Source organism: Humulus lupulus, chromosome 7, assembly GCF_963169125.1.
Source record: "Humulus lupulus chromosome 7, drHumLupu1.1, whole genome shotgun sequence".
Classification (NCBI taxonomy): domain Eukaryota; kingdom Viridiplantae; phylum Streptophyta; class Magnoliopsida; order Rosales; family Cannabaceae; genus Humulus; species Humulus lupulus.
Window position 1 is genome coordinate 147,764,145 of NC_084799.1, and position 72,089 is coordinate 147,836,233.

The following is a 72,089-nucleotide window of genomic DNA, read 5'->3' on the forward strand; positions in this document are numbered from 1 at the left end:
CCCTTCAATTCCCAAAGATTTAGCTTGATTCCAGCAATTCCTCCTCAAATTTCAGTGTTTTCCTTCCTTAAGAGAGAGAAGAGAGAGAAGGCTGAGAAAGGGTCGGTTTAAGTTTTCTGTCTAGTATTTTCTAAAGTCTTCCAAAGTATATCCTTAGGTTATTAGACTAATCCCAAAGCTCGGGGTACCAGAAACGTCCCCAAGGGAAAATAGTAAATTTCCCCAATATTCCCGCCTAAACTTTCTAACCTCAAATATATCTCCATTTATATATTTTCATAACCCGTTAGTCTAAATCACTACCCGACACCTAAAATACCCCTGACTTGTCCAAAGTCAATTATAATGCCCCATTGTGACTTTTCCCGCTATCTAGCCCTAGGATCACCCCCAAGTCACCGGCTGCAGATTTATCCACGTAATAATGTGGTTCTCACATATATCACATATATATTTCATATTATCATCAATTATCATATAAACACTATTAATCACATAATTACGCATTTAAATCAATAATATTCATTGTAATCCCATTTATGCCCTCCCGGCACACTAATCAAGGCCCTTAAGCCTTATTAGCGAATTTGTGGTCGTTACAACTATCCCCTCCTAATGAGAATTTCATCCCCGAAATTTACCTGAATAACTCGGGATACTGATCCCTCATCACTGTCTCCAACTCCCAGGTCGCTTCCTCGACCTAGTTGTTTCTCCACAGCACTTTGACCAACGGAATAGTCTTATTCCGTAAAACTTTGTCCTTTCGATCCAAAATCTGAACTGGTCGCTCCTCATAGGACAAGTCTGTCTGCAACTCTAAGTCCTCATACTTCAACACATGTGTTGTATCAGATACATACTTCCGTAACATGGAGACATGGAACACATCATGAACTCTTGATAGCGACGGTGGTAAGGCCAACCTATAAGCCACCTGTCCAATCCTCTCTAGGATCTCAAAAGGTCCAACAAACCGAGGGCTCAGCTTGCCCTTCACTCCAAACCTCTTCACCCCTCTCAATGGTGAAACTCGCAGAAACACGTGGTCCCCAACCTGGAACTCCACGTTTCTACGCTTAGGATCAGCGTAGCTTTTCTGTCTACTCTGCGAAGCAAGCATCCTAGCTCGAATCTTCTCAATAGCCTCATTGGTCTTCTGAACCATGTCTGGTCCTAAGTACCTCCTCTCACCCATCTCATCCCAATGTATGGGTGATCTACATTTTCTCCCATATAACATCTCATAAGGGGCCACCCTAATCGTGGATTGATAACTATTGTTATATGAGAACTCAATCAACGGTAAGTACTTACTCCAAGACCCTTCAAAATCAATCACACACGCCCTAAGCATGTCCTCTAACACCTGAATCGTCCTCTCAGACTGTCCATCAGTCTGAGGATGAAAAGCTGTGCTAAACTTCAACTGAGTCCCCATAGCTCTCTGCAAAGCTCCCCAAAACTTGGAGGTAAAGATAGGGTCTCGGTCAGACACAATAGACTTTGGAACTCCATGGAGATGAACTATCTCCCTCACATACAACTCTGCATACTGTTCCACCGTATAGGTCAACCTCACTGGTAGAAAATGAGCTGACTTGGTGTATCTGTCTACTATCACCCACACCGAGTCATGAAGTCTAACTGTCCTGGGTAATCCTCCCACGAAATCCATCGTAATATCCTCCCACTTCCACTCTGGGATACCCAAAGGCTGAAGCAATCCCACTAGTCGCTGATGCTTAGCCTTAACCTGCTGACATGTCAAACATCTAGCCACATACTCTACCACATCCTTCTTCATCCAAGGCCACCAATATAATGTCCGTAGATCCTGATACATCTTCGTGGTACCCAGAGGAAGCGAGTATGGCATAGTGTGAGATTCATCCAGTATCTCTCGTCTGATCCCCTCATCTGCCGGAACACAAATCTGTCCCTGATAACGGAGTAAACCTATCTCAGAAGCAGTATAATCCTTAGTTGTCCACGCTAAGACATGCTGTCTAACCTCCTGCAACTGCGCATCCACTAACTGCCCCTCCTTGACCCGCTCTAGCAGAGTCGACTGCAAAGTAATATTGGCCAACCGGCCTACCACCAATTATATCCCTGCTCTAATCATCTCATCTACCAATCTTCTCGAGATCTGGATGGAACTGTACAACTGCCCTGGGCCCCTTGTAACGCCTTACTACATTAGAGCCGTTACTAAGTGAGTTTTAAAAGAAACTTTGTGCAAAGAACTCGCTAACCGAGGTTTTTAAAACAAAAGTGTGACTAAGCAAAAGTCAAGGCTGTAATATTTAAGAAAATGCGGTGTTTCATTGAAAACTTCTAGTATTTAACATTTGGGATCCCAAAAATAAGGTTTGAAAACTATTTACAACTTAAAATAAGTTTACAGTTGATTAATTATAAAAATCACAGCTTGTTACAGCCATTTCTCGAATAAACCCCCAACCAAAGCAGTCGGGCAGGCCAAACATGTACGCGTCGCTTCACGCTCTCCGTACTCATGGCTGGTTGACTCAATCCTTGCCCTTACCTGCAACACAGAGCACCCGTGAGCTGAAGCCCAGCAAGAAAACTCATACAGGAAATAACATATGCATATATTATACCAGCATATAATCCATTGATAAACAGGAAAACCATCAGACTGAAAAAACACGGCCATGCCGCCCCAGAGGCCTAACCCAAGCTTGGGGTCTCGGTCCTCACCGTAAGGATAACTCATGTATCCATTGGGTCCCACCCTGACTATAAGCATCCCATGTGCTAGGTGTTACTTCCGGCCCCACGGCCATTCTCAGCCTTCGCCGCTCTCGGCCTTAGCCGCTCATTTCATTATAATCACACATATAGTACGTCTCGAAATAATCTTTCAATCATATGATAATTCATTTAAGGTTATACATTAGCACATAATACAATCTAGGGCCATGCCCTGCAATAACACTATGGGCCCATGCCCTGTTCTCGAGTGCTACAGTTTTCTTACCTGTATCCCGAGCTTTCCGATGCACCAAGGTCACAAGCACGGTCCTCTAGCACGAGCCTTTCCGAAATCCTAGTCACAACACACATAAAACACTTTTTAATACTAACCAACCCAAAACCACTTCCCGGGACCAATCCCGTACTCTCGGGACCTCTAATTCCTTAAAACAATACATTGGAACCATCCCCCGAGTCCCTGGGCAAAAGCCCTAAAAACCCAAATTTTTGGCTGTCAAAATGGCCTAGGGCCGCGGCACTCCCTTCAAGGGCCCCGGTGCCCAGCGGCTAGCCCCAAATCCTGATGCAACCTCGCGCCGTGGCGCCCAAGAACAGGGTCGTGGCGCTCCTTCGCGAACCCAGATTTCTGGGTTTTCTCTTGCATTTTTCCCGAGCTAAAACCCCTCCAAATCATCCCAAACAACTACTTAAACCCGAAGATCAATTTAAAACTTCAAATGAACCATCTAACAACCCATAAGCACTAGTATCAAGATCAAAAACACAATCACACCCAAAAATCTACACCTTTGATTTCAACTTCAGAAAATTTAAACCCATAGCTCAAAACTTAAACCATGCTTCAATTTCTTAAACCAAAACAGAAACAAGCCTTAAATTTACATAGAATCCTTACCTTGAATGAAGAATCCAACCCTAAGCTTCCTTGATTCATCTCCTAAGTCTCCAAATTTCAGCTCCTTCAACTCCTCTTCTTCTTCTTCTTGCCCTAGCTTTTCCCTCTAGCTTTTTTCTTCTCTCTATTTTTAACAAAACCAAAATATGACCAAGACTAAACTGTGTACCCCTTTAACCCAGCTGAACATTGTCTAAACCCCCTGCCAAATGACCATATTACCCCTCCTAATAATCCTTTCCTAACTAAACCTTCAAGGGCACTCTAGTCCATTCACTTTTATTTCAATTCTACCATTTTCCATCTAAACTTGTTACTCACAGCAGTTACAAATGGTTACCCAGGTTACTCAATCACCAATAACTATAACCACTAGTTCTCAACTCAACTCACAAAATTCCCCAAGATACCCCTAGGCTCCTCCCGAGCCGGGTATAAAATCCCGTTGTGACTTTTGAGTTAACTAGCTCTCTAGGACCGTCTCGGCACGTGCATCACAATAATAACACCACCCTCACGTGGTACAAATCACATAATACAATTATCACATATATGCCCACAGCGGGCTAAAATTACCATTTTACCCCTATCATACAAACGGGGTCCACATGCATATTTATTTCACCTAAACATGCATACTAATCACATATTCATTAAATTCACATAAATTAATGCAATATAACAATTATTGCCCTCCAGGCACACTAATCAAGGCTCCAAGCCTTATTAGCAAATTTAGGTCGTTACACCCCTCCTACTCAATGCATCTGCCACCACATTGGCTTTCCCTAGGTGGTAAAGGATATCACAGTCATAATCCTTAACCAACTCCAACCAGTGTCTCTGTCTCATATTCAGATCCTTCTGAATGAAGAAACACTTCAAACTCTTATGATCAGTGTATATCTCGCACTTCTCCCCATACAAATAATGTCGCCACACCTTCCGTGCGAATACCACTGGTGCTAATTCCAAATCATGAGTCGGATACCGCTGCTCATACTCCTTCAGCTGCCGAGATGCATAAGCTATAACCTTCTCATTCTGCATCAACATGCAGCCTAAACCCATCCTCGACGCATCACAATAGACCATAAACTTTCCTTCCTCCAAAGGAAGACTCAACACAGGTGCGGAAATAAGTCATCAATTCAACTCTTGGAAACTGTTCTCACACCTCTCTGACCAGACAAACTTCTGATTCTTCCTTGTTAACTCTGTCATTGGTGAAGAAATCTTTGAGAACCCTTCTACAAACCGTCTGTAATAACCGGCCAACCCAAGGAAACTTCGAACCTTCGAGGTGTTCCTTGGCCTCGGCCAATCCCTTACTGCTTCTACCTTGGACGGATCCACCTTAATCCCTTCTACCCCAACTATGTGTCCAAGGAAAGTCACCTCTGGCAACCAAAACTCACACTTCTTAAACTTGGCGTACAACTGATGCTCCCTTAACCTTTGTAAAACATGTCGAAGATGTTGCTCATGCTCTGCCTTTGAACTAGAGTATACTAAAATGTCATCGATGAAGACAGTGACGAATTGATCCAAGAAGTCCTTGAACACCCTGTTCATTTTTCCCCTATAAATAAAGATGGAATGAACAAGAAAATGGATGACATTTTTACATACCAAAAGTCTGGAGAAATTTTCTTAGATAATTCTTTAAAGAGCATTCATAAATAATATTGACTCATGGACTAGGCAGATTTAACCATTGAACCACATACAACTTGTGGTGTGTTTTTATTCATTCTTTTACAGTTTTTTCAAGCCTAAAATTGTTCTTTTTTTCATTGTTAATTCTCAATTGATGAAAAATCGTGTCAACAATTGTTATATCAAATTTCAACCTTGCTATATCAAGTTTAAGCAGAGAAACTCAAGTGAAAGAAAATATATAAGACACATGATGTAACGACCCAAAATCACTAATATGGCTTAAGGGCCTTGATTAGTGTGCCAGGAAGGCATAATTGGTTTATGTGTGAATTTATTAATTTAAAATGTGATTGTATGCTATATTTGTGAGAACCACGTTATCATGTGGGTAAATCTGCAAAATGCGACTTGACGCGATCCTAGGGAGCTAGTTAGCGGGAAAGTCACAACGGGGCTTAATACTTGACTTGGGGCAAGTCAAGGGATATTTCGGGTATTAGGTGATTATTAGGATTATCAAGTTATGGAAATAAATAATTGGAGATATATTTGAAGTTAGGAAGCTTAAGCGGGAATATTGGGGAATTTTACCATTTTTCCCTCGGGGATGTTTCCGGTACCCCGAGCCTCGGGATTGACTTAATTAACTAAGGTTAGACTAAGTAAAATATAAAACAGTAGAACAAAAACCTAAACCGACCCTTTTTGCTCCTTTCTTCCTTCTCTTCTCTCTCTCAAGAAAACTACTGAAAACTAAGGGGATTTGGCTGGGAATTCAGTGGTTTGGGCTGGAATCTTGAAGGATTAGTCCAGTGTCCAGCTAAGGAGTTCAATCAAGAACTGAGGTAAGATATAAGCTTTGTGCATGATGATTAATTCTGTGTTTTGGCTAGGCTTTAAAGTGTTTATGGTTTTGAAATTTAAGGATTGAATTGGAGCTGGAAAGCTTGGGTTTTAGCTCAGAAATTGTTAAGGGAGTTGGTTCTGCAGCGGAGGTGAGCTTGAATCTAAGATTTAATGGTTGAATTATGGTGCTTCATTGCTGGTTTTCATGTTCTTGAGTTTCTGGGTTTCATAAATTAAAATGGGATTTTAATAAGTTTCTAAGCTAGGTTTTTGCTGAATTATGCTGCTAGAATCATGTTAGAAGTTTTGTGATCAATGGGTTTTGGAATTAGGGTGGTTTTGAGCAAGGTTGGAAGGTTAAAAATGGTGGATTTTCTGGGCATGAAGGGATGGGTCACGGCTCTGTTCTAGAGTGTCGCGTCCCTGCGAAGCAAAGAAGAGCCAAGGAGGCTCTGCAGTAGGGGAGCGCCGCAGCGCCACAAGGCAGGGCCGCGGCGCGTGTCTGTGGTCAGAGAGGCCTAGCCTCTGTCTTAGGGGGCGGGTCGCGGTGTAGGTCTTAGGGGTCGTGGCCCTTAAGGGCATTTTTGTTTGTTTGGAAGTTTTAAGCATGGGAACCTAACTTAGAATGCTCGGGATCTTCCACCACCGTGTTTGGTGGAATTCGATGTCCCGAGAGCTAAAAGTTCACCCAGAAACCTTTACTTCAATATTAATGGAATCCCTTATCTTGGTTGTGACTAGGTAAAAGCTAGGGCTCAGGAGACGGATCGTGCTCAAGGGGAATTTCGAGTAATTGAAGCGTTTGGAAATTAAAGGTAAGAAAACTGCACCCATATTTGGATTCATAATGGGACTAAGGGTTCCCTGCTTTGTATGCTTTATATAGGATGGTATTATTCCATATAAATAGTAGACAAACGGCCTAAGAGTGCCAGATTTTACATTAGTGCATAGGGCACGGCTCGGCCACTGGTAGCTGAGGACAGCTTATTATGCACTGAGCTTGGTTTAAGCGGGCCAGAGTCAGTGGGGTAAACAGAGGGAGCGACCTAAGGGGGTCGACCCTATTTATTGTGTAATCTGGTTATTGTGGTTGATTGTTGAATATGATATTTTGAATGGCCAGTTGTTAGCTTGTGAACTCATATTTATGTCAATGAGTTATATGTTTATTAGGGATTGCTAAACGTTTAAACATGCTTAAAGGGTTTATGATTATTATCAGTACTTGTGTTGTGATATTACAGTTTCTTGTTGGGCCTTGGCTCACGGGTGCTTCGTGGTGTAGGTAAAGGCAAGGGCAATTTTGATCAGTCCTGATTTAGAGAGCTCTGGAAGCAGAATGTGCATGAACAGCTGCTCAGCCGCCACGGTTGAGGGAAGACAGGTACAAGAGAACCATAAACATCTGTTTTACCTTTAGAATGGCAAGTGGTTGTCTGTACACTGGAAATTTTGTAAACAGACTTTTAAATGTTGTCTCTTTTGGGATCCCATGTCTTGAATGTTTAATTATATGAAAAGTATCTTTTGAGACCAAAACCTTTTAACCCTAGCACATTAATGACTTTAGCAAGCACATTTTTAACTAAATGACTTGATTAGCAAGTCCCGCACCTTTACAAATACACAGTGTAATGGTCTTGGCTATCCAGGGCGTTACACATGATTTGTGTCTCTAGGGTTCCATTTTTGTAATTCTATTTGGAGTGGATTCTGGTTCTCACTATCGACATAGAGAGGCAACCCAGTAACCAATCTACAATTCCCTACAGTTTGATACTCAACTACCCCACACGTGAGCCCAAAGCGTTGCCGCAAGCTTCTGTGACCTTCTCCGCGCATTAGTGCGTACAAGCGTGTTCATGTAGGACACACATTCCAGTTCTCTTCATTGGCTTTCTCAATGTTGTTTGGGTTTGTTTATCACCTTTTTGTGCCTTTTTTATTTGAATCTTAATTTAGTTCTTGTCTCTTGTTAGAATTTCTTTGGGACAAAGTTTGTAACACCCTGATTACTCAAAACGTTATTTGTGTAAATTTAAGTAAAAATATTAATAAATAAACAAAACATTAGTTTTTATTAATAAATAAATAAACTATAAATCCTTATTCAAAAATAAAGGCAGATTCCATAATCTTATGGATTTTAAGAAAATAAAACAATTTAACTGAAAACGTACCAAGTGTCATGTGTTTACAAAAACTCCTAAGTACTTTAAAGAAAATATCTTTCATAAAAAAAATGTGTCAAATAAACGTAAGGCTCAACCCCTAAGGTCATTAGATCCTAATATGTTTTTAACTCTTATAAACCATCAATACAGATCCTAAGATGTCTATACAACAGTAATAACACAATTAACACTCCTTAAACCAAGACATCAATATCATGTATCATTAAACCCTGGGTCTACTATGAAACTTTAAAGAGAAAGGTTTTAAGACTTTACCTAACAATGATTTCAGCAACCAAGCCTTAATTCCTTCCTTCTCTTTCGGTGTTTATCACTTCTAGGATGAGAGAATATATCTCCTTCTTAGTAATCACAAGCCTCAAGAATATGTGTTTAGGAATTTTGGTCACAAGAGAGAGACAGATATGTTGATCAATGTGAGAGTGAGAGTGAGAGAGATGATCACTTATGAATTTTGGTCACAAGAGAGAGAGAGGGAGAGAGAGAGAGATCTTAAACTACTAGTTTTATTAATTGGACAGTTTCTATCATGAAACTCATAATTCTATTTTAACCCCTAATTTCCAATATTCATGACACTTAAGCCCCTAATACTTGAAGGAACAACCATGTGATCACATTTACAAAAATTTCTGGATCACAATAGGCATGTATATCAATTCATTCAAAATTTCAATATCATGCAACACATTATAAATTGCATAGCACATAAATCAAAAAATTAACAAAATACCCCTTTTAACCATGGCCAAATTATGGAAATACCCCTCTTAAAGGAAAGCAAATATTACAAAGTTTGAGTTTTATGGGTTCTCTGTTCCCTATTCTGTTCTGGGCTCTCTATTTTGTCTTTTGCTCTTTTTTTGCTTATCAAGGCTTTATGGTTGGTAATAATCTTCTATTGGGACGGAGGTGGTGTCGGTGATGTCTTAAATCATAAACCATAAGCTAAATGGTTCGAATTATTTGAATTGGATTAAAGTCATTCAACTTTATCTCTAAAGTATTAATAAAGATACTCATTTGATGAATGATTCACCTCAAGATGGTTTGAGGTGGACATGGCTCAAAATGAATGCTTGCTTATTTCTACAGATTTGGAATTCTATTAATAATGAGGTAACTGGCTTAATCCAACACTATGAATTTGCTAAAGAACAAATGGATTTTATACTCAAACAAAGGGAATCATTCGTGCATTTATGACATTTGTAAACCATTTTATAGTGTAGAAAAATAAGATTCAAACTACTTGTACATGTTGCCTGATGTGTTATAGGTAGCCCATGATTCTGCGCATGACACGTCATCCCCAAGAGGAGACGTGTCGCCTCTGGTGTAACAGCCTACTACCCTAGAGTTGTTACCATGTGATTTTAAAATGTGTCATTAGCTCGCTAATCAAGGTTTTAGACTGAAAAGTGTGATTAACCCAAAATAAAGACTCAATTACTGAAAAATTAAGTATAAAAATTGCAGGCATTCATTAAAATTATAAAAGAGTTACATTGGATCCCAAAATACTGTTTCGAAATATATTTATAATCCAAAAGTTAGGGTACAGTCAACCTAAGCGACAAAATCAAACGTTTGCAACATCCCAGCCGTGGCGGCCATGTAAGCCAAACATGTACGCGCCGCTCCTTGCCCTCCAACTCATGCTTGGTCGGCCTTCCCTTTGCCATTACCTGTACCATAGAGCACCCGTGAGCCAAGGCCCCCAGCTAGAGAGAGAAAGAGAGAGAGAGAGAGAGAGAAAAGTCTGAGAAAGTGTCTAAGTGTTTCCCTTCTGATTGAGTCTAGAGTCTTACCCAAGCCTATCCTTAGAAAATGACCAAACTTCCCCTAAGTTAATCCTTAGCCATTTAATGCCTCCAACGTTAATCCCGTCATTTGCTACATTCCCGCTAATTCCTCGAGTAGTTCTATAAATCCCCAACTAATCCTGACATACCCAAATAATTGCTAAATAACTACCTGTTACCTAGTAACCTCGAACATGTGCTACATTCCCAAAATACCCTTAGGCTCGCCCCGAGCCGGGTATTCGACCCCGTCGTGACTATTCCGTTAATCTGCTCCCTAGGACCATCTTGAACCACACATCTCATATATATCTCCACAATATTGTGGTCTCAAGCACAACACATACACATAATCACATTTACGCCCTCAACGAGCCAAAATTACAAATATGCCCTTATTAACAAGAGTGGGCCCACATGCATATTTAATTCACCTAAACATGCATATCTAGTCATATAATCATTTAATTCAAGTAATCACGTATTGATACACATATATTACAATTAACCACGTAATAACACAATTAAATCAATTATTGCCCTCCTAACACGCTAATCAAGGCACGAAGCCTTATTAGTAGATTTGGGACGTTACAACTATCGCCTCCTTAGAGAAATTTCGTCCTCGAAATTTACCTGAATAGCTCGGGGTATCAATCCCGCATATCAGACTCAAGCTCCAAAGTTGCCTCTTCTATCTTGTTGTTTCTCCACAGCACTTTCACCAAGGCAATAGTCTTGTTCCACAAGACTTTATCCTTTCAGTCTAGAATCTGAACCGGTTTCTTTTCATAGGATAAATCTTGATCCAACTCTAGATTTTAATAACTCAGCACATGTGTAGAATCTGATACGTACTTTCGGAGCATGGACACATGAAATACGTTGTGAACCCTTGATAAAGCTGGAGGCATAGCCAATTTGTAAGCTACCTCTCCAACCCATTCCAGAATCTCAAAGGGGCCAACAAACATAGGACTTAACTTGCCTTTCACTTCAAACTGTTTCACTCCTCTCAAATGAGAAACTCTGAGAAACACATGATCACTGACTTGAAACTCTACACTCTTGTGTTTCAAGTCTAAGTGACTCTTCTGTTTGCTCTGGGAGGCGAGCATCCAAGCTCTAATCTTCTCAATCACCTCATTAGTCCTCTGAACAGCCTCAGGACCTAAGTACTTTCTCTCACCCGTATCATCCCAATGAATGGATGATCTACACTTCCTCCCATACAATATCTCATACGGAGCCACTCTGATAGTCGCTTGATATTTGTTATTATAAGAAAACTCAATCAAAGGGAGATACTTACTCCAAGATCCCCCAAAGTCTAGCCCACAGGCCCATAACATATCCTTCAATATCTAAATTGTCCTCGAAGACTGTCCATTCGTCTGAGGATGATAGGCGGTAATAAACCGCAACTGCATGCCCATAGCCTTCTGCAGGCTCTCCCAAAACTTAGAGGTGAAGGTGGGGTCCCTGTCAGACACTATTGACCTCGAAGCCCCATGGAGTCGCACAATCTCCTTTACATAAAACTCAACATACTGTTCCACCGTATAAGTTGTCATAACAGGAAAAAAGTGGGTTGCTTTGGTGTACCTATCTACAATCACCCACACAGAATCATGTTGCCCCACTATCCTTGGCAATCCAACCATGAAGTCCATGGTGATATCCTCTCACTTCCACTCTGGAATCCCTAAAGGCTGCAACAACCCTGCTAGCCTTTGATATTCATCCTTCACCTACTGACAGGTTAAACACTTGGCCATATACTCCACTACGTCCTTCTTCATCCTTGGCCACCAATAAAGAGTCCTCAAGTTCTGGTACATCTTCATCGTACTAGGATGTAGAAAATAGGGAGTGGTATGAGACTCATCCTGAATCTCTCGTCTGATACCGGACTCTATCGGAACGCAAATCCAACCTTTATACCTTAGTAGATCAATCTCAGAAATAGAAAAGTCTCTAATTAATCCAACTAAGACATCCTCCCGGTGTTTCCTCAACTAGGGATCCTCCTTCTGTGCTTCTCTGATTCTCTCAAGGAGCATGGACTGAAGAGTGATATTGGCTAGCTAGCCAACTACCAATTCAATTCCCGCTCTGGTCATTTCTTGAGCTAACTTTTTTTATATATGTCTTGAACTGAATAACTGCCCTGGGCCCCTCCAACTCAATGCATCGGCCACCACAATGGCCTTTTCTGGATGATACAAGATCTAACAATCGTATTCCTTCACCAATTCTAGCCAACGCCTTTGGCACATATTCAGATCCTTCTGAGTGAAGAAATACTTCAAAAAAATTTGGTCGGTGTATATTTTGCACTTCTCCCAATACAGGTAATGCCTCTAAACCTTCAGTACGAATACCACCGCTGCCAGTTCTAGATCATGAGTGGGATACCTCTGCTCATACTCCTTCAGCTGTCTAGACGCGTAGGCTATTATCTTCCCCGCTTGCATCAATACACACCCCCAAACCCTACCTCAAAGCGTCGCAGTAGACACAAACTTTTCCTTGACTGATGGAAGACTCAATACCAGAGCGATGATCATTCGCCACTTCAACTCCTTGAAACTATTGTGACTAGGTTTTCAACAAGGCTCATGTTAGAGGATTGTGCTCAGGATCGCGGTGCTCAGATAGCTCGGGACACAAGTAATAAAACTGTTGTACTCGTAGAGCAGGGCGTGGCCCTATTATTTGTATTGTAGGGCATGGCCCTAAATCTTATGTTTAATATGTGTTTAAATATCTATGAATATTATGCTATGTGATGCATATTTGTGAGTGAACGGCGAAGGCCGAGAACTGCAAGAGGTCGGGTACGTTAAGGGATCAAGATCAGCATTGAGCACATTAAGTGCAGGTCATTAGGACGAGACCCTCCTGGGGTGCAGGAGCCACCCTCTCAGTGAGGACCGCAAACCCAGGGCCTGGTAAAGCGCTTGGGATGGCGTTAGCCGCTATGTGTTTAGCCTGTTGGATATTTTGGTGTATACTATGGATTGTTATATATATGTTATATGTTTTGTGTTGAGTTTTCTTGTTGGACTTCGGCTCACGAGTGCTCTGTGGTGCAAGTAAGGGCAAAGGAAAGGTAAACCAACCATGAGTACGGAGAGCATGAAGCGACGGGTACATGTTCGGCCTACCTGGCTACCACGGCCACGGTTATTTTGGGAGAAAGCACTGTGATGGTTGTTTTGTCACCTAGGTCAACCTTAATTGCAACTTTGAGTTGTAATAAATTTTCTAAACAGTATTTTGGGATCCCAAATGTATAACTCTTTATAATTTCAATGAATGACCACATTTTTATACTTAATGTCTTTAAACGAATGTTATTTCAGTTTAGTCACACTTTTAACCTAAAACCTTGATTAGCGAGCTAATGGCACATTTTTAACCCACATAGTAATGGCTATAAGGAAGTAGGGTGTTACAACTTGGTATCAAAGTGTGTCAAGGTTTATGGTTCTTGGAGATCGACCGAACATGTACGCTCGCTGCCAGTGACAAGCTCGACTCAGGGTTGGTTGGTATTTAGTGAATTATATGCTTAATTGCTTGTTTAAGTTGCCCTATTTGCCTGAATATATATATAAATAGAGTGTTGTGAATATGTTGTTATATGCATGATGTTAGGGCATGGCTCCCATGATTGTTGTATGTTATCTGTGATATGTGGATTTGCTAGTTGTGATTGGTTGATGAAATTGGGAGGTGGTTTTGGATGTTGTTATCATGCCTGATGTGCAGCGTGGTTGGTTGCAGGCATATTGTAGTGATGCCTCGGCGATCAATCAGACTCCGCAGCAATAGGGTCGAGGATGACAACCAAGGTCAGGACCCTCCTCCTGCCCCACCAAATTGGCAACAGTTGTTTGTCGAGATGGAAGCTAGACTTCACCAAGCAGAAGAATAGCTTTGACAGTTGAGGCAGCAAGCCCCTCCTTAGGGAAGTGGGTTATAGGTTCTACAGGTTGTGGCACCAGTGCCAGCCCAGCCTACTGTGGAGAATAGATGGGAACCTTTGTATGAGAAGTTCAAGAAACAGCATCCTCCCACCTTCGAGGGTGGCCCAGACCCACTACGGGCAGAGCAGTGGATGAACATGATCTCTTCCATCCTAGATTTCATAAGGGTGGATGGAAATGAGAGAGTAGCTTAGGCTAGCTACATGTTGAGAGAAGATGCTGCATCTGGTGGGATGTTATGTCTCAGAGAAGGAATATTGCAGTTATGACTTGGGAAGAGTTCATAAATATTTTCAATGAGAAGTATTACAGTGTCGCAGTCTGAGCTACAAAGGTGGATGAGTTTACGAACCTGACTTAGAACCGAATGACAGTTACTGAGTATGCCTTGAAGTTTGACTAGTTAGCGAAGTTCTTGCTGGATTTGGTGTCGATCGACATGGCACACAGAGATTGATTTGTGCGAGGATTGAATGTTATGATCGCCCCTGATGTCAATATAACTTTGGATCCAGGAACAACCACCTACGCACAGGAAGTGGACAAGGCCCTTATAGTTGAGGGGGTCGAAGATCAGATATGGAGAAAGGGCATTGCTAGGTGCGATGCTCAGAGGATGGTGCCTCCTTTGTCTAGATAAAGCTGGGGTAGTGGCCCCAGTGAGCAGAAGAGAAAGGCCCCAGACTCTTTTGTTCCTCCTGGCTCGGATAGAAGGGCACGGGATGCTTTCAATGGTCATCACGGCAGGGGAGATAACTGGAGGAGTTTCCCAGTGTGTCCTCGGTGCAGACGACAACATCAAGGAGAGTGCAGGATCAGGGCCTGCTTTACTCATGGGAGCGTCAGTCATTTGAGGAAGGATTTCCCACAAGCCAAGAAGGAAGAGCCGAAACAGAGTGATAGTCTCGCTCCTGCCAAAGTATTTACCTTGACCCAGACTGAGACTGAGGCTAGCCCCTCGGTCATGACAGGTCTGATTTCTAGTGCTGGTTCTTCTTTTACTGCATTGATTAACTCAGGGGCTACTCATTCATTTGTTTCTGCTAGAGTGATAGATCAGCTTTGTAGACCTAGTGATTTTTATGCTAGGGTATTTTGGACTTTGTTGCTGACTAGAGTACTGGTAGTCTTTAGGAGATGGGTTAGAGCATTGCAGTAGAGATAGACAGTAGGGAGTTGTCTGTGGATCTGATTGAGTTAGCAATTGATGACTTTGATATGATCCTATGGATGGATTTGTTATCGAAGTACGGGGCGACAATTGACTGCAAGCGTAGGATGGTGACTTTTGAACCGAAAGGGGAGGTACCATTTGTATTCATGGGGACGGTGAGTGGACCGCGAGTACCTGTGATTTCGGCACTAAAAGCTAGAGACCTAATCCAAGAGGGTTGCATAGGATTCCTAGCAAACATTGTGGATACGTCTATAATTGTTTTGGTTAGACTGGATGAGACCAGACTGGTATGTGAGTTACCTGATTTGTTCCCCGCAAACTTGCTAGGATTGCTGCCGCACCGAGAGATTGAGTTTGTCATATAGTTGGTGCCAGAGGCGGAGCCAGTATCTAGGATACCTTATAGAATGGCTCCAGCAAAGTTGAAGGAACTAAAGATTCAGTTGCAAGAGTTACTAGATTTGGGATTCATCAGACCGAGTTTTTTGCCATGGGGTGCTCCAGTGTTGTTTGTCAAGAAGAAATATGGATCCTTAAGGATGTGCATTGATTATAGAGAGTTGAACAAGTTGACCATTAAGAACAAGTACCCACTACCTAGGATTGACAATTTGTTTGACCAGCTACAAGGGAAGACAGTGTTCTCTAAGATTGACCTTCAATCAGGCTACCACCAGTTGAGGATTAAATAGGAGGACATACCAAAGACTGCTTTCCGCATGAGGCATGGACACTATGAATTTCTGGTTATGTCATTTGGATTAACCAATGCCCCAGCAGCCTTTATGGACTTGATGAATAGGTTCTTCAAGGATTATTTGGACAAGTTTCTGATCGTATTCATTGACGACATATTGGTGTACTCTCAGTCAGAGACAGAGCACTAGCAACATCTACGCCTGGTATTACAGCAGTTGAGGGAGCATAAGTTATATGCTAAGTTTAGCAAGTGTGAGTTTTGGCTACCGCAAGTAGCATTTCTGGGTCGTATTGCCAGTAAGGAAGGGATTCTGGTTGACCCAAGTAAGATTGAGGCAGAGAGGGATTGGCCCAGGCCGAGTAGTGTAATAGAGGTTAGGAGCTTTTTGGGATTGGCAGGATACTATCCGCGGTTCGTCGAGGGATTCTCCATAATAGCAACACCATTGACCGAACTGACGCGAAAGAAGATTAAGTATGTATGGACAGACAGGTGCGAGAACAGTTTCAAGGAATTGAAGAGGTGACTGATCACCGCTCCAGTATTGAGTCTGTCGTCAGACAATGAGAAGTTTGTAGTCTATTGTGATGCTTCCAGACAGGGTTTGGGGTGTGTACTGATGCAAGTTGGAAAGGTAATAGCATATGCGTCGAGACAGTTGAAGGAATATGAGCAGAGGTATCCCACACATGATCTGGAATTGGCAGTGGTGGTATTTGCACTTAAGGTTTGGAGACATTATTTATATGGCAAAAAGTGCAAAATATACACCGACCATAAGAGTTTGAAGTACTTCTTTACTCAGAAGGATATGAATATGCACCAGAGGCGTTGGCTGGAATCGGTAAAGGATTACGATTGTGGTATTCTATACCATCCTGGGAAGGCCAATGTGGTGGTTGACGCGTTGAGTCGGAAGAGCCCAGGACAGTTGTTCAGTTCGAGGCAAATATCAGATAAGTTAGCTAAAGAGATGACTAGAGCAGGTATTAAGCTGGTAGTTGGATAGCTAGCCAATATCACTCTTCAGTCCACGCTCCTTGAAAGGATCAAGGAGGCACAGGGGGAGGATCCCCAGTTGAGAGACCACAATGAGGGCGTCTTAGCCGGAGCGGCTAAAGACTTTTCTATTTCAGAGATGGGATTGCTGAAGTACAAAGGTCAGATTTGCGTTCTGATGGATTTCGGAATCCAGTGGGAGGTTTTAGATGAGTCTCATACCACTCCCTATTATTTACATCCGGATACGACGAAGATGTACCAAGATTTGAGAACTCTATATTGGTGCTCAGGAATGAAGAGGGATGTGGTGGATTATGTGGCCAAGTGTTTGACTTGTCAGCAGGTAAAGGCTGAAAATCAAAGGCAGGGTTGTTCCAGCCTCTGGGGATTCTGGAATGGAAATGTGAGGATGTCACCATGGACTTCATGGTTGGATTATCGAAGACCGTGGGACAACATGATTCGGTGTGGGTGATTGTGGATAGGTATACCAAGTCAGGCCACTTTTTTCCTGTAAAGACGACTTATACTGTGGAGCAGTATGCTAAATTATATGTGAAAGAAATTGTACGACTACATGGGGCTCTGAGGTTGATAGTATCTGACAGGGACCCCACCTTCACCTCCAAGTTTCGAGAGAGCCTGCAGAAGGCTATGGGCACACAGTTGTGATTTAGTACCGCTTATCATCCTTAGACTGATGGACAGTCTGAGAGGACGATTCAGATACCAGAGGATATGTTACGAGCTTGCATGCTGGATTTTGGGGGATCTTGGAGTAAGTATCTCCCTCTGATTGAGTTTTCATACAATAACAGTTACCAGGCGACCATCAGAGTGGCTCCGTATAAGATGTTATATGGGACGAAGTGCAGATCAACCATCCATTGGGATGAGACGGGTGAGAGGAGGTATCTAGGTCCTGAGGTTTTTCAGAGGACCAATTAGGCGATTGAGAAGATTAGAGCTCGAATGCTCGCCTCCCAAAGTCGCCAGAAGAGTTACTCAGACTTGAGATGCAGGAGCGTAGAGTTTCAAGTCGGTGACCATGTGTTTCTCAAAGTTTCTCCCTTGAGAGGGGTGAAGCGGTTTGGAATACGGGGCAAGCTATGCCCTAGGTTTGTTGGCCCCTTTGAGATTCTGGAACGGGTTGAAAAGGTAGCCTACGGATTGGCGATGCCTCCAGCTCTATCAGGGGTACACAATGTGTTTCGTGTATCCATGCTCCAGAAGTATGTATCAGATTCTACACACGTGCTGGGTTATGAGAACTTGGAGCTGGATCAGGATTTATCGTATGAGGAGAAGCCGATTTAGATTCTCGACTGAAAGGATAAAGTCTTGCGGAGCAAGACCATCGCCTTAGTAAAAGTGTTGTGGAGGAATAGTAAAGTGGAAGAGGGGACTTCAGAACTTGAGACAGATATGCAGGATGGGTATCCCGAGTTATTCAAGTAATTTTAAGGACGAAGTTTATGTAAGGGGATAGTTGTAGCGTCCCAAATTTGCTAATAAGACTTACGACCTTGATTAGCATGCCAGGAGGGCAATAATTGTTTTAATTATGTTAATATGTGAATTTGATGATAATGTGATTAGAAATGCATGTTTAGGTGAATTAAATATGCATGTGGGCCCCATTTGGCTATTAGGGGCATATTTGTAATTTTAGCCCGTTGAGGGCATAAATGTAATATTTGTGTATAATGTGATTTATACCACGAGTGAGTGGTGATATATTTGTGATGCACTATCCAAGACGGTCCTAGGGAGCAGCTTAGTTAAATAGTCACAACAGGGTCGAATACCTAGCTCGGGAGGAGCCTAGGGGTATTTTGGGAACACAGTTGGTGTTCGGGATTTACCGGGTAAAGGGTAATAATTTAGCAATTATTTGGACATGTTGAGATTAAACGGGGATTTATAGGAACACTCGAGGACTTAGCGGGATGTCGCAAATGACGGGATTTCCCTTGGTGGCATTAAAGGATTGAGGATAGGCTTAGGGGCATTTTAGGCATTTTGGGACTTACGCAGCTGAGGATTACACTAAGCTACCACGACATTCTGGAAACCAAAAGGGAACAGAGCAATCAATCCCTGTAGTTCTCTCTCTCTCTCTCTCTCTCTCTCTCTCTCTCTCTCTCTCTCTCTCTCTCTCTCTCTCTCTCTCTCTCTCTCTCTCTCTCTCTCTCTCTCTCTCTCTCTCTCTCTCTCTCTCTCTCTCTCTCTCTCTCTCTCTCTCTCTCTCTCTCTCTCGGTTCTTCCTCTCTTTCTCTTGGAAACTTAAGCAAGCTTTGGGAAATTCAAGTGGTTGAGGGTGTGGATTTGAGGCTAAAGCTTCACGAAAACTGAAGTTTGTGGCAATTGAAGTTAGCTCAGGGTCGAATCTTGTACAGAGGTAAGCACCTAAACTTAATCTTCCTGCTGGATTCTGCTAGGATTATAGGTTTGCATGAGAGTTTAGTTCTAAGTTTGATTTTGGGTGTTTGATGAGTGTGTGCAGTTGTTTGTGGTTTTTTTGTGATGTTTAGGTTATGTGAAAGAGAATTCTAGGCCTAAATATAAGTTTGGCTAATGATTGGGGAGTGAATTTGGGGCTTAGGCTCAAGGAAAAATGCAGAGATATGGTTGATTTTCTGGGTTTGGGGGCTCAGGTCGCGGCCCTATTCTTCAGGTGTCGCGGCCCATGTGCTCGAAGAGGCTGGAAAGCCTCTATTTTGCCTAGGCGCACCGCGGCACAAGGTATAGTGCGTCGCGGCCCGTGTCCCTCAGTAGAGAGACATTTTTCCTCTAACTTGAGCTTGTCACAGCCCTTAAGGGGCTGGGTCGCGGCTCAAATGCAAATAATGGTTGTTTAAGAGTTTTTAGCTTGGGAACTCAAATGTTAAGGCTCGGGAAGGATTTTACTACCCGGTTTGGTAGAATCCAAGGTCCCGAAGGCTAAATTAATATTCTAAAGTTCTTTATTGGTTTAGAACTTGATGGATGGTTATTGTGAATGTGTTGTGACTAGGTTTTCAACAAGGCTCGAGTTAGAGGATTGTGCTCGGGATCACGGTGCTCAGATAGCTTGGGACTCAGGTAAGAAAACGGTTGTACCCGTAGAGCAGGGTGTGGCCCTATTGTTTGTATTGCAGGGCTCGTCCCTAAAGCTTATGTTTAATATGCATTTAAATATCTATGAATATTATGTTATGTGATGCATGATTGTGAGTAAACGGCGAAGGCCGAGAATAGCGAAGGCCGGGAACGGCGAAGGCCGAGAACGGCAAGAGGCCGGGTACAGCAAGGGGCCAAGATCGGCATTGAGCACGTTGAGTGCAGGCCGTTAGGGAGAGACCCTCCTAGGGTGCAAGAGCCACCCTCTCGGTGAATACCACGAACCTAGGGCCTAGTAAAGCGCCTGGGTCGCCGTTGGCTGCTATGTGTTTAGCCCGTTGGCTTTTGTGTTGTGTACTGTGGATTGTTATGTATATGTTATATGTTTTGTGTTGAGTTTTCTTGCTAGGCTTCAGCTCACGAGTGCTCTGTGGTACAGGTAAGGGCAAAGGAAAGGTCGACCAACCATGAGTACGAAGAGCATGGAGCGACGGGTACATGTTCGACCTACTTGGCTGCCGCGGCCACGGTTATTTTGGGAGAAAGCACTGTGATGGTTGTTTTGTCGTCTAGGTCGACCTTAATTGTAACTTTAAGTTGTAATAAATTTTCTAAACAGTATTTTGGGATCCCAAATGTATAACTCTTCATGATTTCAATGAATGACCACATTTTTATACTTAATATCTTTAAACGAATGTTATTTCAGTTTAGTCACACTTTTAACCCAAAACCTCGATTAGTGAGCTAATGGTACATTTTTAACCCACATAGTAACATCTCTAAGGAAGTAGGGCGTTACATCCTCACTGGTAAGAAGTGAGCTGATTTGGTGTATCGATCCACGATAACCCACAACGAATCATGTTGACCCACAGTCCTGGGTAACCCCACCACGAAATTCATCATGATGTCCTCCCATTTCCACTATGGAATATCCAGAGGCTGTAATAGCCCTACTTGTCTCTAATGCTTAGCCTTGACCTGTTGACATGTCAAGCACTTAGCCACATATCCGGTTACATCCCTCTTCATCCCAGGCCACCAATATAGCGATCTCACATCCTGATATATCTTTGTGGTTCCTGGATGCAAAGAGTAAGGGTTAGCATGAGATTCATCCAGAATCTCCCGTCTAATAACAATGTCCATTGAAACACAAATCCGACCATTGTACCTCAACAACCCTATATCTGACACTGTATAGCCCCTAAACACTCTAGCTAGGACCTCCCCTCTAATCTTTGTCAGTTGTGGATCACCCAACTGACCTTCCTTTATCCTTTCTAACAGCGTAGACTATAGTGTGATACTGGTCAACTGGCCCACCAACAACTCTATACCAGCTATGGTCATATCCTCTACCAACTCTCTGGATATTTGTCTCACACTGTATATCTATCTCGGACCTTTCTGGCTTAAGGCAACTGCCACCACGTTGGCCTTCCCTGGGTGATACAGGATTTCACAATCATAATCCTTCACCAACTCCAGCCAACGCCTCTCTCTCATGTTCAGAACTTTCTGTGTGAAAAAGTACTTCAGGCTCTTATGGTCAGTGTATATCTTGGAGCCTAGTGGAATTTCCAGCCGATAAAAAAATTGTAGGGTGAAAATGGGTGTTTACTATCAAGTATAAAGCCAATGGTTCTATTGAGCGATACAAAGCACGTTTGGTGGCCAAAGGATTTACACTGACTCATGGAATTTACTACACTGAAACATTTGCTCCAGCTGCCAAGCTCAACACCATCAGAGTCCTACTCTCACTTCAGTCAACTTAGATTGGGAATTACATCAGCTTGATGTAAAACAATGTGTTTCTAAATGGTGATCTAGAAGATGAGGTCTACATGAGTCAACCCCCAGGTTTTGAAGAAATTCTCAATAAGAAGATTGTCTGCAAACTCAACAAGTCACTATATGGCTTAAAGCAATCCCCTCGAGCTTGGTTTGATCATTTTTCAAAGGTGGTCAAGAATCTTGGGTACATTCAAGGACAAACTAATCATACTCTGTTTGCTAAGCACTCAGAGAAAGGGAAAGTAACTATCTTAATAGTTTATGTTTATGATATTATTGTTACTGGTGATGATATTGGAGAAATGAATCTTATCAAGAAAATGATGGCAAAGGAATTTGAAGTTAAGGACCTTGGTGCATTAAAGTATTTTCTGGGTATGGAATTTGCAAGGAGCAAAAAGGGTATTTTCGTGTCTCAAAGGAAATACACTCTTGACCTCTTAAAAGAAACATGAATGCTAGGAAGCAAGCCTAGTAAAACTCATATTGAACTTGGGAACAAAACAAAAATGTTCGAAGGAGATCCGGTTGACAAAGGAAGATACCAGCAGTTGGTTGGCAAGCTTATCTATCTCTCACACACTTGACCAGACATTGCCTTCGCTGTTAGTCTCGTTAGTCAATATATGCATAGTCCTTGTCAAGGACATCTGAATGTTGTCTATAGAATTTTGAGAAACTTAAATCAAACACCAAGAAAAGGGCTATATTAAAAAAAAATGAGTGATCGAAAAATTCGAAGTTTTCACTGATGCTGATTGGGCTGGAGCAATCGACGACAGAAAATCCACATATGGTTATTGTACTCTCCTATGGGGTAACTTGGTAACATTGTGAAGTAAAAAACTTGTCTGTTGTTGCAAGGAGCAGTGCAGAAGCAAATTACAGGGATATGGCACATGGAGTGTGTGAAGTCATTTGGATAAAAGGACTACTTCAAGAGTTGAAGATAAAGTATGAACATCCCATTCAACTCTATTGTGACAATAAATCTACCATCAGTATAGCTCATAATAATGTTCACTATGACAGAACAAAGCATGTAGAAGTGGATCATCACTTTATTAAAGAGAAGATCGATGGAGGGACTATCTGTATCAAGTATGTGCCTACTTACAAAGGGATGGCTGACATACTTACAAAGGGATTGACAGAGCAAGTGTTTGATTTCCTATTAGACAAGCTTTGACTCATCAACATATACGGTCAAGCTTGAGGGGGAGTGTAGACATATTTATTAAGGAAATCAAATCAAAATAAAAATCAAATTATTATGGTTTGATTACAGCTGTAGGATCTTTATATACATATATATATATATATACTTTCCTTGTTTATATGATTTAGTTTATTTTGTATTTGTCTTTTATTTTGTACAGCCTATAAATGTTCACTATTCTTCTCAAAATCAATATACAAGACTTATTCTCTCATAATATTTTTACACTAAAGAATCATAACTATCTAGTTTTTTAATATATTTCCTGGGCTTTGTATATTTGCATCTTTTTTCAATGAAATATAAGAGAATACGATTCTATTCACCTTAAATAACACTCTTCTAGCTGGTTGTTAAAACATTTATAAACTGCAAAAAGACTCTACTAGTTGGTTGCTGAACCTTTCCTTAAGCTACCAAGAATCATCATTGCAACCTTGCTATGAGCCAATTTTTAAACCGTACTTAGTTAGATTACTTATGTAACGAGCTTCCTCTAAAATGCAAAAGTACCCTTTGTATATGTTTATAAAAACACAAAAGCAGAATCCTTGCTACTGTGGAAGTAGGTAACACATTTGGCTGAATCACGTAAATATTTTGTGTCATTTATATTTTATATTGCACAAGTATATAATAGACACTCATTTCTATTAACGTTAATAAGTGTTCAAATTCAAACCCTCAACACACTTTCTAGAGTTGTAAATACAGGACGAGCTTTCTGACATGGCACAAGCCTAGGAGGCACAACCACGACATGGCACAAAAAAATATGGGCTTAAACCAAGCATGGCACGATGTTACGAATCTGCATGACAGGACACGAAAAATATGGGCTTGAGTACGGCACGGCACGTAAGCACGAACGGACTAGCGTGAAAACACGACATGTTGAAAAGCCCGATAATTTGACATTAATAATAATAATAATAAATATTTATTTTTCCACTATATATAAATTAAAATAATAATAAAAGTTTAATATAACTTTGAGTATTTATAATTTCATAATTAAAATTATTTGAAAATATAAAATTAAAACTATATTAATTTATTTTAAGATTTGTGAGTTATAAAAGATCGAGTATTTCCTAGAAAGTATTCAAATTATAATAATTATAATGATTTTTAGTATAATTATATGTAAAATATTGTTGAAAAATATATAAAAGTATCATAAACTATAAATTATATAATGAAATATATTTAGTTTAGTGGTTAATCCATTAATTGTTAAAGAAGATGTGGCGTTCAAATCCTCATCTCACATTTTTTTAGCAATAATAAAATGGGCCAAGATATAGGCTTAAAAGTGGGGCTCGAATTTGCGCCCATGTAAGAAAAAAGGTTGAAATGGGTCGGTTTAAAATCTAGTACGAATCCAAGCATGACACGAAAATGATAGGCATGCAGGCCTATCCTATAAAAATATGGGTTGGTCCGATCCGGCCAGCCCATATTTCTACACAGTCCAGCACGGCATGACCCATATTTTTAAGCTTTTGAAATTACGGGTCAAGTCTGCCCGTATTTACAACTCTAACTTTCTATAGCTAAGGAGAAACGTTGGCTCAAGATTAAGTCTACAGCGAATGCCTCCCTTTGGTGAAGTTTTTCAATCACAAAGACAAACCTCCGGGCTGGAAATTATAACCTTTTCTGCCTTTGTTTGTTGTGGATGTTATGAACTATTTTTAGAGTTGTAAAGTGGACTTTGTTCCACAAGTTCATTAAGACCAAGCAAACACCATCTCCAAATGGTATCTTGTTCCCCATATTAATGGCCAAATATCCTTAGGAGAACTATCCCCATAGTGGCAGGAATTGTTCAATAAAGCTTATAAGAAGAAAAAAAAGAGGAATTTGAAATTTTGAAAAATACTTCGGTGATTCAAGATAATTCATTAGTCTATGTATTAAGTAGTAGATAAGTTTGGTCAAAGCCATAAGACAGTGCAGGCAGAGGAGAATAAAGGAAAAGAAATTATGCCTTATTTACAGATTTTTTTTTTTAAGCAAATGATGGGAGAAGAAACTAAATAAGATGATTTTGCAGATGAATCAAATCAAATCCTTGATGGGATCAGAGGGATGTTATTCTGCAAGTATGCACTAGCAGCTGCAACTCCACTCCCTAGCTTAACTGGGTATCCAACATCCTTAAGTATCATCTCCACACCAGCAAGACATCCCAACAATTGCAGCTGAAGTAAAAACACATAAAGCCAATAAATTATCTGTTGAAATGAGCAAGTTGAAAATAGAAGTATTTTTTCATGACATGTAGAAAAAAAATATTAAAAACCCTTTCTTTCTTTCTTTTTTTCTTTTCCTTTTTTTTAGTGAAAAGTAAAAAGAAAAATGGCACTAATAAAAGAAGACTCGTTAGAACAAATAGAACTAGTAAGTACAATTATTATGACATCAAGTTCATATTTAGGTATACGGAACTAAATTTTTCTGGACATAATCGTCACTCATGTTTGAACGATCTACTGACTTAAATATATCAGTTGTTGCACCACATTCTGTTTGAAACCAAACAGCTAATTAGGTGCATAAAACAAATAGGTTCTACAAAATACCCTTTGAAGTGATAGAAATAATTAGTATTCTAAAAGTAGAAACCTATAATTTGTAATTCGAAGTGTTATTTCATGAGGAAATTCTCAATCTTATTTCTTAGAAATTAAAGCTTCAAAAGGTGTTGTTAGTCATTATTCTCATGAAACCATTAAATACTAAGGCAAATAGTATTAGTCAAAATTGTACAGTACCTCATTCAGGTTCCCAAGATGGCCTATTCTGAAGACCTTTCCAGCTACCTTGTTAAGGCCAAGACCTAAGCTCATATTGTATCGCTTCCACGCCCTTCTAACAATTTCCGAACTGTCAATATAAGGAGGGACAACCACAGCAGTCACTGTGTTACTAAACCATTCCTCCTTTTGGGTGCAGTTCTTCAAGCCCCATGCCTCAACAGCAAGCCTGCATTATGCATAGTACATGTCAAATCTACAATACAATGTAGCAAAACATTTATAGATATTTAAAAACTCATTCAGCAGGATAAAGAACAATAAAATAAGGGTATCAATATATATTCTTGGTTATAGCTTTTTCTAATGAGTTACAAGCATGAGAATACTATTTCTTGTATGCTTCTTTAGAGTTAGATTGCTTTACCTTGTGGCATTTCCCAAACGGCTATGTCTTGCAATTACATTGTCAAGTCCTTCCTCGAAAAGAAGATCAAGAGCTGCTCTCAGTCCATACAAAAGCTGGATAGATGGGGTGTAGGGCCAATATGTTCCCATCTTATAGAACTTCAAGTAATCACTCCAGTCAAAGAAAACTCTCACTGATTTTGCAGTTTTGGTTGCCTCTAGAGCTTTGGGGCTGGCACACACAATTCCCATACCAGTCGGAAGAGAAAGAGCTTTTTGAGAGCCGGTTAATGCAACATCTACGCCCCACTCATCCATACGGAAATCAAGTGCACAGATGGAGGAAACCCCATCCACAAGCAAGAGTGCTGGATGCCTGTAGTCATCTGAGATTTCAACAAAATGTCAGATGCATTGTGTTGATTGGGCAGCAGTTTGGTCAAAATATCAACCTATAAATGACTACTTGTGTTATGCACCATAATGTAGTAGCTGAATGAGAAGTCTATTGTAGTAGATATTGGATATTGATGCACTCATGTACATACAAAGATATTTATACAGTATATTTTCATCTGCAATCCCATTTTTTACACTTTGTAACACTTAAGTCTCAAAAGTTGATTTTGTATCAGTTAGGTCTCCAACATTTACAAATCGTACTACTTAAGGTTGCTAAATACTATTTTTGTTTATTTTTCTTTGAAAATATATAAAAAAATATAAAATAAATAGTGAATCATTCTTAAAATATTTTGATATTTAATTTATGACAATAACAAACATGACATGAGAAAAAAATACTTTTATTGCATTTTTAAAAATATTTAATATTTTTATAAATTAAATGAATATCCTATATCGTTGTTTTATAATTAATATTAATAATTATGTAATCTCGATTATTTTGATATTATCAATTTTTATTATGTTTATGCTTTTTTATTTCATACATTCTTTTTAAAACTTAATAATAGTGCATATAAAGTTATTTATGTGCATACATATATATATAATTAGCTATAAGTTGCATTATAGAAAAAATTTACAAAATAAATATGTACATTATAAAAATTGATAATCTCGCGATAGTTCAGTTATTAATATTAAATGATATGATTTGAAAAGATTGGTGACCTAACTGATACAAAATCAATTTTCAGGACCTATGTGTAATAAAGTGTCAAAAATGAGACTGCAGCTAAAAAAATTCTTCTTGTACAGATACGAAAGCAGTATAACATGACATTTAATAATCAGTGCAGGTCGTTGATACATATTAATTTGAGATTTCATATCAGATACCAATTAGAAGAATTAAACTAATCATGTTTATTTTACAAGAGAAGAGTTAACTGAACTTACCAAGTAACTTTCTCACTTTTGACAAGTCATTGGTGACTCCAGTTGCTGTCTCATTGTGAACAATGCAAATAGCCTTAATAGTATGCGCAGAATCATCTGCAAGCTTTGATTCCAGAACATCTAGGTCGGCACCTCGGCCCCACTCACTTTCCACAACATCGACATTGAACTTAAGGCGCTGCTGCTGATCAATCCAGAGCAAACTGAACTGACCAATCAGAAAAGATACAATCCGGTCTCCAGGAGACAATGTGTTTGTAAGTGCACTCTCCCATGCACCAGTACCTATAAAGGAAAAGAAACATGGTTGTCACAAGTAAATAAAATCTTTGAATCTTCTAAATGATTTATATGACAAATAGAGGATGTAATTCAAAGAGTACAATTAATCTTGGAATTTGATAAGCAGTTTCAAATAAAACATGGATTGATATGACATAGGTCTCAGTGGACAATACCAGTGGTTGGGATCAGAAATGGGGTTCCACTAGTAGTCTTGAAAATTTGCTTGATATCCTCAAGGAGAGTTTTTGTCAATGCTGGAATAGCAGGAGAGCGATAATCTTCATTGTTCCTGTTCATTGCGCGGAGGACTGGTTCTGGGATATTGACAGGCCCAGGAACAAAGAGGTGGTGCCTTCCTGGTCCATATACATAGTCCATTTTTGTGTCGTTGCAGTTTCAGCTACAAAAATACATTAAAAAGTTTTAGCTTAGTTTCAATAACCATTGACAACTGCTACTTATATAGCCTTTCTCTCATAGATAGGCATGTTTGAGAGTTATGCTGTGGCTTTTGGAGCTCCAACATATCAGCTTCGTGAAAAAATTACTCAATTTTCATGTGCAGTTCATGATGATTGAGTTGAGAATCAGGCTCATGGTCTCATTTTAATCTTCTATTTTTTCTTAACTTGGATTGTAAATGCAATTTGAAACTTCTTGTAGAAAGTAATTGCATTAAAACTCAAATGGCCTCTGCTCTGCTCTGCTCTGCTCTACTCAGGGTCTTGTAAGAGAAGACTAAAACCAAACCAGAAAACTCAACTACCATTTATTTATGTTAAAAAAATTTAACGTTCCAAAAAGCCTTTTGACTCTTTAGGGAACACATAAAGTTTAGAGAAAAATTACATATATATAAATTATTGTGAAAATAACTAAAGTCTCTTATATGTTAGAGTTAAATTAGACCAAACACCTTGAAGTTTTGAAAATTCAAAAAATTTCTCCGTATTACAGCTTACTAGTAGATTTATTACTAGACAACCCTGAATTTTTTAAAAGTACAAATTCATTTCCTCATGTTTCAGTTTATTAGAAAATTTATTACTGGAGAATCCACCCTCAATTTTTTAAAATTACAAATTTATTTCCTCGTATTTCAGTTTATCAGAAAATTTGTTAGTGTTGAAATAAAAAAGACAATGACAAAAGTAAGCAGCTCAAAATCTAACTCTCAAAATTAAATTTAAATAAAAATATCTTATTAAATGATTTTTTATTTAAATATTCAATTTAATTTTTGAACTTTAGATATGATTTAATTTTTTCAAAAGATATCTGTCGTTTTTGTTTTAATTTTGATCATATGTTTTACTCAAGGTTAGATTTTCTTATATAAACTAGAAACAATTCTGTAATTTCTAACAGGGTCATGGTGGATTTTCTAATTCAATCTAAACTTAACGGTGGTTTTTTTAGATTTTTCATAAATTAATTTGTTTAACTTGCCTCATTCCTATTACGTAGCTGAGTATTACTGAGAAAATAAACATTTCATAATATTATATCACTTTCTCCATCTGTGACTGAGTTCACACATGTGTACCGAAGATAATAAATATGTCATAAATAAAATCAGATTTATTTTTGCCAGATTCATTCTCTATTTGTACTGCACGCTTTTAGTTCACACATGTTGGCAAGTTATATGCCATAATTTTTTAATATCACACGGTGTTTGTTATAAGCAACTTTCCATATATTTCAAGAAATTTTAATTAATTTAAGGTGTCAAAAACAGAGTTTGAATATAGTCACTGTTATTGTCACCTTAAATTATTCAAAAAATTTCAAAATAGATACATAAGATTTGTAGTAGCTACAATCAAAACTTAAAAAAACTTGGGTCATAACACAAGTAAAAATACATAATTCTCGGTACGTACGTTATGCACAAAAAAACTATGGTTTTTTTTGCTTAACAATAGTAACTTTTTAAATGTATGTGTATAAAAGGCAAAGACAGCTGAGCAGTGATATGTGGATATGCATGTGTATTTAATTATGTATATTAGTATGCCTACCATAGTTTCTGGTTATGCATGCCAATAATAAATTTATGTAAGAAAAATCTTTAAATTAGCTCCACTATTAGACCTTATAATCAATCCTTTAGGAAATTTCATAAAAAATAAGAATAACAGTCTATTATTTCCACAGCTGAATTCGTTACCCACTTGAACATACTATTATTTCAATAAGACCAATATGACAAGGTCTAACAAGATCGGAAGTAACAAATTGTGAGAAGAGAGACAGAGTTGCAAATGATTTTGATACATAAAAAGAGGAAAGAAGGTCATGCGCACATACTATAGCACCAACAAAAAAAAAATAGTAGATAGAAAAATCATACGGGAAAATTGGTGTAAGAGTACCTAGAAAGAGAATCTTGTATGAGATTTTGTAGAGTTTCCTCAAAGTTGATGAAGCAGGAAAAGTGAGTATGAATTGGAGGTTGCAAGAGAAGTGCCAAAGAGCTGCTATATTTTTATAACGAGCGCGCGGGAGTGAGAACCAATCAACTATCAAAGTCCTATGTGGATCCAAAGTCATATCTCAACGTGGCAGATAAGAAGAGCTTACGAAAGGGGTCATCTTGCGGCTAAGAATGAATGCCATGCAAGCAACTTGGAACAACACAAATATATATATATATATATATATGTATATTATCATATTTTAATTCCTTTTTTTATGACAATCATAATTTGCCAAATGCACCTCAATTCTTATACATTTTTAATTTTCATAATCCTTACACTATTTCCACCTTCACTCAATTCTAAGCTGATCAAATCTCACATTCATTTTTTTTTATTATGTCAATGGTTTATTGCTGAATTTGTGATCCTAGAAATGCCCTTTTTACACTAGATTTCATAAGATTATTCACTACTTGATGGTGAAGAAGCATAAAAATTAAGGGTTTTTGCTAGTTCATTAAGGAGGACCAAAAAGAAAAGAAAAGCGTAAATAGGTGTCCTAATAAGAAATTGGAGAAAAGGCAGGTGTAGAAATGGAATGTATGGACAGCAAACCATTTAATAAGACAATAAAGTCACTATCCAGGCTAGGTGGTTTAGTTATACACATAGTTGGGGAAATTAGAAGCATGGGGTTGAGAAAGCAATGTGAAGGATAAAGCGATAATGGGTTGTCAACCACACCTCTCCCTGGAACCAACACCACACACCACTACCCCAACTTCTGTCTGATTTTTCTCCTCTCTTCGATCTCTTCTTTTTCATATTTTGATTTTATCTGTAATTGTTTTGACACCCATCGCTCTCAATTTTGTAACTTTCGACTTTGTGGTGTGTGGTTCATATCATTTTTTTTTCTTAACCCTAGCTATAAAATAAATTATACTCCTACAGTCCTCTACTATACATATAAATATAAATGTTGTATTTGTATTAAATTTGCATGCATGTGTACTTAGCTTGAATTTAGAACCACATGAGCACAAAGTTGAGTCAGATAAACATAATCAAGCATAGCATACCAAATTACCAAATACATTAGCGTGACATAGCCGAATTTTGAATTTGGTTGTACATTCAGATGACTCGATCCCAGAAGTTATTTTCGCCGCAATGGAGATCTTTTACTTTTCATTGTGGAATTCAATGACTATTAAAATTGACAAAGTTAGATTAGAAGATGATAACTAGAGGTCACGACGTTATGGATTAAAACAAATGGAAAGTCTCGTAATGATTCCATCAGTAAAGACAATAGAATTCATTCACCGCGTTGTTTATATAAATGGTCAACTTATGGAATTTTTCTGAGCTTTTAATGTAAACTTATTTTGCTTTTACGAGCAAAAAAAGTATACATTTATGGCCAAAACACCAATGAAAATTATGAAATATTATATTAGCTTCCACCTTGGCACAGACAAGGATTTGGACTAGTGAAAATGTAACCGTGACATGAAGAGGAAAATGCTTCACGGAATCTGTGAAAATTCATGTATCGACAAGGCAACACAATTTGCAAGAATGAAATTTAGCCAAAATTATTGCAAAATTGATAATGTACACTTTCCGATAGGCCTAATACACATGTTCTCTTCAATGTAGGTTGTATACATCAGATGAGTGACAAGTAATCCTTTCCCTAACTTTCACTATACAAGTAAACAAATTAAACTGAACTCATCTTCAGAAAAGTTAAAACAGAAAAAAAAAAATAGAGGGGGAAAAATGGAAGCAAGACTCCTTGAGTGTTGCATGTGGCAAGGACTTTGGCTCTTTTACTCGGCCTCTTTTACTCAGCCAGCCGCTTGGTCCGATGTTTTAATGTTATAATCGAATGCACATCCGACTCGGATCAGTCACCGAATACCGCAGGTATCTGCAAAAAATTTATTCCCATGGTTGAAAAAATCTCCAGAGAATATGTCAAGGGCTTGGGCAGTTGATGCTACTAGGTAAGCGCTTTCATCAACCACTTTACTCTCATGCCTACTGAACACCTGATGAGAAACCTTGTTTTGGGGCTAATCCAGTTTGACGCATCCTATAGGGCCTGTCATTACCATCACGTCTATTTTCAAATGGTGCTGCCCCAAGAATTCCCAATGAGTTGGGGTCTGATATTCGGTTCCCATTACTCAATGATCTTTGAGGTGGGGCCTGAACTTGGATATGACTCTCAGTTTCTGCCCTTCTCCTTCGTTTCCATGCTTCAAATTTGGCTGTATCCATGCCTTTGAGAAAGGGCTCTGAACCTGGGAAGTTTTCCATATTTCTGTAACCTCTTTGCCGGGAGAAAGGAATGAAAGGATTTGAATCCCCATTGGCATTGGCATGGGAAGGACCTGCCTCCTCCCCCCGCTCTAGTTTTAGTTTAGAGTAAATTTGATGCAGTCTCTCCCCAGACAAATTTGAAAAGGTCGACACATAGTTCCACAAACGCATAGTCATCCCTGCACACAAGTATCCAATTACAGCATGAAATTTAACAGCAAATTTACTTTTTTTATGCAAGATCAACAAAACAAAGCATGAGAGAAAACATACGATCCTGTCTATATGGCTCCTCCTCATGCTCTATAACAATTTGATCTATTTTCCGTCCAAGAAGCTGTAAATAATTTCTAATTTTTGAAAGCACCTGTAAATAAAGAAATAAAGGAACATCATTAGGAACATTCTATTGTAGCATCCAGTTGGGGAAAGAATTTAAGAAAACAAGAATAAAATAAAAAAGTAGAAGTACTATGTACTTTATCCTTTGGAAGATTAGCACTGGTAGTTTGCAATCGCTGAAGACGTCCCAGAGTTTTCATTTGATCAACCATTACATCTTCACACCATTCCATCCATTTTTCTTCCTTAAACTTCTCATATACTTCTTCATTATCTGACATTTCACCCTCCTCCTTAACTAAAGGTTCAACTTTTTGGGATCTTGCAGATCGGTCCTTGTTCATTTTACCAACAATCAGAGCTGACCCTGCTTTTCCTTTCTTGACTCGGCTCTGAGATATAGGCACATTAAGGATATTTTCTCTGTCCTTCTTAGAACCTTTCCGACCCACTTTAGCACTGGAATTTTTACCTCCAAAAGCTGCGAGTTCCTGATCCCACAAGTACCGAAAATAAGTTCATGCAATCCAAAGACCAAAACAAACTAATTCTTACTAGTTACCAATAAGGAAAAGCCAATAGTCAATAAATATTAGCAACATAAACGCAAAAGAAAAGAGTCATAAATATACCAGCATAAAGAATGGGGGCTTCAACTTAAATATAGCAGCCAGAACAGGTTAAAAAAATATGCATAAAAAACACAGCACATGATGGTGCTGGTTCTAGAGAAAACTCATTCACGACAGTGCAAAAATTTCAGACCATATCTGATGCAATCAGCATTGATGACTATCATGACCAAATACAAAGCCAAATTAGAGAATCATACATGCATATTCAACATATACATGTACAGATTCCAAGAACACAATTTCAAAAAACCAAAATGACATTGTATGAATATATGAATCCATTTTTCTGTTTTTCTTTCTTTTATTAAATATAAATATTAAAATAAAAATAAAAATAAAACGCAATCAATTACTGAGAAACAAAACCATATTTTCCAGGACAGATAGTACATATTTTCCAGGACAGATAGTAAATAAGTCAATAAGCATAAAATACAGACTTCCTTTTTTGTTCTTTCTCCTACAAGCCAAATTATAAGTTATTAGACCAATAATAATAATTTTCCCACTCCAATTTATTACCAGCTTAAGCAAGAAGATACTATGTTGGTAAGGGAAACATTACCATTTCAAGTAGTGCATTAGCGCGGTCTCTCAAATTAGGAGCACGGGGTAGAAAAGTTTCGTGATGTTGAAGTTCCACTGGAGCAATCTTCTTCATAAGGCCAAGCCTTTCGTCTAATCTTATCTTTTCCCAATTGCCAAATCCATGGTAATGGATTCCCAAAAGTAATCTTGCATCATCAACTAGAATAATAAACACGGTAAAACACCTTTCTTATCAAATAAAAATGAAAAATGAATTTCAGGAAAATAATCAGCACATACTTTGATTCCAACCACATCCTTTTGACCAGTTTGAAGGTTTCAGGTAAGTCAAGGCGCGGAATTGTGCAATTGGGTCTTCATAACGACTGATACGCTTAGCTAAAAGTTGAAGTTCTTGAACACGTGAGAGTATATCATTAGCCTTCACAGGAACTCCAAAAAAGTCCAACAAGGGCCCCTAGAGATGAATGCCACATAAACCTTTTAGATAATGAAAGTCATATAATTCTCAAGAAACATATAGGATCTGGTAGTTTAAGTCAACAGATATCACAAGTGGAAAAAGAAAACATAAAATCACAAACCTTTGGGTCCAAACTTCCTACTTCTACAGCTTCTTTACTGCCATCTATCAATATATTGAAAAGCTCAATTTGTGCATCAGTCTGAGCTGCTGCAACTGCACCTCCAACCTCCTCTGTTATCAAGCTGATTTGGCTCTCATTTCCAAATTTCAGGACCTAAATTCCAATCAAGGTAGTACAAACTAAGTCAAAACGTGAGAAATATAGGACAAACCTAAATTCCAATTGACAAAGAAGTAGGAAACATTGATTTACAGAGTCCATTGATTTAATCCGTAGAATCCAAAACTTCAAGTAAAGTCAGGATTTCGAAGATAGAAGAATATGAAGGGTGTCATTTTAGAAGCCTAATCTTGGAAATCGGCTTTTAACATGATAGTATATGCGTATTATGGAGACTTTCCTTGGGTAAACATCTGGAAAACCCCTATGCCTCCTAAAGTGAAGGTATTTATTTGGATGCTGTGTCTGGGAAAACTAAATGTTCATGCCTCTATTCAAAAAGAGAGAGAGAGAGAGAGAGAGACCTACTGCATGCTTTTCCCAGGGTGGTGTGTTATGTGCAAGAAGAGCGGGGAAGACAACAATCACCTATTTCTACAATGTTCCCTTTCTCTCAGTTTATGGTTCAGAATTCTGAAGGGACTCGGCATTCTGTGGTGCATTCCAAAGAATTCCAGAGATCTCCTTAATTACCATTGTATTGGTAACAAAACTAAAAGTTGTCATGGGGAGCATGGAGGTGATTACTTGGTGGGCAATTTGGTTAGAAAGCACTAAGAGAATCTTAGGATTTGAAGGTGATCAGCTTTAGGAAAGAATCAAATGTCGGGTGACCATTTGGCTGGTTAATGTTAGGCAGTTTAAAGACGCACCTTTCTCTGATCTAAGCAGAGATTGGCATAACCCCTCGTAATTTTGTTCTGCTTTTTTCATGTAAGATATTTTCCTACTTTGTGCTTGTACTTCTTTTCTAATTAATAAAGCTTGAAGTTTTGTTTCAAAAAAAAAAAAGAGAATTAACCAAAAGCCAAAGCGTGAGAAGAAAAGTCCAGGACAAATTATCACAATAGGAGATTAAAAAAAAAAAGCCATCATTCTTAGCCATTAAAAACAGCATATCAAAGTTCAAAAAACTTTACAGAAAAATGGAATAATTTATGAACTATGATTATACTACAAAATTAAATAGATCATTACCGCACGAGAAAACCGTAATGCATCCCTCTTCGACAAATTCCCACAGGACCATCTTCTTGATTGAGCAGATGCTCCCTCAATCATAGGTGCTGCAGGGGCTGAATAGTCTGCTTTGCGCCGTTTCTGAGATCTCTCCAGTGGCTCAGATTCTTTCTTCTTCCGTTTACTACTTCGCTCAGGTTGTGGAGCTTCTGCATAACTCTTAGTGTTCCTTGCAGCACGGGGAACAAGTGCTTCCTAAAAACAAATAATTGATTAACTAATTAAATCATTAATGACAAAACAACTTCATTAGAAATTAAAAAAAAAAATACTTAAAATCCTAAAATATGCAACTGAAACTTCTTTACAAATTGGAATGATTAAACAATATAAGAAAGCAAAGAGATTCATACTTCCGCTTGGGCTATTGCATCAGGCTTTATCCACCGACTCCAGAAACTTCCATCATCTTCAGTAGTGCCAAAATTGGCAACCTGAACATTTATATAATCCAGAAATGAAAAAACTTTCATATGGAACACAAAAATCTATAAGTCAGTGCAAAAATGTAAGCAGAAGCAACTATGTGACTAGAACATCAACTCTTCCATAACCAAGAAAAAAAAAACTCGGAAAATAACAATGAGGAAGTTGGGAGAAAATTGATGACGATGAACATAGAATTTTCTTGCCTTAAAAGCACTCAATAATTCATTGCCCTGCTCTCCTTCAGCTTCCTTCTCTTCCACCTTCTCTGCTCTTTCAAGAATCTCGTCAATATCCATACTCAAGAGCCTTTTCTTACTTTCTTCTTCATTCTTCTCTTCTTTAAAAAGTTCCTCTGCTCCAAATCTCAAGATAGCTGAAAGCTCATTCTGCAATGGTGTAATAGAAAATGGCAATTAGAGAAGACATGAGAGAGAAAAATAGTATGGAAACTCTACATTGCATTTTTTTTAAAAACTAAGTTTCCTGCCTAACCCTACAATATTTGGGGACCAGAAAACTATAGCAATTGCAATTGCAATGTAGGTACCCAAGAGGGACTCAACCTTGTGGAGGCAAACCACATGCTTGACCATTGGAGCTACCCCTCTTGGGTTACTCTACATTGAATATTGATGTACAGAGAAAGAGAATTAGGGGCCTGGGAAAGGAGTTGAAGGGCCAGGGGAAAGATAACCACAACTAATCACCCACTGATAATCTACTTAATCATTTTTTAACAGAAAAAAAAAAATTTGTACATAATCCAACTGATTCAGGAAACTATTTCAAAACACCCCCACAGGACCCATACCTTGTCAAAATAACTCCCCTTTTTTGCTTCTTTCTTCTCCAATCTGCCTTCTGCATTCAATTTCTGGATCACCAGGTGGTCAAGAACCTAAATGATACATGTAGAGATGTAAGTAAAACTTGTGAGAGAAAACAAAAGGCATTATTAGACTCTATAAAGCAAACAAATTTCTCAAGAATTTGAAGAGAATATCATCAACCATCTTTTTCTTAGCTCGCTCCAAGATATCTTCCTCAACACTTTTGCTTGTGACAAATCTGTAGATGTTCACAACTTCTTGTTGGCCGATTCTATGAGCTCTACTCATTGCCTGAAAATGAACGCATTAATTAAGTAAAACCATTTTCTCTGATTTTATTCTGCAATGAAAAAACTCATAACAAATAACATAAAATACCCAAAAGAAATTAAAAAATTAAAAGGAGATTTCATTTCAATCAAACCTGTAGGTCATTTTGAGGGTTCCAGTCCGAATCAAATATGATAACTGTATCTGCTGTTGCAAGGTTGATACCTAGGCCACCTGCCCGAGTTGAAAGAAGGAAGCAGAAATCATCACTACCAGGTGCATTAAAATGATCCATTGCTTGCTGACGCAGTTCAGCCTTAGTGCTGCCATCTAGCCTTTGAAATTGAAACCCTCTATGAGACATATATTCTGCTAGTATATCCAGCATTCTTACCATCTGCAATAAATCAGTATTATTAATTTAACCATCAGCAAATACTTATCTGGGCATTGAGTAATACAATATACTGCGAAGACATAATCAGTCTTAGATAGATAACTCCCATACTACAATAGTAAAGATACAGGAACACTAAAAATCGGCAACATGCCTTTTATTTATCTAGATAATATTGGCATTATAATTTTCTTCAGTATGAAAGAAAACTAACATGGTCATCAAAATGAAGATAACAATTAAAGAGCGTAGAATAACAAGTCTCGCCTTTTCAAAATAAGTAAAGAAATAAATCACAACTCTCACAAAATAACCCAAGGAACCAAAACACCATACACTCAGAAAAACAATAACTTATTTTATTAAACCAAACTGAAGAAATAATCTGAATTGGCCAGCGTTCATGCAAGGAGGAAATATGAGAAAGGGAAAAGAAACACAAACAAACATAACATGGGAGAACCAAACAAAACACTCAATCTCATACACACAATCGAAGAACCAAACACTTGAATCTTGTCTCAAATAACCAAAAATTTAATGCTATCCAACATTGTCTTCAAAATCTACAAAGATTTCTCTTATTCCTCTCCAACCAAGTATCCATCTACTTCCTAATTCTGAAGTCTTAATTACTAAATAAACGCGGCTGGATTAGCAAACAAGCCTGACAAAAAAAAAATAGCCCATTTAGGAAATGAAAAATAAAACTTACATAGATAATTTATATATTTATTGACATAAATGTCCAGTTGGGGATTCCATCAACTTCAAAGGTCTAAAATAATAGTATACTCCACAAATGCTAGTACCATAAATAAACTTGCAACATTTCTTCATGCTCAATTTTACTTATAAATCATATACATGACAAAGTCATAGCATCAAGAAACATAATGCCAGATACTGTTCTAACATAACAAGTTAAGTTTTGTTAATTTTGACAAAAGAGCATAGAAAAAAAATTCTTATACTGCTTTGATGCCTACAAAAAACCATCTACTTTGGATTCTTCCATTGAATGTCGAATGAAAATATGAAACCAGAGTGCTTTGAAGCCTAAAAAAAACCATGTACTTTAGGATTCTTCTACTGAATGGCAAATGAAGAAATGAAACCAAAGTGCTTTGATGCCTACAAAAAATCATGTACTTTGGACACCATGGTTCAAGAACTGGACATAAAGTGAGGAACACATAATTCATAGAGAGACATAAGCATGTTGGTGTAACATGCCAATTGAAAAAAGACATGCCATTATTACAAAATAACAGAAGAACAATGTTGCTAATACTTGGAACGTTGGTACATCAAAAAATTATGGCTTTAATATTAACATTACAAGCATTTTGGCTTGCTTAGATACAGAGTGCCCTATGACTACGAGACACTACAATTCCTAGAATATAGTAAGAAAAATGGTAAAAGTAAACAAAGAATTATATCCAAATGAAAAACAAAGCAGAAGTTTAAGCACAACAAGTGTTGCACTCTAATCAAGCTTCATAGCTTCAAGCAACCTCTCAAAAAACATATCAAGCACAATAGCATCTTAAACAAACCTGGGAAAAAATTAAAACACGATGCTTTGTCTCATGCAACCTAACAAGCAGCTTATCGAGTATAACTAACTTCCCACTGCTCAAAATAATTCTCTCAAGTTTACTGCTATCATTGGTTCTTGAGTCGCCACCATAACCATGGTCTGCACTCTCAAACAGGAAGGGGTGATTGCAGCACTTCTTCAACTCAACCACAATATTTAAAAGTGAAACCTGAAAATAATGAAAATAATTATTACACAAATGTTTCAGCAATTGCTTAATACGAAAACTAGAACCACACTATGATGTTGATATGGAATGGTGAAGTTTTATCCATGGTAAACTTATGAGTAATAACATATCAAATTTCCAGTAGACACTAACAGAACATGGACACTAGAATCACAATACTGGCGTTGCTAAAGAATATTAATTTATTAAAACAAAAAACTCTAGAAAGAAAAATCTCTTCCACCAATATTAATTTGGCATTTCCATGGAAGCATTATGTTATACATAAGAAGTTACAAAGACACCCATAAAATATGTACATTAAATTCCCTGTCAAAGCAAATTCAATAATAAAACCAAAATCAATTGAAAACCAACAGGATAGAATAAATCAAGAAGAGGAGTTCCAGAAGCAAAGAAAGGCAAATGATAGGTCCCAGTACATTAATAGAATATAGATAGTAGAGAGGTTTGTGGGTAATTGTAGTGATGGATAGTGGATGCGCTGAAATAGTCTAGTATATACAAAGAAGAAGAATGAAGGACGCATGATGATCGTAATGAATTGAGCAGTAGCTCTTGAGAGTGTTCTGGGGGGTAAATTCCACCACCACTTGTGGCTAAAAATGATCAAACTAACAAAAGAAGCAATTGGCCAAGAGCTGCTTGTGCTTTTTCCCTATATTCAAAGTCACCCTGTCTCGTATCATATCTCACAGTTTAGCATTTATGTTTCCTTCTCCATCATTGGGGCTGGTTCAATAGTCCAGCTTTTAACGGATCATGCCTTTATATTTTGGTCAAAAGTCAACTTTTCTTTAAAGAAACATCAACTTGTATTAATGCTAAAATAATACAAGAGTAAAGTGAGTGAGAAAACACCCAGATCATCAAACAAGCAAAAGGAGAAGAGCTAAACTGTCACCCATACTTATGATAAACCACATCCATCAAAAACTAACAATAGACATATAATACCTCTAAATTCTTCAAAAAATATTTGCAACACATAATACCTGATTCCCACGAACTCCTTTGTTCAAGTCATGGAAGTTGCGTTCCAATATCCACTTATAGTACCTAAATGAAATATGTTAGCATCAAACATGCAGAGAGTAAATTGACTGATATTATAGAGACTCCTGTCTATAAATTAACAATAGGACTTACTGTTTCTGAAGTGGAGACATCTCAACCCTAAGAATTCGCTCAATTTTTGGAGGCAAAGATTTCTCTACATCCTTAATAACTCTTCGGAGAATGTGAGGTCTTAATTCCGTATGAAGATTAGCAAGCTATAAATATTCAAATGCAAATATTACTTTCAGAGTTCGGACAATCAGCCAAAAAGAAATAAAGAGCAATGAAATCAATATTAAGTACCTAATCATAAATATTCTATGATGACTAAGCAAGATAAGTTGTATACCTCATTCTCATTAAAAGAGCTAAGATTCTTGTAATTCTGAACAAAATCATCTTTACTCCTGAACTTATCTGGATCAAGGAAATGAAGCAGGGCCCTACAAGAAAACAAAAGGTGAATATGGAAAATCAATAAGCATGAGTAGGAAGGTAAGACAAGCTAAGCGAAGTTTCCCTCATCGACACAATAAAAATTTATTCAGAAAAATCATGATAATAATTCGGCTTTCCTATATATTTTTCAGTCTCAAGATCTACTTCTTAAGCTGTTTCTCGGAGCTCTAACAAGGTCAATAAAATGGTGGTCTAAAAAATTGCAAAAGTATAAAGCAGGCAAGTGAAGTACCTGACATAACAAGAGTACAGAAGCAAAATACCCATTTTCCATATGTATATATATACATATAAATCTATATATTGTTTATTTTATTTCAGGAAATCAAATAATCAATAAAGCAAGGGTTTTCAAGAATTTATCCACCTCCCTTTTTCTATATTTCCATAATCTCCTTTCTAGATTATTATCAGTCACAATATAAGCTGCAATTGTACAACTATGTTATGCATTTTCTTGTTTATAATAACAAAATTTTATTGAAGAATTCAAATAAGAAGAACATCTGGGAATTGAAGCTAATTCAGAGAATGATTATGATAACTAAAATGTAATAAAAGCCAAGAGAAGACAGAAGAGTCAACAATATTGTAAGAATAAAAAAGAATAGTACTTGAAACAGGAGTAGTTTAGAAATATATTATTAAAATGATATCTAGACACCAGATGAAATTGATGATGGTTCCACTATAACAGCTAACAAAACAGTTGCCCGACATCAAAATTTTAGCATATCTAGAAACTGTAGCTGCTTCAACCTCTCCACACATAATTAAAGATGCCAAAAATTATCAAATAGAACATAAGAAATTCAAATTTAATAATTCAATATTTCTGCAAATTTAAACATTAAAGGAATTACTAAGCACAGAGTTTAAACTCGTCCAACAGCTAAAAGATTTGGTATATGTGCTCATAATCACAATTGGTGGAGGGAGAAGAACAAAAATTATTCCCATACTTCCCACTTCCCAGGCACCATAATCAGCTCTAAACATAAAACTCCAAACAAGCTGGACTGTTTTGTTAAATGGGTAATCACATGCATGTATAGCAAATTAACAACAATGCAGAACACACAAAATCTTATATGTCTGTGTTAGTGAAAAAGAGAAATTATTTACCACAACTCTTCCACACTGTTCTGTAATGGAGTACCAGTAATCAACAACTTGTTCTTGGTGCTAAATTCCTGTCAATCACAGCACTAGCAAATGGTAACAAACTAAACTTGAAAAGGAAAGATAAAATGGGCCGTTGTAAATTCAATTGCCATGATTAACCTACCGAAAGTGTTGTATACAACTGTGCTTCACTATTTTTTAACCTGTGTGCTTCATCAACCATCAGATAGCACCACTTGATCTTTGAAAGGACAGCTTTATCTTTCAGAACTACTTCATATGTAGTCAATAGTGCATTAAATTTTATTGGCCTGCCAACATTTTTGTTATTGTAGAATTCATACTGCTGACAAACCTGCATCCAACAGAAAACTTTTAAAGACATTTAAATAGAAATATTTTTTTCAGAAGAAAAAATGAGGCACTAATTATGATAGCACTAAAAGAGACGATGGTCACATGTCCGTGACCTCCTCCCAAGTTATTAAAAAACCCTCACTTATGATGGGCACTTTTTGACATAGAAAAAGTAATCATAATGCAGCATGTAGACTGTTACTAATATTAAAATATTTACATTAAACATCTATGTGACATATACCAATATACATGTAATGGAAAAACTTAAACTCACCTCTCGACTTGCACGAGTACCAACATATACAATAATATTCATCTCAGGTAGCCACTTCCTAAATTCTTTTGCCCAGTTTGACAATGTGGATAATGGTACAACAACAAGAAATGGCCCATGGATATGTTGAGCATTCTGTAAAGAGAACAAACAAAACCTTGATCTCAAGTCTAACTCTAAAGAAAAACTCATGACCTCAAATTTCAAGAAATTTTCAAAATAACTACATTTACACCTGTAAAAACCCAAGCATGGATACTGACTGAACAGTTTTACCAAGACCCATCTCATCAGCTAAAATAACATTAGTATCATTTCGCCAACTGCAAAAAGAAAGATATTTTAAACAGATAATTGCCAAAGTATAATACTTTTACAGTAACACTTAATCATGGAAAAACAGTTCCAAATAAATTGACATACCTATTAACAAGAAAATTCAGACCCTCAAGCTGATAATCACGCAGCTTTCCTCCCCTCAACCATTCAGGCTGCTCATCAAGCTTCCGTAAACTTGCTAAACATTAAAAATGCACCCATTATGTTTGTTGCAAATGACAAACCAAATTCTAGACAAAGATACAATGTTTAAAAGTATAGTTGAAATAAAAATCACAGTAGAAATAAGCTGTGTTTAGCAAACCAATGTCTGGAGATAAGTGCACAGTTAAAATGTACTCCTCCCACATATAAAATAAAGATAGTATTTACATTACTAAAAAGTTTGCCTATATTTCTTTGTATAAAATACCAACGTGTTCCTTATATTTCATATTTTCTATCTGAATAAAACTGGTTCATTAAAAAAATAATGAAATGTTTGCCAATACAGAAGAAATGGCAGGATCACAAAGTTAATGCATATGAGCATCAAAATGGTTGTATTTACCTACTTTTGTTCATATTTAGTAGAAAAGAATGACATTGGAACTTTCATAGGCCACTCAAATTTGAGCACACCATCATTCAAGTTTTTAAAACTCCAAAGAAATACCAACCTTTGCTCTTTTTGCGCTGGGGATCTACCAATTTCCCCTGTACAGAAATTTCAGCCTCACGGGCCTGCTCATAGATGACACACTACAAGCATTAGTAAAATATAGAAGCACTTTCTACTTGGGTGAGAATTTGTGTCTGCATACAATCAAAACCCAGTGAAGTAAACTACCCAATGAGCTCTAAAAACATTTGACATGCATAGTCACATATAAGTACATATAAGAAGGTTGAAGTTGAAAAAATATGAACATTCACATTTTCTATCAACACCCAACCAGCCAAGACAAATTTATGAAACACAAATTCAATGAGCAACTTTTCGATCTTCTATCTCCTCTTTAAAATTTCTGCCTCTCGGTGTATGGTTCTCCAGCGTCCCCATGTTCATGGCAAGGAAAAGATTCACGATCAAGCTCCTCTTCATAATATGGTTCTAGCAAGAGGTATTGAAGTTTTATGACAGAACACAAAGTGTTCGTATTGACACTTCCAAAGACCCTGGTTTTGTTAGAATCTCCGAACAGACCAGGCTTTCTGGTTATGAGTTATTTGTGCCCATTGATGCTGCATTTTGGGCTTTAGACACGATGTTTGAACTGATTAAAGTCAGTGAGATGACAAGTTTCAAGAGTCAGCTCGTATTTGTGGAAGTATTCCAGAACAAGAGAGGTGTTTTCATGAAAATGTCTAAATTGTGTAACAAGAATATGAGAAGTATAATTGTGCCTGCTGAAAAAGACCAATCGGGATGGGAAGGCTTTGTAGAATGCTTGGATAACATTGAGGAAGGAAAAAGGAGATACTTCAAACATCATTTTTAACAAATCCCGGTCAGGCAAATGAATAAAATTTGGGCAGGCATGGTGAAAGAGGGAGCAAGTAACTCAAAACATTTAGAGGTTGGAGGAGAAATAACTGGACAAAGAAGGGGCATGATTGGCATTGTTTTTTGTTTTCAAAGTTGTGTTTTCACAAATGAGAACAGAGAACAGCTTTTGTAGCCTTCAAAAATCAAGAGGTATTTGGTTAATGTTTTCTAAAATTAACTTTTTAGTTTTTTTTTTTTTGAAAAAATAAACCTTAAATGAAAAATTAACAAGTATATTTATAAAAAAAGTTTTCTAAAGTATGTAATAAATAATGAGATAAAGTCGTGTAAAAGAAAAAGTAATGAAAAAAAAGAAGAAAAGTGATGCAAGAAAAAAGGAGAGAAAAAATGAGAAGAGAGAGTGATGAGAAAAAAAATGAGAAAAGAGAAAACAAGAGATAATAAGTGATGGGAGAGAAAATGAGTAGATAGAAAGTGATGAGAGAGAAAATGAGTAGAGAAAAAATAAAGAAACTGATAAGAAAGAAAGTGACATACATAATAGAAGAAAAAAAACAGAACAAATTTTAAAAACTACAAAAATCAACTTTTTGTTGTTGAGATTTTCTATTTTTTGTAATTTTGTTTTTAAAAATTGTTTTTTGAAACAATGTCAAATGCCAAACACCCCTACTTGTTTTCAAAAATAAAAATAAAAACAGTTTAAATTTTAAAAATAAAAAACAGTTTTTTTAGATAAGGAGCCACACACCCTCAAGATTTGATTTTTCCAGTGATAAAGAGATTCTTTTCTGATCAAAAGAAAGATGAAAATGTGTAAGAAATTGGACAGAGAAGTTTTATTCAGATTGGATAAACAAATACCTAGTTTCATTTGAAGACTTCCTCACAGATAAGTTTATTTCTCTCTTTTATGTTTATTTTACTATTAGTATATATATATATACATAATTTTTTTTGGCACTTTCAATTTGTGGTATTTTAATTTTTTTTTTTTTTTCATATCCACCTTTGCTTGAGTTGCTTATTAAATTGGATAGTATTTAAGCATTGGAAGACTATGTTTTAGTTGTGCTTCTTTATGGCATATTATTGTATGTATATTCTGAGAATTTTGAAACTCATTATCTCTCGTTTCAGGTGCAACTCTAGTGCATGTCTTGCATTGTCAACAATGCTGCTCGTGGACTAGCTAAGTTAGCACTAATGACCGATAATGAGTTTACTTGGCAGTATGTATCTCGCCTTGTATTTTGACTGATGTCATTAACAATTTTTATCAATGAGCATTGGTCTTTTTGTCAAAAAAATAAAGTGGGATAGATGCAATACTGAAGAAAATATTTGAATTCAGCCCTATGGTATTCTAGTCAAAATGAAAAGGAGAAACTAGGAAAAATGGGAGCAACTCAGATTGTCGGTTGTAACTAGGATTAAATTGGTGCCTTGGCTCCAAATTCAATTTGAGGAGAAGAAGCTTGAATACAGATTTGTGCAAGATTCATGTCTTTAAAGTGATAAGACCTTTTGTGCAGGACTAATCGATGTTGACAAAGACATAGCAAATTTAAAGCTTTTGAATCATGCCAAACTTAAATTTCGTACAGATGGAGGTTTGATTCCTTTGTTTGTGAAGCTCCCATGTAACGGCTATTTTATAAAGTTAAGGTTTTTTATAACTTAAAAATCTAAGTTATAAGTTTAATGGCGTCTGCAATACGTGACAAAGCAAAAGGTTTAATACAAGAGGAAAAAGAAGAAATTGTGAAGGAAATTGAGGAGACTTAAGACGAACTATAGTACAATACGGGTGAAGGCTCACAACTTCGAGTGGAGACGATACTTGGAGGAGTTAACCCGGAGGGGGAAGGGAGAGCAAACACAATCAAGCAACACAGTGAAGATGGGGGAAGGGTGCTTCCAAAGACGAACGATGCAACCACGATCACACTCGTTCAACCAAAGAGTAACAAGATAGACCCATCTAAAAGAGATTTGAATAATAGAGAGAACTTAGTGGTAACATGCAGCAACAAATTAAGTAGGGTATGTTTAGTTGGGTCTCAAGGTTGCATGGAAGAAAATGAAACAAGTGCATAAGATGATAGTGTCAAGGCGAAGAGTGCTTTTAGTCCATTAGTAGAGTTGGGGTAACGTCTGACATGGGGAACACTCGTTGCAACTCAAAGATCTTTTTCATATCACCTTGACACTGACAATAGGAATTTCTGAATTCAATATGTCAACGGGTAGAGGAGCAGGTAAATGGATGGTGGAGGCCACAAACTTTCGAGCCAAATTTTTAGGATTTTGGTTGGTCCTTTTGGAGTTTTAAAGATTTGTTGCCCAACTGACAATAGGAATTTCTGAATTCAATATGTCAACGGGTAAAGGAGCAGGTAAATGGATGGTGGAGGCCACAAACTTTCGAGCCAAATTTTTAGGATTTTGGTTGGTCCTTTTGGAGTTTTATAGATTTGTTGCCCAACCCATCAGGCTTAGAATTGGAAGGAGACCCAGTCTCAAAAGGTGAACCCATTCAACTTTCAAATAGCCCATCAATAATAGACAAAAAGAATATTCACTGAGGGAGTGAACCACTTTCTAAAGAGAGGTGTAAGTCTCATCTAGGGCAAAAATTTAAGGGCTAGAGGGATAAGAAACGGACAAAATGAAGGCTCAAGAAAAACAATTCATATATATCATAATGGACCAACAACTCACTTTAAGAGAACAAATATTGCTCCTTTTAGAGCCATCCTCTTCACAACTTTTTCAAGGCCAATTTCAAAGACAAGAATAGGATAAAGTTTGAACCGATGGGCTATGGATATGTACAGAAGGGCTTGGAGAAGACAGAAGTGGTAGAAGAAATTTTGAAAAAGATGTGTAAAGATAAACTAGAATCGACTTCTAAAAGGAGTGGTGATGAGTCTGAAATATTATATATTTCTAACTCAATGGCTAAAGGAGAAGATGCTATATTAGAAAGATGCAAAAAATTACTAGAAGGCAATTGGGACGGATGCAACAAAAATAATCTTATTGTTGGAGAAGTAACTTCAACATCATAGATGTGCTTAAACCTAAAGTCGGGGAATAAGAAATAAATATTTTAAAAGGGCCTTTGTGAGGAGTGTTCGGAGGTCCAAATTTACGAAGTGGACATATTTACCCTCAGTAGAGACAGCAGGTGGAGTGGTGATTATTTGGGATTCAAGGAAAACACAAGTTATTGATTTGTTTGTCGAATAGTTTAGCCTTTCAAAAGGTTGTGTTTCAAGAGTGTACAATCCTAGTAGAAGTAAGGAAAGGGAAAAAATTTGGGATGAAATTGCAGGTCAAAGTGTAATTTGTAGAGATAATTGGTATTTGAGGGGGGATTTTAATGTGGTTCATAAAATGTGAGAAAGTAAACATCACAAACAAAGAAGCATAATATTGTAGGTCTCAATGAAAGACGAGGATGATGATCCTGAGACTCACTACTATTCCTACATAGAAAAATAGGGGCATCTTTTTTAAAGGTTATTATAAGTAATAAAGTCCAACTACTTTCCAAGTAAAAGAAAATTGATAGAATTTAGAAATGAGAATCAATCTTAGAAAGGAACTTGAAAGCAAATTTGCTAGAGAAAACCCCAGAATCATCTATGCTTCTATCCTCCATATCCTACAAAATCATCTATCCTCCAAATCCTACGATCCTCGGAATCAAGATTAAAAGAAGACGACTCAAGAAACTTAATCAACTCAAACACCTAGACTGATTCTTATCGATAAATGAAGACTCCACAAGAACACTACATTCTTTCAACAATCTCAGTTGGCCACATGGAGAAGCTATGTTGGCATTACAAGTGTTGGTCAACATGAAAAGGAGACGATATCTTTATGCTAGACAGTCATCTCCCACCCATGTATCTTCCCAAAATCAAATGCCCTCTCCACTGTCACCCTAGTAGGAAACAAGGCTATGGATTTGATTATAAAGAGAAGAGATAAACTTCCAAGGACTTCTAAGAGTGGCTTGAGCACCCCTTCCACGTCCCAACCATTGGAATGACCTCGTACATGCTTCTTAATGATTTTGTGCTAAAGGGAGCGAGATTCCTGAGAATCTTAGGAATCTCCGAAGCCATTTCATGCAAGAGCCTTAAACTTGAATGAGGTGTTCCCAATACTTTAACCCTCCCTCCTCCTTTGATCTACAAACGTCTTCCCACTTAACCATTTTGTTCACTGTTGCCTTTCCAAAGGAAATTCCTACCCTAGGATTTCGAAAAATAGATAAGAAGTGGGGAGTGCCTACAAATTAGATTGAATTAAGATTAGCCTTCCTCCCCTAGAGACTTACGCCTTCTTCCAACCATCCAACCTCAATAATCTTAGAAATAAGAGGTTCCTTTCTGACCTAATAGGATTATACCCAAGAGGCATACCCTAAATATTTCATAGACTAGAACCCTAACTCACAACCCATACCACCTACTAGAGTGTTTAGACTATCTTCCTCCATATTCACACCCAAAAGAACACTCTTCCACATATTGACCTTAAGCCTCGAGACCAAACAAAAAGTATCAATGAGGCAAGGCAAGTTAGTCGTCTTTGAAAGAGATCAATAAAAATAGTGCCATCCAAAAACTAGAGATGAGAGATTTCTATCTGCTCCCACCCTATGACAACCGTTAAACTGACCAAGCAAATTGGCTATATCCATTAATCTAACATGGGCGTCAGCTACCAATGTAAAAGGAAGGAAGACAACATGTCTCCTTGACTTAACCCTCTAGCCCCTTCGAACTTCCACCTCAGTCTCTCATTGATCATAATACACAACCCCAGATCCAAGATCTCCATTTTAGGCGGAAACCTTTCATTTCCAAAACAAAATCAAGGACATGCCATTCAACAATGTCGTAGGCTCTAGAACCTTCAACTAGCTCATTAGCCACCAAAACTACATCCAACATCTATCTTCCTTCTATGAAAGCTCCTTGAACGTCTGAAATCGTCTTAGTAGGAACAAAATTGTTAGGGTTTCATAAAATTCATATTTTAGGAAGGAAAGGTTAAAGATTTCCTCAGCATATTTCTATAAGACTAACTCTTATCCAACCATTTCATTCTTTACTTCCTATTTACTATTTGAGAAGTTGATGAGAAAGCTCTTATGGAAACAGGGAGACTTGAAGGGAGGGGATCATTTAGTTTCTTGGGAACTTATCTACAAATCAAAGTGGAAAGGAGATCTTGGGATCGGAAATCTTAAGGAAAGAAACAAGGCTTTCTTAAATAAATGGTTGTGGTGATTTCCAAATGAGAAAAAGCCTTCGTGGTACAAGTTGCAAGAAAATGGTTAGGATGCCAAGTTATGAGAAAGTGTCCTCAAGATATCCATTGAAAGGAATAGCTTTCTTATATCAAGAGTTTCTCTTTCAAGTAGGAAGCGGCAAGCAAGTTTGATTTTGCGAGGATTTATGGCTTGGTGAAACCTCTTTAAAGAACCTTTTTCCAATCTAGCTAGGCTATCAGTGAAGCAAAACAGAATGATAGGTGAATTCCCCGACTTAGATGGTCGTTGGATTGTAATTAAAATGTCCACCTAATAAGAAAGATAAATGATAGAGAGGCCATTCAATAGTCACATTTCAAAAAAGAAAAGATAAAAGAACAACATTGTAGACTCTATCTTCTCCTTTTCTACATTTTATTCTCCTACTTTCATTTACAATTGAAAAAAAAACAATATTTTCTTTCTAAAAGTTAAAATAAAAAATAATAAGCTATCAATCTGGCATCCACCTAAGGTTTTCAAAATATTACATGTGACAGGTAGCTCTGACTAGATAGCAATTGATAAATGATAAGACTTATGTATGATTAAGTTTAACATTATTACCAACCCAAACAACCACTTGAGGTTGGCTCAAGTGGTTGGGTGAGTAAGTGTGTGTGAGGGTCAGGAGTTCTAGTCCCCATAATGAATCAAAAATAAATAATAAGTAACCAAACAAACAGTACCTTATACTCATCAATGGCATCTTGCGCAAATGTGATATCTACATCCTTTTCCCTAGTTCCAAATTCCAATAGTAAGCACATATTAAAGAGATAAAACAAGCAAGACATAAGATGACAATATTGTAGTTTGACAACGTCAAAATCATTCAACTTAAGAGGTTGAAATTCAAACGCGCAAAATGAACAACCTTTCAAGCTAAGAGACAAAATATGCAAAAAGAACTCCAACAGTATCACATAAAAAATATTGCATCAGAATTGGAGGGCTGATAAAATAGTAAACCCAAGGGTTCATGGAGAAGGTGAGAAAATTTGTCATATGATGGCTAAAATTTTAGAAAATCTTTTTAAAAATCAAGCATACAACATTAAACAACCAGAACTTCAGCCCCTCATTCAATCAGTATAGACCATTACCATCCAACTTCCATTAAAGGCATTACTAGCCTGCAACTTTAAAACAGGAACAACTAAGACAAATGCAAATATTAAACAAAGCAGTGGTGATATTGAAAATTAACAAAATAGATTTATTTGATACACCAAACTTTCTTAGTAAACAGCTGAACATGCTAGTTAATGTTAACATGTTAATCAAAACATCAACCAAACATTTAGGTTATTCAAAGCATAAAGGAAAACAAGAACCATAATAGATGAATCAGCAGATACGTCAGCTGATAAACTTTCTGAGAAGCTTAATATACCATGTCGCTTCAGCATAAGATAACCCTTGCCATTTGACTAGATACTCTGGAATTACATCTCCAGAACTGTCTTTACTAATGCGGTCTGCAATTATCCTTTCCACCTGAGAGATATATTGAACCAATTATATAGAGAACTACATAGTAAGGGAAACACAAAGGAAATAAATATATAAAACCAAAACAAGAAATTGAAAGCGAACCTGACTATTTTGCTTGATGAGGTCCAAGTCCATCTCCTTGCTCACATCATTAACCTCAATCTTGAACAAACAATTAAAGAAAAAATGGCACCATAGTCAACATCAATTTTAAAAGCTCTTCAAATAATGAGAGATGAAGCAAAGAGGAAAAACAATAACAAATCAAATGTGTTTTGACTGTCTAGGACGTGACAAAAAACATTTGAACATAATGAGGTCCGTTATAAAGTTACTGAGCTCTTTAAAAACAAAATCACTTCCTAATCCCACCATATATAGCTTATAATAAACAAGTAGATAACAATCCCATTAAATAGCATAAGCACCACTGAAACACACAAAAAAAGCAAACAAATACAAAATCAAAAACAAACAAATTCAAAACAAAAATAAATCCCGCATATGATAGATACCTTCGTACGAATATGAAATACAAATTCACTGCTTAAAGGAACAAAAATCAATGATAAATTAAAATAATATAATATATACATAATGTGTGGGCGTAGGTGTGGCATAAGAAAGCTCTACCACCCCACAAGCTAGAGAGGTAACCCTCAAATAGAGATTAACCCCAGTTTACCTAAATGCAAAGCTATTATCCTTGTTTACAATAAACAGCCAATTTATATTTAATAAAATAATTAGTGATTCAACAAACTGCTTTCATATTTGACATCAAATAGGAGAAAGGGGATTGCCGCAGGTCCAAAAAAACATATATCTTTATTGCTTCTTAACATTCTGACTTTCTGAATCAAAGTTTGGCATTCATAAAAGAAAAAGAAAAAAAAGAAAAATATTACCTCCTCACGTGTGACTGTCTTCCTGAACCTGACTTCGTCCGTTACCTTTTTAGTGTAATTCAAAACCTTCTTAAAACCACTAAGCTGCAAAACCACAAACCAAAAATGCATAGAGAAATTTAAATAACAGTGGGGGGAAGCGCCTAACATCAATGCTACATCAAGAATGACAAGTTACAACTGACAAGATAGCACTAGAAGGCTTAATACAAAAACTACACGCAGAAGCAGCACAAGAAGTGTACAACATACATTCTGAAGCTCAGAAAATGATTTCCACTGACAGTGTAAATGGGATTGGCCTTTCCATTTTATCAAGAATTCCATCTCATTCCAATTTGGCTCAGAATCAAACAAGTAGCTAAGTAGAACAGGATCAGTTGATCTTTTACTCCTAAGAGCTTCTTCAGCCACGCCCTTTGGTTGATGCCACAGCACTTTCTCAATACAATCACTATCTTCCTCTTCAAGTTCCTCCTGAAAAGGTAAACCCAATAATGTAAGGATAAAATAATTGTATGATCCAATGGCAGAAGAAAATTTCAACACAAACAACACCAAAGACAAAAATATAATTCAAATAAACTAGCCCGGTGAGATGAAAAAACTTCATGTAGCAACTGATAAGAATTTGCAAGACTATAATCAATTGATTAAGGATTTCAGTTAATTTTAGATCATACAACTTCATCAAACTGTATAGCTGCAATGAATTCTAGCAGGCTAAGCTTTTCAAACTTTAGGTAGCTACCACTTTTTCTATTTTTCCATATAACAGGTAGAACTAATGCTTCACAGGAAGTGATATACTATGCAGAGCTACAATCAATTGATTAAGGATTTCAGTTAATTTTTAGATCATACAACTTCATCAAACTGTATAGCTACAATGAATTCTAGCAGGCTAAGCTTTTCAAACTTTAGGTAGCTACCACTTTTTCTATTTTTCCATATAACAGGTGGAACTAATGCTTCACAGGAAGTGATATACTATGCATAAGCATGTAATACATATTATGCTAAATTTATAACAATCTGGCCCACATCTCACGTCTACTCTCTCTACTCTCTTATAATTGTCTTTTCTTCTCTTTTGAAGCTATGCATTTCTCCGATTCCTGTTATTATAGTATAACCAACAGCAATCATCTCATTCATTATTTGATCCAAATTCCAATAACGTATCAGATCATTTCTTGTTCTTAAAATAAAGACATGTCTGCAATCATCTCATCCCACCACATTTTGATATCTTTCAAGGGTATCCCTCGTCTTTATTTAACAAGAAACAGATTGTATATTAATAAAAAGATGATAAGCCTGTTTAAAAGAAAAAAGAAAGATGACAAGGTGTCAATTACATTTTACAGCCTAAGAAGCCAGTCATATACCAGCAAAAAAGGGTATCCACTAAATTTTATCAATCATGATTATCTAGCGTCAGAAACACAAACCCGAAATCACCACCCATTTATACCTGCAAGGACCTCTATCAAATTTCAATAACAGTTTTACAAATTATTCCAAAGGGGTTTGCGCATTCAAATAGTTTTTTTTTATATAACAAAACTTGCATCAATGAGTTAAGTCCAGTCAAAATAACTTAGAATTACAAATTTGGCATGGCAAGGTACTTTTCCAAATAACAACCCGCCAAAAGCCCAATTCATAGCACATTAAGAATAGTAACAAAAAATTACTGCAAAAAAAAATAATAAGAAGAAAAAAGAACACGTGTATTATTATCACATATTAATTTTTTTCCAATTGACTTTCTGTACAACCTATGGGTATCATCAAATGACCTCTGTAGATATAGTAATGCAAACAAGATATTCCATGATAAGTCCCATGTAAGAGATTTTCTTCTCTCACCCCTGAACTATCAAAAATCATAAGCTTTGTAGTTTGCAAGTGAAGAACCAAGGAACTAGATGGTACAATCTCTTAAATAGGTGCAAGCAAAAGAAATAAATAATCTTACTGGTACACAACTAGATTGCACCTTTTGGAGATTTTTCTTCTTGCTTTCATCGGCATCCTCACTTTCGTCACTTTCAACGTACGACACCTTCCGCACAGACCTACTAGAAGTGCGTACCTCGTTGTTTCTTCCAGTTGCATTTATCGAAAAAGTAGAACGACCACTAGTTTTCCGTTGATGTGAACCTTTCCTCGTGCTTTTGAAACCCACATCACTGTCACTTTCAGAGTCCTCCCCCAAAGACTCATCATCTTCAAATGATGATTTACCTCTTCGCTGCTGACCAGATCCCTGATACAATTTACGTTCTCTGGTAGATTTAACAATATGTCCACCTTTACCACGTTGTTTACTTTTTGATTTCCTTGCATAATAAGAATCGTCTTCATCAGACATATCCAGCTCATTATCACTGTCATCTTCTTCTTCAGATTCTGCACCTCCCCAATTTTTATCCTGGTATCACTAAAAATACATCATTAACATGCAGAAAGAACCAATTTTCACAGTAGCACACCCAAAGAATAGTTCAGTAAATCTAATCTATCAATGGAAATCTACCAAAAGATAAATGGAAATGAAGAGCAAAGAACAAAATAAACTCATTACAATACCACATCTAACATACAAAATATATAGACACAAAAACAAGTGTTCATTGGCACCATATTTTTCAGGGCCAATCTCTAGAAATTGGCATTGGAACAATAATAAATGTAAGATTTATCACAAGCACAACCATAAACACAGTACAGTCCAGTGTTTGTATTTTATTTTCCCAACTCTAAATTAAGTCATAAAAGTTGTATCTTTTTTTCTAAAAAACAAAACAACAGAACTTGTATTTTTTATTTAAGAGAAATAATACAAGGCAAAGAATGAGAATCACCCTGACAAAACAAGGAAAAAGCAATTACATAAAAGTTATATCAAAGACAACAGTATACCTCAAAATCAAGATTAATTCATCAATTATTCAAAAAAGAAAAAAGTCCATAGAAAATCAAACTATAGAGTGAGAGAAATATGGAGATTGTTACCCAACAAGCCAGCTAAAGTATACTACAACTACATGAAAGGTTTTACAAGGGCTGAATAATAGCACGATAAAAAGGAAATCGGGACCTTCCATTAGAAAATATACTGTGGAGAGACTAATACAAATATAAGAAACCAAAACTACATTGAGATTAATTCACCAATTATTCAACAAAACAAAAAAATCAAAGGAAAATCAGACTTCATTCAGATAAAGAAATTGTTACCCAGCAAGCCAGCTAAGGTACCTGGTATACTACAACTAGATGAAAGGTTTAACGAAGGCCGAATCATAGCCCAGAGTAAAAGAAAATCAAGGCCTTCCTTTAGAAAGTTTATAGTGGCATGATTGATCCAGTTATAAGAAACCATTAATTAATATAAACAAAAATAAAAAAAAATACAAGTTTGGATAGCATTAAGATAGGGCTGTTCATTTATTGCTAGCGAGAGGGTTTCTCAACTTAGAGTAAAAGCAGGTATAGGCATTGGCATGTTGTCTTTGAAGAATAAATCACTTGTTATAAAATCAGTGTGAAGATTTCCAAACAAACCAAATACTCTGTGGCACAAAGTTATCAAGAACTAGATAGTTTTGAGTATAATAGGGAAGTTGGTTTGGTTGGTAAGGCTATATAAGATTGAGATAATAGTAGTTTTGGGACATTCGAGGTGAGGGATTACACACACATGGCTGGTAAGACTGTATATCATAACCCACAGACAGATAGACAGTTCTAACCGTTATCTTTTTTGGGTTGGAGTGTTCTTTGTAAAAACAAAAGATGAAAGTGTGAATCATATTTTTGTTCATTGCACATTTACACTATCTTTATGGTCAAAGTTCAGGTTGGACAGGCTGCTCCAAGAAGCTGCCGTGGTTTTTAAGATGAAGATAATGGTGGGGATTGGGTTGTTGTAATGACCTCATATACGTTCCTTTAATTTGTAATGTTTCATTTTTATTAATATCTTAGTTTAATTTCATACCAAACAATAATAATAACAACAATAATTTGGGAACCCTCAATACCCATTCATAAACTAATGAAAGTATCTGAAGCATAATTTGTTGTTTGCATGCATCTAGTATTAGCTTACAACATAGAAGTAAAGCAATCCTCTCTATTGGTTTTGATATCATGAAAACTGGTCAAGAATCGGACAAAAAGATAAAGAAATTGCATCAAAAACATAATGCCCAGGACTTGGCTGCTTAATCCAATATTTTAGGAAGAGCATAAAAGCAAGAAAAGAATCACATGAATGAAATAATATGGTATATCGCAATAGTCGCAAACCTTTTTCAATGTGCGTTCACTTGTAATGCCATAATCAGGTTCAAAATCTGCATCATCAGGATCATCTTCTGCCATTACACACAGGATAAATTCAGTCTTTAACTCTTCATGAATGGGAACAATAATATAATCAGAGTTCATAAGTTCCATGCCAATTGTCCTCACAAGCACCCAAGAACTAGAGTGAGCAGCACTAATGCAGCAATATCCTAAAATTACAAAGGAGAATAAAGCAAATTACCATCTTCATCCTCTTCATAATCAGCATCATCATTATTGTTGTCATCTTCATCACCATCGCCAAAATTTTCACTGCCATTCAAGACTCTAGAAGATCTTGCAGTATTCTTATTCCCTGCAGCTGGCTTTAATTGTTGCTCAGAATTAGACCCCAAAGAATGAGGAAACCCTCTATAATGCATTAAATCATTCTGCTCTTTCCCATCTTGCTCATAATATTCATCAGAAAGCATCTCATCTGTAGGGACATCAGAAGGGCCTTGATGACCCTTCATTGCGTCCTTTGGCCCATCATCATCCTCTGAATCTAATCTCTGCTCCCTCTGCTCCCTGTCATCTGACGAATTATATTCCAAACCATCTACATTTTTACAGTCAGAATCTTGCCCAGAATCAGAACCATTCTGAGAGTGCATAGGTTGGCAATCCTTCCAAAAGGTTGAACCCCATTTTCCAGCCATGGCACTTCTCCTCCCAGATGGTTGCAAGTTTGCTACACTTATTATACCGTCATTAACAGTTGCCTCATTTTGTGACCTACTAGCATCATCCAGTTCACCTTCACTTTGATCTGGTGCATCCATGTTTATATCAAATTCCTTTTCACTCGATGTTACATCTACATCCTCATTCCCTACTGAGCTATGAATTCTGTTTACAGTTTTTCCCTGAGTTTTTTCTTCCAGGTCACTGTGGGAAACTGATTCACTAGAAAAATTCCTAAAAAATGCCATCTCTCACATGGAACTTATAACTTATTTCTTCACATAATCTCCCATGCCATAAACATTTAAAGTATCAAAAAGAAAAGAGTAATTGATTGACCAGTGCTACTCCTGCCGTCTCTGTCTCCCAGAAAGTCACACCAAAAGATCTGGATAACAACAAAGAAAAAGACCTTTAGTAAAGATAAATACCACTTTCAGAAAAATAACAAAAAGAAAAACAATATACATCCCTACAAAACACTTAGGAGAGGTGTAGACGAAAACTAAAGAAAAGTCTAATGCGAGAACATTTATGATCCTGAAGATGGGACGAAAGTTCTACCTCACTTATAAACAAATAACTAAAGACAAAACATTCAATAAAAGACACAATTACCAGAAAATGTTTTAAAAAAATAGTAAGCAAAGCATGCCCATCATCCATCAACCTATATTCTCCTCCACCTTTTTCTTCAAATATCCCAAACCTTCTCACCATTGTAAAAATTTAACGTATTCTTCTTCACACACATTTTTCTCAGCAGCCGAAGCGTCCAAGTTAGCTTTGAGCAAAATTACATTTAAGCCTAATTCGAAACCAGTAAAAGCAAAATTCAAATTCACTACTAACCTTTGACTGTAAAACACCATGGGAAGCATGACCACCTAAATCACTTACAGTGGAACCAGCTAACGCAACAAAATTCTAAGACGATAACACAGCGTGCTTCAACAAATGGTGAGTACTAATCGATAATTGAATCAATGCCAAGAAACCCAATCACACAAACGAATCAATCCAAACAAGCAATAGATCAAACTAAGACTTCAATAAAATCGAAACTCAAAAATCCAAAGCTAAAACCCTTCAAGTACTTCAACAAACAAACCCTAGAATCGAAAACGAACGACAAATCCGAAACCATAAAGCCCGAACTCCCAAACAAAACACACAGAAATTAGCGAATCGGAGGCCAAAGAAGCAGCTAGTGAGAAACAACGAAAGAGAGAGAAGAAAGTAGGAAAAAGAGACTCACCTAGAAGATATTAATAGCCAAACTAATTGGGTCAATACCAAATGACGATAACGAAAGTGTGAAGGCTAACAATCGTACGCTTCACACGTTTAACCTCCGGGAAAAACCCACCGCCGGCGAAAATTTTACGGAGTGGTTTTGTTTGGGTGGGAGAAAAAATTGGCGGCGGCGGCAACTAAGATGCGCCGAGTGAGCGAAGTTTAAGAGCCCGATTTGGAAGAAAAATCGATGATGTGATTTTAGATTGATCGTCGATGACGACGACGATGGAGGTTGTGGTGAAAAAAATTCAATTTTTTAGAAAGAGGAAAAAGGGAATTTTTTCTAGAGAGAGGTAGAGAGAACATAAAATTAGAAGAGATATTTGGAGTTTTATTTTTATCTTTTTTTTTTTTTTTCTCTTTTTTTTCTTTTTTTTTTGAGCAAATTTTTTTCTCGTTTCTTTGGAGAAACGTGTTTATATAGGCTTTCTCTCCTTAACTCTAAGCATGTTTCAATAACTCTGGCCAAACTGTGGGTTCACGCTGTATGAAAGCACCAATGGATGGCACCCACGTGGAGCTGAGGCTCGCCGGGATTTTTCTGGAATGGTGTGATTAAATCTGACGGCGCAGATTATTTGTGTAGTTTTTTGCTCAAAAATTTATTTGTGTTATTTGCCACGCGGTTTGTTCTTCGGGGAATTTGAACACAATGTAGGCTTCATTAGTTTGAGAATTTACACTCATAATAATAACTAAAAAATATGATAGGATTTTAGAAAGGGTAACTTGAGTTTCTATGCTTATTATGACCTCACAATTTAAAAAAACTCACATAATGCAATCTTTGGTAAAATATACTAATCCCCAATATTAAGAGAAAAATACTAATTTCATTTCTCCTTCACCATTTCCCCCAAGCATTAAGGTCATTGACCACCACAAAGATCACCAAGAGGTTGACCACCACATAGACCACCAAGAGGCCAACCACCAAATTTCTGTCAAACAACACATTTTCTTTGTAAAAATCAACACAAAAATTTGTATTACACATAAAATACCAATATTTACTAAATCAACACACCTCCAAGTCTTAGGATTCTTGAAAGAGAATCCATGGGTATATACATTTACATTGGTGTTGTTTTTAAATATTTATTTACATATTTTGAATAATTATTTGTCTGTATTTGCAAGATTTTTTAGTTTGTTTTGTGATTATTTTCAGATACGAAACTCTAAAATTTGCAGAAAATTGATGTGGCTTGATAGTTCCCGATGCCCAACTTGATGGGGCCTGAAAAATCACGATTTTTATGAAAAAATCAATTTGGTTCGATGGAGCTAGATGAGTCGAGCAAAATCTATGGTAACTTTTCTTTCATAGTATTTTATGTAGACGACAAAATTAATAATGATCGAAATGACAGAACATGGGTAATGACAATCTGTATAACAAAGGAAAACAAACTGTAAAAACCTTGGGACACTTGGGTGGTGCCGAGCAAAGGGACTCTGACAATCAAGTCGATAAACATGTCTGTGACGCCCTAGATAACCAAGACCGTTACACTGTGTGTTTATAAAGGTGCAGGACTTGCTAATCAAGTCGTTTAGTTAAAAATGTGATGTTAAACCATAATCGAGCTAAGGTTAAAAGATTTTGGTCATAAAAGATAAATTCTCATTTAAATAAGTGTTTGATACACGAGATCCCAAAAACAGGATTAAATAACAGTTTATAAAATTTTATGAGGTTATAAACAACCACAAGCCACTCTAATGGCAAAATGGGCATTTTGGGGTCTCATGTCCCTGTATCATCCCTCAACCGTGGCGGCCGAGCAGCCGATTATGTACATTCTGCCCCCAGAGCTTTCCAAATCAGGGTTGGTCCAGCTTACCCTTGCATTTACCTGCACCACGTAGCACCCGTGAGCCAAGGCCCAACAAGAAAACCATATACAAAGCATAACCAATAACAGTAATCAAATAATTCACAAATCATTAATCAGATACTCAATAGACCACATCGTTCACATACTCAATGATATCAACCAACAAAGCAACAATCTATTATCCAGGTAATTAACATGCTATACTCATCATATTAACCTTAGTAAACATATCATACAATGTCCAGGGTTAGCGCCCTTAGGCCGCACCCTCTGTTTATCCCACTGTCTCCGGCTCACTTAGGTCGAGCTCAGTGATTATATAATTAACCTTAGCTACCAGTGGTCGAGCCGCGTCCTATGCGCAAATATTAATTCTGGCACTCTTAGGCCGTTTATCTCATGCTCATATGACATAATACCATCATACAACATTGCATACAAGTATAGGGAACTCTTAGTCCCAACATAGCCACATAACCGGGTGTAGTTTTCTTACCTTTGATTCTGAGTGGAAAAGGTGAACTAGTTCCGAGCACGATCCTTAGCCTCAAGCCTCAACGACAAACCTAGTCACAAGAGTCATTTCTATCTATCAACTTTCAATTAGAAATAAAATACCTATGGAACAAAACTAGCCTCAGGGATCCCAATTTCTACTAAATCGAGTAGTAGAAATTGTCCCAAGCCCCTAGGTTCGAACCCCCGAGCCCTAACAATACTTAGAACTCCTCTAGGCTTAAAACTCCCAGGCGGGTCACGACTTGCCCTAAGTCAGAGAGCTCCTAGGCCAGAAGGGCCACACGCGTCGCGGCGCCCCCAGGATGGGTCGCAACGCGCCCTGTGAACCCAGAGAAAACCTGAGTTTTCTCCTCCTTCTCCCAACCAAGAACACCTAAGTTCTACCCAGAATTTTCCCCATCTATTCAACACTAAACTAACTACTAACTCAACATCTTAATCCATATACTTTAAACATAAATCTCCTAAACAATTGTACCAGAAGCAATACCCCAATTCAGTAGAATTCACCACTCAACGCTCAGCCAATTTAATACCCAAAACTCAGTCCAATCCACACATTCAAATATCCAAAATTCCTCAACATAAACCTAGTCAAATTCAGAGATGAAAGCCCAGAATTTTACCTCAAATTTATCTGACCTTTCCTCTGAATTTCCAACTCCAACACCCAGCTTAATTCCCTTCAAATCCCAACTGAATTCTTCCTCAAATTCCTCCAAGTTCCCCAGCCCAAGCTTAGCTTTAACTTCAATGAGGGAGAGTGAGAGTGAGAGTGAGAGAGAAAACGTGAAGGGATGAGAGAGAGAGAGAGATGAATATTTTTCCTTCTTTTTTTCCTAGATTATTCTCAACTCTTCTACCTTATTCTAACATAAAGGCTGAACATATCCTTGACTTAGGAAATGACCATTATGCCCTCCTAAACAAAATAACCCTTTAGCTTTTTCTAGGGGTAGAATGGTCATTTATTCCCAATTCCCACTAATTCCTCAAATGTTCCTAATATTTACCACGTAAATCCCATCATCCAATTAATCATCAATTATTTACCCAAAATCTAATAATCTCCAATATATCTCCTAAATTCCCGAAAATACCTCCAAGCTCCCCCGAGCCGGGTATAAATCCTCGCCGTGACTATTTCGCCAAACCGCTCACTAGGACCGTCTCGAGTCATATGCTGCAAATATATCCGTATAATAATGTGGTCTCAACAATTACCACAAATAATCACATTTATGCTCTCAATGGGCCAAAAATTACAAATATTCCCCTATAAGCTAAACAAGGCCCACATGCATATTAATACTCATAAACATGCATTTCACATATCCATATAATCATATAAGCATGCTTATCGCATAATCATGCATTAAATCATTTAAATCACCCATAAACTAATTATGCCCTCCCAGCACACTAATCAAGGCACTTAAGCCTTATTAGTAGTGATTTTGGGTCGTTACAATGTCAAATAGAGAATTTAATATAAAGAAACAAAGTGTAAAGAGCTTAAAGATGTCATAGTGCGGTCGCAAAGGTTGATCTAAGTAATTGGTTTCTTAATGAATTGAGAGATTTTTTCAAGTAAAGGCATTAGTGAGTCAAAGTGAATGAATTTGTGATGCCTCGCAAGGAGGCCTAAGCCCTCATATATATAGACTATTCAGTGCTATGCTACTAAACTATTGATGAGTGAGTGTGAGAAGTGGACAAAAGGAGGAAGACCGATTCTTCTAATTGAGCTGGAGAATGTTCCAGGTTGTGGTGTTTTAGCCCATGTGTTTTACCAATTTTGGTCTTGTCGTTGAATGGGTTACTTCTAAGGCTCTGGAAAAAATCAAGGCTTAATGTAAGACTCTTAGTGGGTAGGTTGTGATCTATTTAGTATAAGGACCAGTTTTGGGCCTAGTTGCATAGACAAGCTATTTACTGACTTGACTAAGTGGGCTAGGCACCTTTGTTGGTCTTTGTAACCATCTGGACAATGGTATTACGTTTTGGGCCTATTACAATTTTTAGCCACTATAATTTGTCCCTTACTCTTTGATTCAAGATTATTGATTAGAGGTGAAAAGTGCACATTTATTGATCTTAAATGTCAAAATAAATTAAGTTTTGATTATTATTTTCATTTAATTAATATGATATATTTTATGGATGAAAATATTTGATCATGATTTAATTTATTGTTATTTTGTAGGAATTAATTGATATTTTGGCATAAAGAAAAAGAAAGAGTTAAATCTGAAAAACAAAAGGAAAAAAATGGCATTTTGTTGAGGAGAGGCCCAGCCCGTCTCCTCCCCAAGCCCACCGAAGCCCAGGCTCCCATCACCCATGCACGCCACCTGGCGCACTCCACGCATGCCACGCGTCCCAAGCAGCTCCTTCAACCCAGCCATTTTGTCCGCATGTGCCAACTCCATTCAGCACCTCCAACGTGACTAGCCGAAGCATCCCCAGCAAGTTCCCAACGGCCCAAACACAGACCAGGCCCATCCGAAGCAACCAAAGTCCCCCAGCAGCCCAATTCGGATCCCTTTCTCTTCCCTTCTCTTCCAGCCCAACGCCAACCAGCCAAGTTCCCTCAGCTCCAGCCGCCTACGTGTCGTTTCTCCATTGGCTGCGTTTGGTCAAAGTCTCCTCTGCCACAGCCACCTTTCAGCCCATTTTGTGCACTTTGGGCCTTGCAAAATTGTCATTTTGAGCTTTAAAGCTCATCTTTTGTTGGTGCTTTAGAAAAATGGTATTTTGACCATACACCAAAATAACTAGGTTAATATTTATAATAAGATTTGATTTTTCAAAATCATATTTTATTATTAATATTTCAGATTTATTTTGTAAACCCTATTTTGTTGTTTAATTTCTTTTTAGTCATTTTCTCCCTCTATAAATAGGGACTCTTTCTTCACATTTTCTATGTAATTTTTAGGTAGCAAAACTCTACCAAATTTTAATCTCATCTCTCATATTTTCTCTCTAGAATTTCATGAGGATGTCTAGCATAATAGGCTAACATTCTTAGGAAGGTTAGGATGATCATATATGCACTATGACTTTGTTTGGTATTTTTGATTCACTATGTGCTTAAAGTTTATATATTTGAGTGATTTATTTTCTTTCATCTCTACTTCTTCATCTCTATTTCTTTATCTTGTTATCTATATTTATGTTTACTAATAGTATATAGATTTTGTCAAGCACTTTCTATGTATTATCAAATTAGTGAAAATAATATAGATAATATATTAATCATTTTCTCCATCTCATTCATATATATTTATTTTTGCTAAAATCTATATAGAATTAGTCATGCTCTTTCTATGTATTTTATAAATAGTAAAAGTAATATTTATGTTAGGTTTTATGTCCAATATTTTATTGCATTATTGCCAATAGTATAATGTCATTTTTAGATTTCTCATAAGATTTATCTCATCTTTCCATGGTAAAGAATAATAATCACTTGAATACATTTTTGTAAAACATATTTGTGCTTCAATGTTAAATTTTCCAAATGAATAGTTGGGATGTGAACTTCTCATTTGTGTAACTTTTGTGAATCAAAGATCCAAATAAATAAGTATGCATATTGGTGACTCTTGATCCTTCCTACTTGTTACCTATTGTTACATCACACTTTATTCTATCTTTATTTCTAATCTTTAAATTTCAGAAACAACAAAAATATCCCTTGTTTTATTTTCCTCACATTATTTATCTCTAAACTTTATTTATTGATTAACTTTATTTCTTTGCCTCCTTGTGGAATCGACCGCCCGATCTATACTACAACCACCGCTAAGTGGAAGTCACGTTTGGGCATTAAACAATTATGTTGGCTCGGATAGTACACTACAAGAAAAAGACTCTACAGCGACGACATCTATTGCGACGACTCCAAAGTCGTTGCTGTATGTAGGTAAAATCAACGAAAAATTATTTTTTCTCAATTTATTAAAAAAATAAGCTACAGCGATGACATGTCGTCGCTGCAGGGTCGTCAACAACAGATGACCAGGTCCTGCAAATTCCTAATACCCTACAGCGACGACTCGGGTTCCAAGATTTGGAGGGAACACGAGGCAGGAACTGTCTCTACTACAACGATAGATCGCCGCTGTAGGGTCTTCGTAAAAAAGAGAGGGAAATATGTTTGTCTATAACGAAGACATGTTGCCGCTATAGGATGCTCAGGGAACTCAACCACCCAGAGTTGGTTGCATATTTGCACCTCCTATAGCGACGACATGTCGTCGCTATAGAGTCCAATTTAATCCACTGGTCAGTTATTTTGTACTCTACAGCGACGACATGCCATCGCTATAGGACCCAAAATAAAACGTAGGAACATGAACCGCCAAAAAATTTAAGTCAAATTTCACTTCCTACAGCGACGACTTGATGTAGAGTGCAAAAATAGCACACGGAGTATTCGTGTGCTATTCGTTGTAGGGTCTCACCGTTTGATATCAGAGACGATCTTATTTCCTATAGCGACGACATGTCGTCGCTATATGATCATGACATAAATCCCTCAACCCGAGCCTTCTTCTTCAGTTTTTTTCTCTTTTCTCTCTGCAAAACCAGAGAAAATACACCGCCCATTCGCCACCCCACGTTGTTCCAACGCCCCCCAGTCCGATTTGGGGCCATTTTTCTAGGTTTAGGTAATCTAAACCCAATTTCTCTATATTTTAGCATTTAAAATCAATTTTTTGTTAATATATTTATGTATTTAGTACTTGGTAGAAATGTATTTTTGAAATGTTTTTTTTTTGTTTTTATTTTAGATTGGAGTAGTGGAGCATCATCCTTAGCCACAGACATGTTTGATTAATGTTTAAATTATGTTGTTAAGTGTGTGATTGATTTGTTTATATAGTGTTGAATTTTGTTTTTCATTTTAGATTTGTATATTTTAGACAATGTTAAATATGTTAATTTAATTAAATATTATTATATATGTTAATTGTGTATTGCTGATAATATTGAATATGTTAATGCAATTAAATGTTAATATGTTAGTTGTGTAATTTGTTATTTTAGATATATAGTGTTAAATATGTTATTTTAATTTAATTAAATGTTATGTTAGATATTAATTGAATATGTTTATTTATATAAATGTGAATGTGAATTGTATTTTAAAATTGTATGGTAGGTTATATTAATATAATTAAATATTTATAATTAGTATATTATATTATGGGATTGGTTTTGTAGTTTTTATGCAGATTTTAAATTTTGGGACAAGTTAGATTAAAGTCGTTATGCTGCCGAAATTTTAGTAGATTTAGAAATATTAAACATTACAAAATAATTTTAAAGTTAGTGTGATTAAATTTTTTTAATTAATTTTAAAGCAATTAATAAAAATTTATAAAAAAATCATAAATTGGAAATTAAAAAAACAATTTTACTTGAAAAAATTAGTGTTTTGGTGATAAAAAAAAAATTATTAGCAAATAAAGGTGGTATTTTATGATTATCACATTGTGATAATTTATTTTCCACTTGAATCAATTATGACGATTAACAAAAGTAGGATAACTAATAGACGACGTAACTCTAATGAGTTTTGGAATGGTCTTCAAGCATTTATACAAATGGCCAAGAATCATGTGAATGCTTCGAGAGAAGTCAGATGCCCATGCGTTCAGTGTGTCAAATTTCTAAATAAAAAACTGGATGTGGTAGAGGCTCATATACACAGATATGAGTTTCTGCAGCGATACGTGAAGTGGACCTACCACGGTGAAGTTGATATGTCTCCAGTAGTGGACGATGGGCTCCAGTGACTGATGAGATGATTGACACCATCAATGATGTTATTGGTGAACAAGACACTAACAAAGAAGGCGTAAATGAAGGAATTTCATATGGTGGTGGCAATAGTGCGAAGAATCAATTTGATGATTTGTTTCAAGAGGTCGAAGCTGAGTTGTACCCTGGTTGTACATGATTGTCTTCCTTGAACCTCTTAGCGAAGATGATGCACATGAAGGTTATGAATAAATGAACAAATAGTTCCTTTGATGAACTTTTGAAGTTTATGAAATTTGCATTCCCGAAGGAGAATAAGATTCTGGCTTCATTCTATGAGTCTAAGAAAAAAATGAGGAAGTTAGGGTTAGGTTATCAATCAATTCATGCTTGCAAGTACGACTGTTGTTTGTTCTGGAAAGAGAATTCCCAAAAACAGAGTTGTCCTGTATGTGATAAGAGCTGATGGGTTGACAAAGACACAAAGGGGAAAAAAATCGGCCACAAAGTGTTGCCGTACTTCCCTTTGACTCCTAGGTTGAAGCGTCTTTATGGTTCAAGGCATACAACAAATGATATGACCTAGCATAGTACGGGACGGTCGAAAGAAGATGGTGTGATGCACCATCCTGTTGATGGGGGTGCTTGGAAACAATTTGATTCCAGATATCCTGATTTTTCTAAAGAACCTAGAAACGTTCGATTGGGTTTGGCTGCAGATGATTTTAATCCATTTGGTAACATGAGTCTATCTTACAGCATGTGGCCGGTAATATTCTGCATGTACAATATGCATCCTTGGTTGTGCATGAAAGAGTAATCATTCATGTTGACCTTATTGATTCCTACACTGTACTTTAATCGTGACTATCTAGCATTACTGTCAACTTAATGTTCCATGTATATCGACCATGTTCTCGTTCTTTCACCTACTGCGAGGTACAACCATCATCCCTTCAGTCTATATCTGGGTGCGTCTCAACCTTTGACACGGCTTACAGTTTCATGTCTTAAACAAAGACAAAGTCCTACATGTTACCCTTCTGTATCCATCCATTAGACACGGATTCCTATACCACAGGCTGCTAACCAACCTTTATTCTATCTTCTAAAAATCTAATACAAAATTATCCATTCAGTCTAACTTTAGGTTCTTCTGTCATCCCAGTCTCTGGTGTAGCCGTCATCGAAGATACTTCAGATAGTAGATGACATGTTCACCGGTCTCATTGTACTTCTTATCCCTCAGGCGTTCTTCGGTAATTTCTTTATGGCTTCTGATTGAATCTCTACATACTTGCTGCCTTCTCTTCCTGTAACGTGACCTTGAATACCCTTGGAGAAATTGAAGGTGACACCTTCTAGAGTCTTACCTGTGACCCTGCTTCTTTAGTCTTAGTATCATCAGTGTAGTAGTCGTTCACATTTTGCTTCTAACTGGGGAGTAGTTCAACACATCCCAAACGAACCTGGATGTGACTCGTTCATATCGTTCTTGTACTCTCTGCTTGTCGAACTTACTTGTGTTGTTGAAGCAAAAGTCAGTTAAGAACTTTTACTAATAATCCATCACACCCTACTTGGTACAAGTAATAATTCCTGAAATGTTTCTAGTGATCCTTAGCTGGTAATAACCAAATCGAAGATCAATTCCTGAAAACATTGTCTTGTCTTGTAACCGGGCAATCAAACTCTTCATCCTTAGTAGGCAATGTCAACAAACCCCACGATACAATGCTCCGTTTAACCCATCCCTATGTCAAATACTTCTTCAACTGAACCAGTAATTCTTTCTACCAAACTAATACCTTTCTTCATAATGTCTCTGATACTGAGTCTGTCCATATCCAAATCCTAAAGCGTACCCAACAACTCCTTACATACCCATCTGAATCCCTACTGACCAACCTAGTTCCCATTTGGTCCGACTAACATACTTCGAGTGATGTGCACTACAATCCATGGTTGTCCTTTATTTAACAAATTAGCTCCCACTCAGGCTTAAATCAAGGCTTTCATGTGACAAGCTCAATCACTTTTACTACAAACCTTTTACCACTTGTATTCCAATTCTTCTCTTAAAAGTTACCAACTCTTCCCCATAGGCAATAATATCTCAAGCCCCTCCGTATAACAACCTTGAGGCATGTAATTCATATCTGAATCTTTCTTGGGAGATATGCAACATCGAACTATTTTAGCTCGTTATATAACCAAAAATGAGGACTATCAAGCCAACTGGTCACCTCCGAGGAACTAGCCTCGGGCTCTGAATGTAACAAAGCATTCCAGTCCTCCCTTCTCTAATTTTGGGCAATCTGCCCTAACGTACTGAACCATTCCATGTAGAAAATGTGCCCTTACCTAGCGTCTTCCCAGATGGCGTCTCTTGCTTCTGGTGCATACTAAATAACTTCACTAGGCCTCATCACTGCCCTGACGGCTAACCTGTAAACTATATCCCTTCCTATCATGAGCAATAGAACTGTCAGGGGTTCTGTAACGCCCTACTTCCTTAGAGTCGTTACTAAGTGAGTTTTAAGACAAAACAGTGTGCAATGAACTCGCTAACCGAGGTTTTGAAACAAAAGTGTGACTAATTAAAAGTTAAGGCTGTAATCTTTGAAAATGCGTCGTTTCATTAAAACTTCTATTATTAAACATTTGGGATCCCAAAATAAGGTTTGAAAACTAATTACATCTTGAAATAAGTTTACAGTTGATCAGTTATAAAAAATCATAGATTATTACAGCCATTTTCAAATAAACCCCCAACCAAAGCAGTCGGGCAGGCCAAACATGTACGCGTCGCTTCACGCTCTCTGTACTCATGGTTGGTTGACTCAGTCTTTGCTTCTACCTGCCACACGGAGCACCCGTGAGTCGAAGCCCAGCAAGAAAACCCAAATAATACATAACATATGCAATTCATATAGCTGGCATAAATCACTGATAAATAGGAAAACCATCATAATAAACAAGCACGGCCATGCCGCCCCAGAGGCCTTACCAAAGCCTGGGGTTTCGGTTCTCACCGCGAGGATAACTCATGTATCCCTTGGGTCCCACCCTGAATATAAGCATCCCGTGTGCTGTGTGTTACTTTCGGCCCCACGGCCGTACCCGGCCTACGCTGCACTCGGCCCTTGCCGTTCATTTCATTATAATCACACATATAGTACGTTCGAATAATCATTCACACACATCATGATTCATTTAAGGTTAAACATATGCACATAATACAATCTGGGGCCATGCCCTGCAATCACACAGTGGGGCCATGCCCTATTCTCGGGTGTTACGGTTTTCTTACCTGTATTCCGAGCCTCCTGATGCACTCACGCCACGAGCACGGTCCTCTAGCACGAGCCTCTCCAATAACCTAGTCACAACACACAAGAAACATCCCTCAACACTAATCAAATCAAAGACCGCTTCCCGGGACCAATCCCGCACTCCCGGGACCTCTAAAACCTTAAAACAACACCCCGGAGACATCCCCCGAACCCCCGGAGCAAAGGCCTAAAATTGCCTAAAAATGCCATCCTGAAATTAGCCTTGTGCCGCGGCACCCAGAAACCAGAGACTCCCCGCCGCGGCAAGCAAAACCCGCCGCGGCACGCCCTCGCAGACCCAGAATTCTGGGTTTTTCCTTCGCGTTTTCCCGAGCTTCAACCTCTCCAAATCACCCTAAACCAATATCTAAACCCCAAAACTCAATTCCAAGCTTCATATGAACAACTTAACAACCTATAGGCACTAGATACAAGGCCAAAACATCAACACACTCAAGAATCCACCCCTTGATTCCCATTTTCAACAACTCAACCCAAAAACTCAAACACACTAACTCAAGCTCTAGATTTTACAAATCAAAACAGAAATCAAAACTTAGATGTGTATAAAACCCTTACCTCAAATGGAGAACCCACACAAAGTCCTTGATCTCCTCTTAGACTCCCACTTCTCCTTCTCTTCTTCTTCTTGCCCTAACTTCTTTCTCCTTCTCTTTCTTCTCTTCAATTTTTATCAAGCCTCAAGTGACATAAATGCCCAAACCGTATACCCCTAAATCCCAGCTGCAAAATGTCTATAACCCTTGCCAAAAGACCATTTTACCCTTTCCTACTAATCCTCCTAACTAAACCTTCAAGGGCACTTAAGTCTTTACACTTCATTTCAATTCTATCACTTTTTACCTTAAAACTTGTTACCCACAGCAGTAACTAATGGTTACCCAGGTTACTAAATCTCCAATAACCATTACCCGCTAAATCTCAACTTAACCATAAAATTCCCGAGGTACCCCTAGGCTCCTCCCGAGCCGGGTATAGAAATCCCGTTGTGACTCTTAAGTTAACTAGCTCTCTAGGACCGTCTCGACACGTGCATCACAATAATAAAACCACACTCACGTGGTACAATTCACAGAATACAATTATCACATATCAATACAGTTATGCCCAACATGGCCAAAATTACAATTACGCCCTTCTAACACGATCCGAGCCTACATGCATACTAGAAAACATAGCCATGCATCTCAGTTAAACAAATAGCCAAATAACATGCTTTAAATCATAACCATGCATTTAACTCACAAAATCACACATAAATCCCAACCTGCCCTCCTGGCACACTAATCAAGGCCCTTAAGCCTTATTAGCGAATTTGGGTCGTTACAACTCTTCTTTTCCAATTACTGAGCATCTGGCCTTACTAAATCCCACAAATGGGAATACCACTACCTCCGTTTCTTGCCCTACGATATTCACTCCATATCTCATCTCTTACATCTTAAATAACATGGCCCTCCCCGCTGCCCAAACACGAATGAAATTCTCATGCATTGGAGCGGCCCTGATGCTCTGGGCCATCCCAGAGTTTAATCCTTAAATGAATCATCATTTCCGACAACATCCGCTTGTATCAACTTCCAAAGCGGATCGACCAAC

At 37.4% G+C, this 72,089-nt stretch overlaps 2 protein-coding genes across 9 annotated transcripts; both read right to left on the reverse strand.

The window, feature by feature from the left end:
- Positions 1 to 25,042: 25,042 nt before the first annotated feature.
- Positions 25,043 to 30,518, reverse strand: LOC133788703 (serine--glyoxylate aminotransferase). Its single transcript, XM_062226275.1, has 6 exons — positions 30,348 to 30,518; positions 28,143 to 28,369; positions 27,685 to 27,969; positions 26,339 to 26,705; positions 25,930 to 26,140; positions 25,043 to 25,356 (listed from the first exon to the last, which is right to left on the reverse strand). The coding sequence occupies exons 2-6, from the start codon at positions 28,345 to 28,347 to the stop codon at positions 25,219 to 25,221; spliced, it is 1,206 nt and encodes a 401-aa protein (XP_062082259.1). The 5' UTR covers positions 28,348 to 28,369; positions 30,348 to 30,518; the 3' UTR covers positions 25,043 to 25,218.
- A 1,452-nt stretch (positions 30,519 to 31,970) lies between these two features.
- Positions 31,971 to 59,367, reverse strand: LOC133788704 (protein CHROMATIN REMODELING 5). 8 transcript variants are annotated; one of them, XM_062226279.1, is made up of 31 exons: positions 58,959 to 59,367; positions 57,216 to 58,088; positions 56,975 to 57,039; positions 54,636 to 55,091; positions 52,904 to 53,128; positions 52,652 to 52,735; positions 51,846 to 51,905; positions 51,643 to 51,746; positions 50,936 to 50,987; positions 44,079 to 44,142; positions 43,504 to 43,597; positions 43,316 to 43,403; positions 43,081 to 43,215; positions 42,610 to 42,801; positions 42,447 to 42,514; positions 41,212 to 41,305; positions 40,953 to 41,077; positions 40,799 to 40,862; positions 39,570 to 39,782; positions 37,765 to 38,007; positions 37,521 to 37,631; positions 37,322 to 37,408; positions 36,714 to 36,896; positions 36,435 to 36,515; positions 36,040 to 36,276; positions 34,840 to 34,995; positions 34,535 to 34,712; positions 34,272 to 34,453; positions 33,209 to 33,562; positions 33,003 to 33,096; positions 31,971 to 32,908 (listed from the first exon to the last, which is right to left on the reverse strand). In XM_062226279.1, the coding sequence occupies exons 2-31, from the start codon at positions 57,946 to 57,948 to the stop codon at positions 32,445 to 32,447; spliced, it is 5,286 nt and encodes a 1,761-aa protein (XP_062082263.1). In that variant the 5' UTR covers positions 57,949 to 58,088; positions 58,959 to 59,367; the 3' UTR covers positions 31,971 to 32,444. The 8 variants fall into 8 exon arrangements, with proteins under 8 accessions (XP_062082263.1, XP_062082261.1, XP_062082262.1 ...); XM_062226277.1 differs by having other exon boundaries at positions 56,975 to 57,042; XM_062226278.1 differs by lacking the exon at positions 58,959 to 59,367 and adding an exon at positions 58,553 to 58,667 and having other exon boundaries at positions 56,975 to 57,042.
- Positions 59,368 to 72,089: the final 12,722 nt, after the last annotated feature.

What these genes read in the sequence shown, in the direction of transcription:
- LOC133788704 (XM_062226277.1), bottom strand. Translation starts at nt 57,948, where the DNA reads ATGGCATTTTTTAGGAATTTTTCTAGTGAATCAGTTTCCCACAGTGAC. An exon ending in AACAGTGTGGAAGAGTTGTG is followed by an intron (nt 41,306 to 42,446) that starts GTAAATAATTTC and finishes GTTTTCTTGTAG; the next exon opens with GGCCCTGCTTCATTTCCTTG. An exon ending in AGGGGAGTTATTTTGACAAG is followed by an intron (nt 36,897 to 37,321) that starts GTATGGGTCCTG and finishes ACACCATTGCAG; the next exon opens with AATGAGCTTTCAGCTATCTT.
- LOC133788703 (XM_062226275.1), bottom strand. Translation starts at nt 28,347, where the DNA reads ATGGACTATGTATATGGACCAGGAAGGCACCACCTCTTTGTTCCTGGG. An exon ending in ATTTCTGATCCCAACCACTG is followed by an intron (nt 27,970 to 28,142) that starts GTATTGTCCACT and finishes TTTCCTTTATAG; the next exon opens with GTACTGGTGCATGGGAGAGT. An exon ending in ATCTTGGGAACCTGAATGAG is followed by an intron (nt 25,357 to 25,929) that starts GTACTGTACAAT and finishes TTTTTACTTCAG; the next exon opens with CTGCAATTGTTGGGATGTCT.